Below are 72089 nucleotides of genomic sequence, written 5' to 3' on the forward strand. Positions count from 1 at the left end.
GGGAGTAATTAGTTTCAACACATTTATCGCACCATCAAACTCAGCTTTCCCATGTAACATCTTTGTCAACGCCCACATCAGGAGTGTACAGAAGGAGGTTTGTCCTTGTGGTTCTCAGAGAGATGGGAGTGGGAGAATACATTGCTCAGTTTAACATAATGATAGGCTTATTATCTAACACTGCACATTAAAGCAGTATCACAAACACACAACCTGACCACATTTACACACACACACACACACACACACACACACACACACACACACACACACACACACACACACACACACACACACACACACACACACACACACACACACACACACACACACACACACACACACACACACACACACACACACACACACACACACACACACACATACTCTCTAGTACTCTGCTTTCACACACACACACACTCACAAACACACACACACACACACACACACACACACACACACACACACACACACACACACACACACACACACACACACACACACACACACACACACACACACACACACACACACACACACACACACACACACACACACACACACACACATACTCTCTAGTACTCTGCTTTCACACACACACTCACAAACACACACACACACACACACACACACACACACACACACACACACACACACACACACACACACACACACACACACACACACACACACACACACACACACACACACACACACACACACACACACACACACACACACATACTCTCTAGTACTCTGCTTTCACACACACACACACACACACACACACACACACACACACACACACACACACACACACACACACACACACACACACACACACACACACACACACACACACACACACACACACACACACACACACACACACACACATACTCTCTAGTACTCTGCTTTCACACACAACACACTGGAATGTTCACCACCAATTCATTGGTCTGCTACTCTGGACCCAGCTATCATCTCGTACATCTTCCTCGTGTCTTACATAATAGTCACCTCAGCTGACTTTTATAACTGTTTTATAAGAGTGGCCAAAAATCCTTAACCTCAACTGTGGCATGGAATGTTCCTTTGTTACAGCCGTATGTACAATGGAGTATTTGTGGTATGGGTGGGTAAAGGAACATAATGCCTTTTCATTAGTATGATAAATGCTGTTGCTAAGTCAGTTTTTAGAGTTATGCTGCAATTATGATTATTGAATAGCCCCAAAAAAAGTTTCAATGAAGCAATGGATGATGGGTATTCCATAAATCATGTGTCTAGCTTGTCTCTACAGTACTGTAATCACTCAACAAAAACATGTTTACCAAGGGTTTAAGTTTTGACGGGTTGGTCTATAGATGTTGCCTCAGCAGTCGACATCCGTGTCTAATTCTGAGTGCTGACATAGCATCCACATAGCTTTTGTCAAAATGGGCATCTCATTTTATTATCTTTCGGTGTGTACTGTAGCTATTTGTCCATGTGTGTGTGTGTGTGTGTGTGTGTGTGTGTGTGTGTGTTTGGCCATCGGGAATGTAGTCCAGGTCCAGCAGCTCTTGATGTGTAGAGAGAAGCTCCAGGAGATGCCTAGCCACTGTGAGAGCCTGGCAATACAGCTGGAGGAAAGTGTTCAGTTATGCCGTGAAATGGTTTGACCCAATCTAATGGCCTATTCACAACACACTCTTACGGTCTCTCACCTAAGAGCAGGTCAGTGGCATGATACAATTCAATCAGTGCTTGTGTGCTGTGCTACACTGAATGCTATGTGATATAATTCCGTCTTTGAGCACGCTAAAGTCAGTGATACTTGTATATTGTAGTACTTCCTGTAAATGGTCATGAATGCGGTGCATAATGGTACTGTACATGTTTCTGTTGTATGGTCTGTGATATGAGAGCCATGCCAGGCGCGTGGAGGAGGAGCAGGGAGGATGGAGGAGCAGGCTTCCTAGACAGAGGCCAGGCTCTAGGACACAGTGGTCTCACTCAGATTGGAGTTCGACACACTCAGACAGCTGCATCAGAATGAGGTACCTAGAGCCTTTTTTATTTTTATTTTTTATTAACAACAAATCAATACATAAAGCACATGAGGAAACACAAGCATACATAGATTACAAACAATGGACAATCGAGCTAGTGGGTACAATATCACATTACAATTACACAAGGACCTTAAGGGACAAACATATACTTACAATTCTTTACTTACAACAGCTTTTTTGTTAGTACAGCATTTAACCGTCTTAAATTACAGTTCAATTACTTTTTGTAGGGTAAGACAATGTGTATATGAAATTTGGCCAAAAGAATAATGAAATGAATTACATAAAAATGTTTCAGCTTATTTATATTGTATGTAAAGAATCCAAACAGTACATCTTTCCACAATAGTGTAAAATCTTCATAAATGTGTTCAATTATAAACCTACTGATGTCTTGCCACAGTTTTCTTACATGCATACAATGCCAAAAAAAATGCAACACTGTTTCTGGGTGGTCATTACAAAAGGAGCAATTTGAGTTGATGTTTTCCTTAAACTTCTTCATATAGTGGTTGGCAGGATAATATTTATGAATATTTTAAAGGACACTACCTTAATTTTGTTAACAAATGTGTGTGGCAACATCCAAACTTTTTTCCAACAGATATTATCAATAAATCCATTCCAATAAGGCATGACATAAGGTATAGATACAACATCCTGCTGAAACAAGGTTTGTATCGCTCTGTTGTTGAATGGACCAAAAGAGAAACAAATCTTTCCTACTGATGAGTCAACAGGGTCAATAGAAGGTAGGCTCTGAGGGTCAGGTCTTGACATGTTCCTGAATAACATAGCAACACCTGAGGGAATGGCATCTAAAACAATGGCAAAATCTTTAGGTGTTACAGGGACCTTGTAAAGTGATAAGAATTCTTTATAACTGAGTAAAAGACCCTCTGCATTTACCAGTTGGCTCACCAATAGGATATTATTTCGGAACAAATATTCTAAAAACAAAGAGGTATTTTTATACAATATATCCCGATTATTCCATATATAATATCTGTCTGGAGAAGAATTGTGTTTATAAATGAAGGACCATGGCAAGACAACCTGCTGATGAAAAGCAGAAAGTTTCACTGGAACTTTGTCAATATTAGAATTGCAAAACAACATGAAGTTAAGGCCACCAAAAGTAGAGAAGACATGATGAGGAATAAAATTCTTCTAGACTTCTGATCCTTTGTAATGGTTATGCCTAAATATGTAAGTTCTTATTTTACTGGAATACCATAATATGAAGGTGTCACAATATTTGACAGCTATGAGTTCACATTTATTAATGTTAAGATATAGACCAGACGCTTTGGAAAAGGATTGAATCACATTGATCGATATGGGAATTTGGTTAGCATCTTTCAGAAAAAGTGTAGTATCATCAACCAGCTGGTTTATAATAATTTCTTTACCAGCTATGGAAATACCTTGTACGGGACTATTATTTAAAGAATTTGCAAGAAGTTGGGTGATTAATAAAAACAGGTACGGAGAGATAGGACAACCTTGCCTAATTCCTCTCTTTAACTCAAATCTAGGTGAGGTGCCATATGTCAATTTGATAGAGCTGTTACCATTTGCATCGAGAGGCTTACTAACCTTACAGAAAAACTCCCCAAAGCCAAGTCTCTCAAGGGAGTGGAAGAGAAACTGATGCTATACTGTGTCAAATGCTTTATAAAATCTAATAATAATATGAAGCTATCCTCAGTTATTAGGTCTGAGTAGTCAAGTAGGTCTAATACTAGACTGACATTGTTAGAAATATGTATGTTTCTCATGAAGCCAGACTATGTTTCATCAATGATTGCATCCAGTACTTCTTTAATTATTTTTGCAAGTAGTAAGGATAATATCTTATAGTCATTATTAAGAAGACAAATTGGAGGCCAGTTATCGATGAGCAGCACTTCTTTTTTAGGCTTAGGAATCAGTGTTATTAACCCCTGACTCATTGTAGGAGGGAGAACATTGTTTTTAATACTCCCTAAAAAAGACTTCAAATAGGAAGGGAGCTACTTGTTCAGAAAATAATTTGTAAACTTCTGATGTAATTCCATCAACCCCTGGTGATTTATTGTTCTTTCAATGATTGATAGACTCTATAATCTCTTCAACTTTGATAGGTTCATCACACTGTTTAGATTCTATATCACTGATAAAGTGAACATTATTCAGTGAGTTAAAAAAACACATCTGTGGATTCCTGACAGTACATAGAGCTATACAATTTTCTGTAAAAATTGCTACAGTATTTAGAGATTAATGTTTGGTCATCTGTAATAACACCATCAATGTTTAATTTATGTTTAGTGTTATTTTTAGAGTGAAATTTCTCAAGTCTAAAGAAATAGGATGAATTCTGTTCTCCCTCCTCAATCCATTTTTTCCTAGATCTAATAAAGGCTCCTTCTGCTTTTAATTTATATATATTATCCAGTTTATTTTGTAACTCAATTAGTTCCATCTTCTCCTCCCCCGAGAGGTCGGCTGGGGACTTCTGAGAAAGGGAAGTTATCTTAATGATCACCTTTTCCTCCTCAGCTCTTCTGGTTTTAGCAAGATTACTACCATATTTTCTAAGGTATTTGTACACTTCAAATATAAGAGCTCCCAGTTCTTGCAATAAGATTTTTCTTTCCCAAAAGTGTGAGAGCAGATCTTTGACTTCAAATTTAACTATATCATTATTTAATAATGAGCTACTTAGCTTCCAGTAGGATGTTCTACCAAGGTAAGTATCAGGGGTAAATATTTTGATATCAATGTAAATAGCCCTATGGTCTGTGAGGGGAGTAGTACAAATATTTGTAGTAACACACTCACTATAAATACATTTGGATATAAGACAAAAATCTATTCTGGATTGTCTTGGAACCTGTTTTGTTACTCCAAGTGAATGATCTGTCGGCCGGAAACCTCTCTCTCCATATATCAGTAAGATCAAACTTTTCCATAAAAAGTATTAAACCCAAATTCTGATTGGTTGGCCTACCTAGGGGCGATCTATCAGTTGAAGTATCTATAATAATGTTAAAGTCCCCTCCTATCAATAATAACGAATTGGGAAATTTAGATAACCAATGAAGTATATGTTTCTCTATAGATTCAAGCAACTCATCATTCTCATGTTTGGTGTTGTACCCGTACAGTAATGAGCGTAGGGTCATTGTAACTGATCACAAGAAAAATAAAGTGACCAAAGGGATCACATTCCAAGTGTAGAATATTACCACCAAAGGTATTTTTCATTGTAGTGACAACAGCGGAGCGTTCAGATCCATGGGAAAGCCAAATATTGTTGCCCCACTGTGACCTCCAGAAGTTGGCATCAGCTGAAATTGAGTAAGACTCTTGAAAGAAGCAAAAATCTGTTTGAAATTGTTTAGCAAATAAAAATAAGGCCTTGCGCTTCACATTGTTTCGTAACCCCCTAGCATTAAGAGAAACTATAGACAAAGACAAAACAACAAAGATTATATAAAAGTATAAACTGTAGTAGGATGAGTCAAAGACTTGAATGTAGTGAATGTAAACCATAAGGAACCAAGATCTGCACCATTTAACCTTTTAGGGATAGGGCTGTCTACTGCCCCCGCTGGAGTAATTGCGTGCCCATAGTAAACATAATTATTTTTTGTCAGAAGTTGCTAATATATGCAAATAAAAAATATTATTGAATAGAAAACACTCTAAAGCTTTTAAAACCGTTTAAATTTTGTCTTTATGTAAAGCAGAACTCTCAAAATATGCATTCTCCCAAACTATCTCTTCTCATCTGAAAAGTTGGGAACGGGTGTCTCTAACAGGTTTTAAGTCAATTTAAAGTGAAAATAGCTTATTCCAAAACCTTTGAGCTAGACGTTATCCGGCATTTAAATTCAACTCAACTGAAAATTATGTTCAAGACCAAACCAAGGGTTCTTGTAGTAAGAGAGACTAAAAACCCTCTTTAGTGTAATCAGGAACTATTCTGAGAAATAAAATAACAAATAATAATTAAAATAAAAGGGTACCTACTATATTAAGTGCATATGAAAACTGATCATACAATAATTGAATAAAAAATGTTTTACATATAAATGTTCCTAAGACATTTTTTGGAAATAAGTATTAATAACTAAATAGAGCAATAACCGTGTAAAGTCAGAGCAGACCTGTATGCCCTTTAAAACAGTATCTTAGTTACTGTATACATAAAAAATAAATACAGCTTTCAATCTTCTTTGTAAGTTTGTAAACAAAATAGGTCTTCTGGTCATACCAGAACAAACTAATAAATTGAAATACCTGAGTATTCCTGAAAAATAGTCACCTGATGCTTGTTAGTAAAACAACACAAGGAAAATGAGAATACCATGGCTGAAACCATCAACCTGTTCCTTCTGGTGAGATTTTAGGGAGGAATATGGATTTCTGAACTGTTGATGAAGCCTCGTCCTCCGACGAAGTAAGCAGCCTTTCCCTTATTTCGTCGTGCTATCTTGAACGTTGGCCACAACTTGTTCCTTCTTTCTATGTCCTCTGGGCTGACATGCTCAGCGAAACGCAATACCATGGCGCTGAAGGAAGGCATTCTTCCTAGCAGCTTTCCAGACAGCATGCCTGTAGAATCTGGCAGTGAAGAGGATGATGATACCCCTTGGTCTTGAATTGTTTTGCTGTTGCTTCTTGCCGAGGCGATGCACAACGTCGATGGTATCACCAACTTTGTTCTTCTCTGTAGGCAAAACATCTTGGCAGATGCGGATAGCCTCTCCTCGCACATCTTCATTCTCCACCTCTGGCAAGCCGTAGAGTCTCAGGTTCCATTTTATTGTGTATTGTTCCAGATCAGTGAGACATCTATGGTAGACATTGTTATTCTTTTTCACCCTTTTTTAAACTTCTGCGACTCTCGTTTTCACATCCTTGATTTCACCACATGCAAACTCCAGTCTTTTTCAAGCCTCAATGGCATCACATCTTGAGTTGATGAGTAAGAAGAGGGTAGCCATGATGTCAGAGTTCATGCTGGGTTTTTTGGAGGGTGGAGGTGTAGATATTCCCTCCGCAAGGCAATCAAACAAGCTAAGCGTCAGTATAGAGACAAAGTAGAGTCGCAATTCAACAGCTCAGACATGAGGTATGTGGCAGGGTCTACAGTCAATCACGGATTACAAAAAGAAAACCAGCCCCGTCGCAGACCAGGATGTCTTGCTCCCAGACAGACTAAACAACTTCTTTGCTCGCTTTGAGGACAATACAGTGCCACTGACACGGCCCGCTACTAAAACCTGTGGACTCTCCTTCATTGCAGCCAACGCGAGTAAAATATTTAAACGTGTTAACCCTCGCAAGGCTGCAGACCCAGACGGCATCCCCAGCCGCGTCCTTAAAGCATGCGCAGACCAGCTGGCTGGTGTGTTTATGGACATATTCAATCAATCCTTATCCCAGTCTGCTGTTCCCACATGCTTCAAGAGAGTCACCATTGTTCCTGTTACCAAGAAAGCTACGGTAACTGAGCTAAACGACTCCCGCCCTGTAGCACTCACTTCCGTTATCATGAAGTGCTTTGAGAGAGGAGTCAAGGACCATATCACCACCACCCTACCTGACACCCTAGACCCACTCCAATTTGCTTACCGCTTTGCTGACTGCTGTTCTTCGACTACAGGTCAGCATTTAACACCATAGTACCCTCAACTCGTCATCAAGCTCGAGACCCTGGGTCTCGACCCGCCCTGTGCAACTGGGTACTGGACTTCCTGACAGGCCGCCCCCAGGTGGTGAGGGTAGGTAACAACATCTCCACCCCGCTGATCCTCAACACTGGGGCCCCACAAGGGTGCGTTCTGAGCTCTCTCATGTACTCCCTGTTCACCCATGACTGCGTGGCCATGCACGCCTCCAACTTAATCACCAAGTTTGCAGACGACACTACAGTGGTAGGCTTGATTACCAACAATGACGAGACGGACTACAGGGATGAGGTGAGGGCCCTCGGAGTGTGGTGTCAGGAAAATAACCTCACACTCAACGTCAACAAAACAAAGGAGATGAAAGTGGACTTCAGCAAACAGCAGAGGGAGCACCCCCCTATCCACATCGGCGGGACAGTAGTGGAGAGGGTAGTACGTTTTAAGTTCCTCTGCATACACATCACGGACAAACTGAATTGGTCCACCCACACAGACAGCGTGGTGAAGAAGTTGCAGCAGCGCCTCGTCAGCCTCAGGAGGCTGAAGACATTTGTCCCCAAAAGCACTCACAAACATTTACAGATGCACAATCAAGAGTATGATATAGTCATCGACACACTGCTTCGAAGAAAATTATTTGAACAACAGTGCAGAAAGTGTGGTTTCACATCAAATTATTTTCTAAATATTATGCCTTCAACAGGATTCAACTTCATTCATTCATATCCCTAAATTTTCCACATTCCCCTACTCTACCTGCTAAGCTACCCGTCAGGTGAAACTACATGGTCAAAATTCTAACTATATTTGTAAGTACGGTGTCCAGTTGACATACTTCAGATAAAGTAATATACACATCGAAACACTGCTTCGAAATTAGCTGCTTAGCGATTTTGACACGTCTCAGAGCTCCGGTATCAAACATAACATCACTACTAGTGGAGTAGTGGAGAATAAAATCAATGACCTACGCAGAAGGTTAAACTATCAACGGGATATTCAAAACTGTAATATCTTATGCTTCACGTAGTTACGACACTATCAGCATACATCTGGCTGGTTACACACTGAACCGGTAGGATAGAACAACGGCGTCTGGTAAGACAAGGGGTGGCGGACTATGTATTTTTGTAAATAACAGCTGGTTCATGATATCTAATGAAGTCTCGAGCTATTGCTCGCCTGAGGTAGAGTATCTCATGATAAGTTGTAGACCACACAATCTAACCATCTATCTGTATTTTTCGTAGCTGTTTACATACCACCACAGACTGAGGCTGGCACTAAGAAAGCATTGAATGAGCTGTAATTCCATAAGCAAACAAGAAAACGCTCACATAGACTACTCTGACGCTCGTCGGATGTGGCAGGGCTTGAAAACCATTACAGACTACAAAGGGAAGCACAGCCGAGAGTGCCAAGTGACATGAGCCTACCAGATGAGCAAAACTACTTCTATGCTCGCTTCGAGGCAAATAACACTGAAACATGCATGAGAGCACCAGCTGTTCCCGGAAGACCCTTAAAATATTTAGATGCACTATTGTAAAGTGGTTGTTCCACTGGATGTCATAAGGTGAATGCACCAATTTGTAAGTCGCTCTGGATAAGAGCGTCTGCTAAATGACTTAAATGTAAAATGTAAATGTAAGACTGTGTGATCACGCTCTCCACAGCCGATGTGAGTAAGACCTTTAAGCAGGTCAACATCCACAAGGCCGTAGGGCCAGACGGATTACCAGGATGTGCACTGCGAGCATGCGCTGACAAACTGGCAAGGGTCTTCACTGACATTTTTAACCTCTCCCTGTCTGAGTCTGTAATACCAACATGTTTTAAGCAGACCACCATAGTGCCTGTGCTCAAGAACCCTAAAGTAACCTGCCTAAATGACCACCGACCCTTAGCACTCACGTCTGTAGCCATGAAGTGCTTTGAAAGGCTGGTCATGGCTCACATCAACACCATTATCCAAGAAACCCTAGACCCACTCCAATTTGCATACTGCCCCAACAGATCAACAGATGATGCTATCTCTATTGCATTCCACACTGCCCTTTCCCACCTGGACAAAAGGAACACCTATGTGAGAATGCTATTCATTGACTACAGCACAGCGTTCAACACCATAGTGCCCTCAAAGCTCATCAATAAGCTATGGACCCTGGGCATAATCACCTCCCTCTGCAACTGGATCCTGGATTTTCTGACGGGCCGCCCCCACGTGGTAAGGATGGGTAACAACACATCCACGATGCTGATCCTCAACACGGGGACCCTCAAGAAAAAAGAGGACAGAGTACACCCCCATTTTCATCGACTGGGCTGTAGTGGAGCAGGTTGAGAACTCAAGTTCCTTGGTGTCCACATCACCAACAAACTAACATGGTCCAAGCACACCAAGACAGTCGTGAAGAGGGCACGACAAAACCTATACCCCCCCCCCCTTCCATATATACATTTAATTGTTAGGGAACTATATATGTATTTAAATATTCACTATTAGCAATTGCTGAATTTATTTTTAATGCAATTCACTATTGCTTTTTTCCCGACATAATTACTATATATGTGGAAGTATGTGGAAGTAGATGTGGAAGATATGTGGAAGTACACTGAACAGAAATATAAATGAATGATGTAAAGTGTTCATCCCATGTTTCATGAGCTCAAATTTCGTGCACAAATGAGTTTACATCCCTGTCAGTGAGCAGTTATCCTTTGCCAAGATAATACATCCATCTGACATGTGTCACATCAAGAAACTGATTAAACAGCATGATCATGACACAGGTGCACCAGGAGCTGGGGACAATAAAAGGCCACTCTAAAATGTGCAGTTTTGTCAAACAACACGATGCCACAGATGTCTCAAGTTTTGAGGGTGCATGCATTTGGCATGCTGACAGCAGGAATGTCCACCAGAGCTGTTGACAGAGGATTGAATGTTAATTCCAACGTCATTTTAGAGAATTTGGCATACACCCAACCAGCCTTACAACAGCAGACCATGTGTATGGCGACGTGTGGGTGAGCAATTTGCTGATGTCAACATTGTGAACAGAGTGCCCCATGGTGGTGGTGGGGCTATGGTATGGACAGGCATAAGCTACAGACAATGAACACAATTGCATCTTATCGCAGGTAATTTGAATACACAGCGATACCGTGTCGAGTTCCTATTGTCGTGCCATTCAATCGCCACCATTACCTTATGTTTCAGCATGATAATGCACTGCCACACATCGCAATGATCTGTACCCAATTCCTGGAAGCTGAAAATGTCCCAGTTCTTCCATGGTCTGCATACTCACCAGACATGTCACCCATTGAGCATGTTTGGGATGCTCTGGCTTGACAGCATGTTCCAGTTCCCGTCAATATCCAGCAGATTTGCACAGCCATTGAAGAGGATTGGGACCACATTCCACAAGCCACAATCAACAGCCTGGTCAACTCTATGCGAAGGAGATGTGTTGCGCTGCATGAGGCAAATGGTGGTCACACCAGATTCCAACTGGTTTTCTGATCCAGGTACAGTGCCTTGCGAAAGGATTCGGCCCCCTTGAACTTTGCGACCTTTTGCCACATTTCAGGCTTCAAACATAAAGATATAAAACTGTATTTTTTTGTGAAGAATCAACAACAAGTGGGACACAATCATGAAGTGGAACGACATTTATTGGATATTTCAAACTTTTTTAACAAATCAAAAACTGAAAAATTATTCAGCCCCCTTAAGTTAATACTTTGTAGCACCACCTTTTGCTGTGATTACAGCTGTAAGTCGCTTGGGGTATGTCTCTATCAGTTTTGCACATCGAGAGACTGAATTTTTTCCCCATTCCTCTTTGCAAAACAGCTCGAGCTCAGTGAGGTTGGATGGAGAGCATTTGTGAACAGCAGTTTTCAGTTCTTTCCACAGATTCTCGATTGGATTCAAGTCTGGACTTTGACTTGGCCATTCTAACACCTGGATTTGTTTATTTTTTAACCATTCCATTGTAGATTTTGCTTTATGTTTTGGATCATTGTCTTGTTGGAAGACAAATCTCCGTCCCAGTCTCAGGTCTTTTGCAGACTCCATCAGGTTTTCTTCCAGAATGGTCCTGTATTTGGATCCATCCATCTTCCCATCAATTTGAACCATCTTCCCTGTCCCTGCTGAAGAAAAGCAGGCCCAAATCATGATGCTGCCACCACCATGTTTGACATTGGGGATGGTGTTCAGAGTGATGAGCTGTGTTGCTTTTACGCCAAACATAACGTTTTGCATTGTTGCCAAAATGTTCAATTTTGGTTTCATCTGACCAGAGCACCTTCTTCCACATGTTTGGTGTGTCTCCCAGGTGGCTTGTGGCAAACTTTAAACAACACTTTTTATGGATATCTTTAAGAAATGGCTTTCTTCTTGCCACTCTTCCATAAAGGCCAGATTTGTGCAATATACGACTGATTGTTGTTCTATGGACAGAGTCTCCCACCTCAGCTGTAGATCTCTGCAGTTCATCCAGAGTGATCATGGGCCTCTTGGCTGCATCTCTGATCAGTCTTCTCCTTGTATGAGCTGAAAGTTTACAGGGACGGTGTCACGCCCTGGTCGAAGTATTTTGTGTTTATCTTCATTTATTAGTTCAGGCCAGGGTGTGACATGGGTTTTTGTATGTGGTGTGTATGTAGTGGGATTGTAGCTTAGTGGGGTGTTCTAGGTAAGTCTATGGCTGTCTGAAGTGGTTCTCAATCAGAGGCAGGTGTTTATCGTTGTCTCTGATTGGGAACCATATTTAGGCAGCCATATTCTTTGGTTGGGTTGTGGGTGATTGTCCTTAGTGTCCTGATGTCCTTGGTCTGTGTTAGTTTACACAAAGTATAGGCTGTTTCGGTTTTCGTTACGTTTATTGTTTTTGTAGTGTTTGTGTTTATTCGTGTCTACGTTGTTTATTAAACATGGATCGCAATCTACACGCTGCAGTTTGGTCCGACTCTCCTTCACCACATGAAAACCGTTACAGACGGCCAGGTCTTGGTAGATTTGCAGTGGTCTGATACTCCTTCCATTTCAATATTATCGCTTGCACAGTGCTGCTTGGGATGTTTAAAGCTTGGGAAATCTTTTTGTATCCAAATCCGGCTTTAAACTTCTTCACAACAGTATCTCGGACCAGCCTAGTGTGTTCCTTGTTTTTCATGATGCTCTCTGCGCTTTTAACGGAACTCTGAGACTATCACAGTGCAGGTGCATTTATACGGAGACTTGATTACACACAGGTGGATTGTATTTATCATCATTAGTCATTTAGGTCAACATTGGTTCATTCAGAGATCCTCACTGAACTTCTGGAGAGAGTTTGCTGCACTGAAAGTAAAGGGGCTGAATAATTTTGCACGCCCAATTTTTCAGTTTTTGATAAAGTTTGAAATATCCAATAAATGTAGTTCCACTTCATGATTGTGTCCCACTTGTTGTTGATTCTTCACAAAAAATATAGTTTTATATCTTTATGTTTGAAGCCTGAAATGTGGCAAAAGGTCGCAAAGTTCAAGGGGGGCGAATACTTTCGCAAGGCACTGTATCTGTGACCAACAAATGCATATCTGTATTCCCAGTCATGTGAAATCCATATATTAGGGCCTTATGAATTTATTGAAATTGACTGATTTCCTTATGAACTGTAGCTCAGAAAACTTTGAAATTGTTGCATATTGCATTAGTACTTTTGTTCAGTATATATTACAGAATACCAACTGATATTTGATGTTTTATATCACTTGCACTTCAGGCCTAACTTTTTACTGCAGTGGGCTACATCAGGGTCACACTGAGTGTTTCTTGGTAGTCTTAACAAATCTACTTTGAAACAAAGTATACACCTCACACACATGGTCATCGGCAAACTTAATAATGGTGTTGGAGTTGTGCTTGGCCGTGCAGTCATAGGTTAACAGGGAGTACAGGAGGGGACTGAGCACGCACCTCTGAGGGGCCCCCGTGTTGAGGATCAGCGTGACAGATGTGATGTTATACCGACCCTTAACACCTGGGGGCGGCCCATCAGGAAGTCCAGGTCTTACTCACATTAGCTACGGAGAGCGTAATCACAGTCGTCCAGAAGAGCTGGTGCTCTCATACCTTCAATGTTGCTTGCCTCGAAGTGTGCATAGAAGTAATTTAGCTTGTCTGGTAGGCTGGTGTCACTGGGAAGCTCGTGGCTGTGCTTCCCTTTGTAGTCCGTAATAGTTTGCAAGCCCTGCCACATCTGAGTGTCAGAGCCGGTGTCGTAGGATTCACATTTTAGTCCTGTATTGACGCTTTGCCTGTTCAATGGTTCATCTTAGGCCGTAGCAGGATTTCTTATAAGGGTCCGGGTTAGAGTTGTGCTCCTTGAAAGCGGCAGCTCAACCCTTGAACTCGGAAATAGGGTAGTTAAGCCTCCTCAGTGCCATCGGAAGAATCCCGGAAAAAATTCCAGTCTGTGCTAGCAGAACAGTCCTGTAGCTTAGCATCTGCGTCATCTGACCAATTCCGTATTGCGTGAGTCACTGGTACCTCCAGCGTTAGTTCTTGCTTGTAAGCAGGAATCAGGAGGATAGAATTATGGTCAGATTTGCCAAATGGAGGGTTAGCGAGAGCTTTGTACGCACCTCTGTGTTTTTTTCCCATCTGGTTGCACATGTAACATGCTGGTAGAAATTAGGTAAAATGTATTTAAGTTTCCCTGCATTAAAGCCCCCAGCCACTAGGAGCATTGCCTCTGGATGATCCATTTCTTGTTTGCTTATGGCCTTATACAGTGCAGTCTTAGTGCCAGCATCGGTTTGTGGTGGTAAATAGACAGCTACGAAAAATATAAAAACTCTTGGTAAATAGTGTGGTCTTCAGCTTATCATGAGCTACTCTACCTCAGGCGAGCAAAACCTTGAGACTTCCTTAATATCAGATTTCGTGCACCAGCTGTTATTGACAAATAGACACAGACCACCAACCATTGTCTTACCGGAGGCAGCTGTTCCATCTTGCCGATGCACAGGAAACCCAGCCAGCTGTATGCTATCCATTACGATGTTCAGCCACGACTCGATGAAACATAAGATATTACAGTATTTAATGTCCCGTTGGTAGTATAGTCTTGATCGGAGCTCACCCAGTTTATTATACAATGATTGCACATTGGCTAGTAGGATGGATGATAGAGGCGGAATACCATCTTTCCATCGGCTACTTTCAAGTCACCCCTACCTACATCCTTTATATCTCTGTCTCTTCTTCATCGGAATGACATGGATTTGGGCCTTGTCCGGTGTCTGAAGTAAATCCTTTGTGTCCAACTCGTTAAAGAAAAAATCTTCATCGCGTACGAGGTGAGTAATCGCTGTTCTGATATCCTGAAACTCTTTTTGGTCATAAGAGACAGTGGCAGAAACATTATGTACAAAAGAATTGACAAATAACGTGAAAAAACACACACAAAAGGTTAGGAGCCTGTAAAATGACAGCCATCTCCTCCGGTGCCGTTATCGAGTTTCATTATGTTGCTTCTCCTGCTGTAGCTGCTGCTCCCTGGTGGCTCTGTCCTCGGCAGCCTGCTCATTGGGGATCAGTGTCAGTCTCACCTCGTTGTAGATGCGCATCGCTCCTGGGTTCATACCGTTCAGGTGGGGGGTGGTGGATTTTGGGTCTGGTTGTTAGTCTGCTCCGGTCCTGCAGGGGAGGAAGGACAAACCTCAGAGCGTACAGACATACCTGGAAGTCTGTGACCTGGAGGTCAATGGAGGCACTCCCCTGTGGTCTCCTGGCTCAAGTTGTAGGTTGGTGTCTGTGGTCCTTCCTCTGGTTCGGCTGGTGATGGTGTCTGGTTTGTCCTTCTGTTGGTTTCCTCTGGGTGGTTGAGGTAAACTGGTCCTGGTCTGGTCGGTGGTGGCCTGAAAAATAAAGGTAGCGGAGGAGGGCTGCAGGCTAAGGGTAGAGGGAGTAAGGCTCGCCTCGGCAGCACTCTACTCCCCACCACAGACAGGTACTGGATGCTGGGGGGGTCCGTAGACTGGGGAGTCAGGTCAGGCCACAGTCAAGCCACTGTTAACTTTACAGCGATCCCAGCCTTGTCCGCTGGACCAGACAAACAGTGCAAGCCACTGTCAAGCCATTGTTGCTGTTGCTGCTTCCTGGTCCATCCAAAGAAGAGGATAGAGAGAGAGAGGGTAGAGAGAGGTACACAACCCCAGAAATCTCCACCACGCAGTGTTGTGCGTAATAAAGATAACTTGCCTCCATTCTGCTCTGTCCCCTATTTACATTTAATTGTTGGAGACCTACCACTACATATTACATAAATAGGTACAGGACTTCTGGTCCTTCTGTAGCTCAGTTGGTAGAGCATGGCACTTGTAACGCCAGGGTAGTGGGTTCGATCCCCCGGGACCACCCATACGTAGAATGTATGCACACATGACTGTAAGTCGCTTTGGATAAAAGCGTCTGCTAAATGGCATATATTATTATTATTATTATTTTAACAGGGACAACAAATATAGCCTTTTACAAGACACACCTCAAAATATGTTCATGAGAGAGAAACATATTTTGGTGCTCCAAAATTGCAGTATTGGTACTATATTCTGAATTACAGTAAATTACTGCCAGCAATTTACAAATAAGTTAATGTAGCACTTCAGGACAGAGTTAACATAACTCATAAAATACAGTCTATTAGTGTATTTGTGGGGGTACAGCATTCTCACTCATGGGTGCAACAAATATAACCTTTGACCAACCACGCCTTAAAATATGTTAATTAGCCAAAGGATTTCCCATCGCCCACAATGTTTCCCACGATGAACCATAATTAATACTGTAAAACACATTTACAGTATTTTACTGTGCATTCTACAGTGTTTTACTGTTGAAATCACAGAAAGGTCTTACAGTGAGCTGTAAAACAAATTTATGGTATTTTACTGTGCATTCTTCGGGTAATCTACGGTATTCAGTTTATACACTCTTGTTCGGTTGATTAATACTGTAAGTTACTGAGGAAATTACAAAAAACGCTAACTGTGTACTCATGCACTTTGTCTGGGAAACACATTGCTCTCAGTTTCAGCTGTTCATAATTGTTGGGTGTGGACTGGACCCACAAGACACAAGGAATCTTGTCTTACCTGTATGTCTTTTACGTGTTGACTTTGGGCTTGTTTGATTGTGTTTGGCTTGAGAAGCTGCCGTTTAATTGTAAAAGAAAGGAATGAGTTCCACCTAGTTACAACTTCAGTGTATGCTTGGTAGGACAATGTTTTTTTTGAAACACTTGGAAATCACATTTGTCTCATGAGTTAGTTCAGATGAATGTGCCTCAACATTCAGTTTCATTCACAATAGGTTTAAAGTCTTTGAGTAGTTTGAGCAGGTACTTTCCCTATTGTTATCATCCCCCAAATGATAGGCCTATTGCTTGGTGTCTGCAGCTGCATCACAGAGATAGACGGGTGAGTGCCGAAAGAACATTGAGACTGCACACCACACGTCCTCTCCCAAGATGGATTGAAGATGTGCACAGCATGATGCCTGAAAAATATTCTGCTAGATATCTCTAGCTTAAACAGGTTTTGATGGGGATCTTTGTATTACGTTACTCAGATTGATGCATGGGTGCGGTGTGTCAGTCGACTTAAGGATTTGTAACCTTAAATCCAAATGACAATATTTCACATGTAAAAGATAATATTCAACCAGAGAAAGATTTTTTCTGCATTGAGAGTGGAACTGTTGTCATTCACAATAGATATAAAAATAAAACTCACTTGGTTTTACATGGGATTGCTCCTACCTATCTTTTCCGATTTGGTCCTGCCATACATACCTACACGTACGCTACGGTCACAAGACGCAGGCCTCCTAATTGTCCTTTGAATTTATAAGCAAACAGCTGGAGGCAGGGCTTTCTCCAATAGAGCTCCATTTTAATGGAATGGTCTGCCTACCCATGTGAGAGACGCAGACTCGGTATCAACCTTTAAGTCTTTACTGAAGACTCATCTCTTCTGTAGGTCCTATGATTGAGTGTAGTCTGGCACAGGAGTGTGAAGGTGAACGGAAAGTCACTCGAGCAACGAACCACCCTGGCTGTCTCTGCCTGGCCGGTTCCCCTCTCTCCACTGGGATTCTCTGCCTCTAACCCTATTACAGGGGCTGAGTCACTGGCCTACTGGTGCTCTTCTATGCAGTCCCTAGGAGGGGTGCGTCACTTGAGTGGGTTGAATCACTGACTCAACCCACTCAACCCACTATTCCTGTCTGGGTTGGCGCCCCCCCTTGGGTTGTGCCGTGGCAGAGATCTTTGTGGGTTTTACTCAGCCTTGTCTCAGGATGGTAAGTTGATAGTTGAAGATATCCCTCTAGTGGTGTGGGGGCTGTGCGTTGGCAAAGTGGGTGGGGTTATATCCTACCTGTTTGGCCCTGTCCGGGGGTATCATCGGATGGGGCCAAAGTGTCTCCTGACTCCTCCTGTCTCAGCCTCCAGTATTTATGCTGCAGTAGTTTATGTGTCGGGGGGCTAGGGTTAGTCTGTTATATCTGGAGTATTTCTCCGGTCTTATCCGGTGTCCTGTGTGAATTTAAGTATGCTCTCTCTAATTCTCTCTTTCTCTCTTTCTTTCTTTCTCTCTCTCGGAGGACCTGAGCCCTAGGACCATGCCTCAGGACTACCTGGCATGATGACTCCTTGCTGTCCCCATTCCACCTGGCCATGCTGCTGCTCCAGTTTCAACTGTTCTGCCTGCGGCTTTGGAAACATGACCTGTTCACTGGACGTGCTACCTGTCCCAGACCTACTCTTTGTAGTTGCTGCCTTCATAGCTGTTGTGAGAAGCTATATTGGAACTTCGTAGCTGCTGTAACACACCAAAGCACCCGCAGTGTGAACAAGGCATACTGTGATGTCACCTTAGTAATGAAATGCCTTGAGAAACTTGTGAAAAGTCATATGCTCAGCGTCACTCCGAGGCTTCTCGACCCTTTTCCTTTTGCCTATCAGCCTAGCAGAGGAGTTGATGATGCCATTCTTACCCTTTGGCATCCTCTATAGAAATGTAGATGATGCCAAATCCCATGTTAGGGTTCTGTTTGTTGACTTTTCTTCTGCCTTCAACACAATCCAGCCCTACATTCTGGCAAAGAGACTAATTTGGGACTTCTCCTTAGATGGGGGGCTGGTTTTGTGGCTGTTGAACTTCCTGAGCCAACGCTCACAGCGAGTCAAAATAGGCTCTCCTCAGGGATGTGTTTTGTCCCCATTCCTGTACATCTTGTACACTAATAGTTGTACTAGTTCCCATCCTGACAGACACCTTGTTAAGTTCGCTGATGACACTGCCTTGATCAGCCTGTTGCATGATGACGAGGATCATCATGGTCCGGTCCTAGATGGCTTTACAGAATGGTGTGAGGGATCACACTTGGTCCTCAATACCAACAAGACCAAAGAGATGTGCATAGACTTCAGGAAGCGTACAACACCTAGCTCTGCAATATCTATCAGAGGTCAGAATATAGAGATTGTAGAACAATACAAATACCTGGGTGTCTGTCCTCTTGGACAATAAGCTTCAGTGGAGTAAATGTACAGACCTGATCTACAAAAAGAGGCAACAGAGACTATACTTTCTCAAAAAGCTGGGATCTTTTAATGTAGACTTACTATAGTGACTCTGTTTTACAAATCTTTCATTGAGAGTATTTTAACTTTTTGTATTGTTTGTTTGTTTGGCAATGCCACTGTCAGCCAGAGAAATATGCTGAGAAGGAGTATCACCACAGCAAGCAAGGTACTTGGAGTCAAACAGACAGGCCTGGATGAGATCTTTAAGGTCAGGACCCTCCGCAAAGCTCACAAAATCATTTTAGACCCAAGCCACCACCTGTACCCAGATTTTGAACTGCTCCCCTCTGGGTGCAGATATAGGGCACCCCTCAGCAGGAAAAACAGAACTAGACAATAATTTGTGCCAGGTGTGATATCCCTCCTAAATAGCTCGGGCTAATGTTCCTATCGACTCAGTAAGGCCAACAGGCAATTCAAAAATATATTGGTATGTAACTGTTATGAAAGTTGTGTTGTCAATTTTGTTTGGTATTTAAATGCCACTTTACACAAGTACATGACACTGCAACAAAATTTCCCCATGGGGACAATAAAGTCAGTAAGTAAGTAAGTACTCCAACTGGCTGGGTATCCAATACTTACCCAAATTGGGTTGTTTTTAACCCAGCATTTTTTTTTGAGTGTGGGATGTTAATTTGATCACCCTGTTGTTGCAGGAAAATTGATTTGCCCTATCTAATGAGGTGTAATCATTAGTCCAAACTAAAACAAGAGTTTCTATAAGACAAATTCAGGTAGGTCCCTCCTCGTTTCGTCCCTTTTGCTTCCGTACCTCTTAAGGATCGGAGCCTTTTTTCAATTTTTGCATAAAAAGACATACCCAAATCTGACTGCCTTTAGCTCAGGCTCTGAAGCAAGGATATGCATATTCTTGGTACCATTTGAAAAGGAACACTTAGAAGTTTGTGAAAATGTGAAAGGAATGTAGAAGAATATAACACAATAAATCTGGTAAAAGATAATACAAAGAAGAAAAAAACAATTATTTTGTATTTTTTTGTACCATCTTAGAAATGCAAGAGAAAAGCCATAATGTATTATTCCAGCCCAGGTGCAATTTAGATTTTGGCCACTAGATGGCACAGTGTATGTGCAAAGTTTTCGACTGATCCAATGAACCATTGTATTTCTGTTCAAAATTCTGTATCAAGACGGTGCAAATGTGCCTAATTTGTTTATTAATAACTTATCATGTTCAAAATTGTGCACTCTCCTCAAAAATAGCATGGTATTATTTCACTGTAATAGCTACTGTAAATTGGACAGTGCAGTTAGATTAACAAGAATTTAAGCTTTCTGCCAATATCTATGTCCTGGGAAATGTTTTTGTTACTTACAACCTCATGCTAATTGCATTAGCCGACATTAGCTCAACCTTCCCATGGGTGGGACACCGATCCCGTAGAGGTTGGCTCCGGCTGGTGGTAATAAATTAATAAAACCTAAAGCTTCTCTTGACATGGAAGAGTTGCAGTGTTGGCTAGCCTTAAGTAGCATTTCACTCTGTTATCGTCACGTTGTTGAGTAGGCTAAATTAGCTGCATTAGCTAAGTACTGTGCATTCAGAAAGTATTCAAACCTTGTGACTTTTTCCACATTTTGTTGTGTTACAGCCTGAATATAAAATGTATTAAATTGAGATTATGTGTCTCTGACTGTGTCGAAGTGGAATTATGTTTGCAGAAATGCTTACAAATTAATACAAAATGAAAGGCTAAAATGTCGAGTCAATAAGTATTCAACCACTTTGTTATGGCAAGTCTAAATAAGTTCTGGAGTGTAAAAATTTGCTCAACAAGTCACATAAGTTGCAATAATAGTGTGTAACATAATTTTGAATGACTACCTTATCTCTGTACCCCACACATACAATTATCTGCAAGGTCCCCCAGTCCAGCAGTGAATTTCAAACACAGATTTAACCATAAAGACTAGGGAGGTTTTCCAATGCTTCACAAAGAAGGGAACGTATTGGTACAGTAGATGGGTAAAAAAAAGACATTACATTTCCTATTAATTACTTTGGATGTATCAATACACCCCTTCACTAAAAAAGATACAGGCATACTTCCTAACTCAGTTGCCAGAGAGGAAGGAAACCGCTCAGGGATTTCACCATGAGACCAATGGTGACTTTAAAACAGTTACAGAATTGAATGGCTGTGACAGGAGAAAACTGAGGATGGATCAAAAGCATTGTTGTTACTCCACAATACTAACCTAAAAGACAGAGTAAAAGAAGGAAGCCTGTGCAGAATAAAAATATTCTAAAATATGCATCCTGTTTCCAATAATACAAAAGTAAAGCTGCAAAGAATGTGGCAAATAACTGTTTGTTTCCTGTATACAAAGCATTATGTTTGGGGAAAATCCGACACACTCTTCATATTTCCAGGCATGGTGGTGGCTGCATCATATTATGTGTCAACTTGTCATCAGCAAGGACTAGGAAGTTTTTAGTTGATAAAAAGAAACAGAATAGCGCACAGGCAAAATTCTAGAGGAAATCCTGGTTCAGTGTGCCTTCCAACAGACACTGGGAGAAAAATTCACCTTTCAGCAGGACAATAAACTAAAATTCAAGGCAGAATATACACTGGAGTTGCTTACCAAGATGACATTGAACATTCCTGAGTAGCCTAGTTACAGTTTTGATTTATTAAATCAGCTTGAAAATCGATGGCAAGGCTTGAAAATGGCTATCTAGCAATGATCAACTATCAACGTGACAGAGTTTGAAGAATTTAAAAAACAATCATGTGCAAATATTCCACACTCCATGTGTGCACAGGTCTTAGAGACTTACCCAGAAATACTCACAGCTGTAACCGGTGCCAAAGGTGACATGTTTGACTCAGGGGTATGAATACTTATGTCAATGAGATATTTCAGTGTTTCATTTGAAATAGATTGGATAACATTTAAAAAAAAATATGTTTTCACTATGTCATTTTGGGGTATTGTGTGTGGATGGGTGAGAACTCATATTTAATACATTTTGAATTCAGGCTGTAACACAACAAAATGAGGAATAAGTCAAGGGGTATGAATACTTTCTGAAGGCACTGTAAGTGGAAAGACAAACAAGAAGAAAAAAATACAATGGAATATCGCTAGCTCTCTCTCTCTCTGCTGCTTCTCCTTAATTTTTTAAGAAATGCATCAGATCAAAACTCTTCAACTATTGTCTTTCTCTTTATGCACTTTATGCACTGAAGTGCTCGCTAGCTGTAATGGTTGCTTTTAGTACAAGATTCATTTTCTGATCCTTTGATTGGGTGGACAAGATGTTAGTTTATACTGCAAGAGCTCTGATAGGTTGGAGGATGTCCTCCAGAAGTAATCATAATTACTTATTTTTTGTTGTCTGGAGGAGTTATAGGTGCAATATTGACGTCAATTAACTATTGATGTTAACTTTGATAGTGAAGCTCCGAGGCATGCATCAAAATGACTAAGTAGTTTACTTCAAAGCACTGTGCTTATGCCTGTATCACTTTATCAGAAGCACATAATCAAGGTCATCCAAAGCTTAGTTTTGTCGAACAACCACCTGATTGGTTTGGTATTGGTTTTGGTTGAAGACAAAAAGCTACTCTGCGCACATGCTACTGTGTGTGGGACATCATCTATGATCATTTGGCTGCTCTAAATTCTTTTGACCAGTAGGTGCCTCTAGTGTACACTTTGTTAATCAAAGCTTCAAATAATTAACCTTTTTTCGACACAATGGGATGGAATGCCTCAGTGCTTCAGGAAGCGCAGTTTCCTTATCACTACAATTTACACAGTTTATACCACATATATCAGTAGGCACCCAATTTTTTATAGAAAAATACATACAGAGAAATTATCATATTGATCACATAGGATTTATTAATAATACAATTGGCATGTAAAGGCTTGGGAAGGAAGTTACACCTAGTTAAAACCTCTTCTTGGTAGGACAATGTTTTTAAACACTTGGAAATCCCATTTCACTCATGAGTGATTCACATGAACGTGCTACAAAATGCAGTTTCATTCACAATAGGTTTAACGTCTTTGAGTACAGCATGATGCCTGATATCAGTGACAATGAGAAGAGAAAGGCACCAATATCATGGCAGCAGAGATTTAGTTATTCTCTAGAGAGATATTCTCTCAAGACCCATTTTGTTCAACATCTATGTTATTTATGCAGTTGTTGGCATTGTTTGAAATGCCACTTTGTTTGCAAAAACATGCCATCATCCACCTACACCACCATAGTAAAAATAACAACCCAGAACATAATTTATTACACATAAATACATGTTTATAACATAACAATGTCATAATCTTGATGTGTGCTGCATTGGTGTGAGAATGAATTATGGAATCAATGCAATTTATCATACAGTGACAGTAGTTGTAAAGTTAAATAAATACGGATAAAAACACTTTTTTGAACTTCATGTAACATAAATGTTCTGTGTACCTGTATGACTGGTATGTACCTACAGTGCCTACAGAACGGTTACACCCCGTTGGATTTCTTCAAATTGTATTGTCTTAGAAAGGGGTATTAAATGGATTTATTTGTCATTTTTTGTTAACAATTTACGCAAGGTACTCTGATGTCAGAATGGAAGAAAAATTCTAAAATGTATTTTAAGATGAATGAAAAGTGAAACACTAATATACAGTACCTTGTTTGGATAAGTATTCACCCCCCTGAGTCAATACATGTTAGAAACACCTTCGGCAGCGATTACAGCTGTGAGTCTTCTTGGGTAAATATCACAAGAGCTTTGCACACCTGTATTGTGCAATATTTGCCCATTATTCTTTACAAAAATCTTCAGGTTCTGTCAAGGTGTTGGGGATCCTGGCTAGACAGCAATTTTCAAGTCTTGCCATATATTTTCAAGCAGATTTAAGTGAAAACTGTCCACTTAGAAACATTCACTGTCTTCTTGGTGAGCAACTCCAGTGAAGATTTTGCAGGTTATAGACCTGCTGAAAGGTGAAATCCTTTTACCTTTATTTAACTAGGCAAGTCAGTTAAGAACAAATTCTTATTTTCAATGACAGCCTAGGAACAGTGGGTTAACTGCCTGTTCAGGGGCAGAATGGCAGATTTGTACCTTGTCAGCTCGGGGGTTTGAACTTGCAACCTTCCGGTTACTAGTCCAACGCTCCAACCACTAGGCTACCCTGCCGCTTAGCTCCAGCCTGTTTCTTTCACCCTGAAAAACTCACCAGTCTTTGCTAATGTCACGCATATACCCATACCATAACTTGCATAGTTAAATAAAGGTTAAATAAAATAAAAAAATAGAAAATGCACAACCACTATGCTTGAAAATAAGGAAGCAGTTATTCAGTGTTGTGTTGGATTTGCCCCAAACATAAGGCTTGGAATTTAGGCCCACACTTTTTTTTCAGTATTACTTTAATAATAATTTTTATTTTATTGAACCTTTATTTAACCAGGAAGGGCCCATTAAGATTCCAATCTCTTTTTGAAGAGCGCCCTGGCCAGGATAGACAGCACCAAGTCATTACAAAAAAATTACACACAGACAACATGAAAAACTACCAGTAATCTAATAAGGACCCAAAGTCGCTTTACAATTATAGGAATGAAAAGGAAAAACAGCAAAACAGGAGTCAAAACAAAACATGACACTTAACAAAACATGAATAAAGAGAGGGGTGTGCTCAAAGAATGGAAAGAGTGGGGTGTGTCAGTATACAGGGAGGGGAGGGATTTGGATACAATCCCATTTTAGGGTAAAATGCGGGATTGGGATTTGGATATGAAACCAGTTTGGGTTAAAAAAAGGGATCGGGGTTAGGATACAAACCCAGTTTAGGGTAAGGGGTAAGGTAAGGGTTTGGTTTCGGTGCTGCTCAGTATGATGAAGAGAGGAGTGGGTTTGGGGGGGGAGTGTGTTCAGAAGGAAAACTGCATATTTTTTTTACGCTTTTCATGTGGTGATGGAGAGTCGGACCAAACTGCAGCGTGTAGATTGCATGCCACACCCTGGCCTGACCCAATACATAAAGATAAACACAAAATACTTCGACCAGGGCGTGACATATTTGATGTGTCTGGGTGGATTAGCATAATCCACACCATGCTTAAAGATGTATTCAATGTCTGATTTGTTATTGTTACCCATCTACCAATCACTGCCTTTCTTTATGATGCTTTTGAAAATCTCCCTGGTCGTTGTAGTTGAATCTGTGAAATGCGTTACTTGACTCCGGGACCTTACAGATGTTGTATGTATGGGGGACAGAGGAAGAGGTAGATTCAAAAATCATGTCAACCCCTATTATTTCACACAGAGTCATCAGTCCATATAACTTATGTGATTTTTTTGAGCCAAATTTGACTTCTGAACTCATTTCAGCTTGCCTAAACAAAGGGGGTGAATACTTATGCAACAACTATATTTTAGTTATTACATTTTTATTAATTTGTAAAAAGAAATATATATATATGTATTCACTTTGACATTACAGGAGTATTTTGTGTCGATCAATGACAAAAAATGACAATTAAATATATTTCAATCCCACTTTGTAACGCAACTAAATGTGAAAAAAGGTTCAAGAGTGTGTAGGCTTTCTAAAGGCCCTGTACTACCTACTCAAAGTAGGCCTACAGTAGTAAGCACTAGTTTACCATGTGTTGTTACTTGCAGGTTCAGTTGGGGCAGGGCGGGAGACGCCTCTTCTTTCTGAGCGCAAAGCTCCAGCTATATAATAGCCTCACTCACATCTAATCTTTTCAGAATCTGAAATACTACACTACATCCACATACTTTGGAGCTGAGTTCATCTTCAAAAGTTTTCTACTATCAGGTAAAAAAATTAAAATAAATACACAAGTTGTATAATCAGCAATTGTCATACAATTAGGATATAGATAGATTTGTAAAATAAATTGGCTCCACTCATTTACATTAAATTATATCAGAGATAATCCTTGACTTTCTGTATAATTTAAAGTTATTTGTTTGTTTAGCAGCAGCATTTTTTGTGTTAAAGAAACATTTCTGCCGGTCTATTCTTTATCATATCGCAGTTGCCTTGCAAACTCATCTTAGGTATGCCAGATGTATTGGGTGTTCTTTTGAATAAATGTCAATAGGTTAATTCCTACAAAATGTGTACAATGTCCGAGGGAAATATGAAATAACTTTTTGTTCACATCAATTGTTTATACGCTCCCAAAAATGGAGGTGTGGCTTAGTAGTGGTGTGGCTTTCTCATTGTTCTGCCACCCGTGAGAGTCATTTTTATTCCAGTTAGTCGGTCCTGCTAAGATTGAGCACAGACTTAATGAGTATTAACGAGGCTTACACAAGAGTGTGAGTTCCTCAAATGTCTATGCATGTCTTAATGTTGGGATTCTTACCACTTTGTTTTAATATTGAAGTAGTAATGTTGCAAATATCCAGCAACATGTTTCTGTAAGGTGGAGTCAAGCACATTATGTATCTTTTCATTACATGTATATTCAAATATGTGATGTGCAGAACTATTGAAGAAAATTAAAATCAGCAGTGTACAAACTTAACATGACGAACAGGAATGACATTTACTCCCACTGATAGACAAAACGAACAATCTGAAAGTCACGCCCCCAATAGGGCACACCTCATCAGGTGCTGGGTCAACCCAGCATGAAAGTTCCTAAAAACCCAACTGATGGTTAAATTAACCGGGCTATTTTCAGAAGACATGGCCTATTAGGGGCGTGGTTTTCAGATAGTTATTTTTGGTCACCCGGCTCTAGTTTACGATGTGTTGTTACTTGCAAGTTGGATTGGGTGGGGCTTGATATGCCTCTTCTTTCCAAGATGCTCTAGCTTTATAATAGCCTCACTCACAATCTTTGCAGAATCTTGAATAGGCTACTACACAACATCCACATCTGCCTTTGCTGCTGAGTTCATCTTCGAAAGTTTTCTACTATCAGGTATTTATTTTTTAAATACAGAAGTTTTATATCCTTACATCAGCAATTCTCATCCAATTAGGATACAGATATACACGAGAACTAAACTTAAAAGTATTTTTTTTTGTTTATCAGCAGAATCTTTGGTGTGAAAGTAACATGTTGCTGCCAGTCTATTCTTTATCATATCGCAGTTGCCTTGCAAACACATTTCTGGGTTGGCTAGATATATTAGCTATTCTTTTGAATAGATGCATACATGTTAATAGGTTAATTCCTACAAAATGTGTAGAATGGCAGAGGAAAAGAAAAGAAAAAGAACTGTTTCAGTAATGCACTGTGCCTTTAAATTGTAGTTGGTGGCTCAGCTAGTCGGATCCAGGAGGGAAGAAACCTACGCAAAAACCGTCCATATGAGTCATATTCATACTCTACAGAGGAATTAACAGTATGATTGCATATTGGAAAGACTTTTACATAATTTTTTTAGATTGTATTTTAGAATACATTCATTTTATTGTATAGTACAGCCATTTTTCAATTGTATTGCTCAATTGAGTCACTGTATTAGCATGCTGCAGTGAATAAATAGTATGGAAAGTTACACACATTGGTATATGAGGTAAAAAAAATATATATATCTCTGCATATTGATATGTTTTAACACAATGATATTGTGAACTAAATAAACTAATGACAGATAATGAATTATTTATTCTATTTTCCATGTATTATTTCATCTTTTATTATGTTGTTTATGTCTCAATATTACATTACATTTTATGTAAAAGTAGCAGTGTGTAAATACTTTTGGGAGGGTGTGTCACACAGATATCATAAATTATACACTATATATACAAAGGTATGTGGACACACCTTCAAATGAATGGATTCGGTTATTTCAGCCACACCCGTTGCTGACGGGGGTATAAAATCGAGCAAACAGCCATGCAATCTCCATAGACAAACGTAGCAGTAGAATGGCCTTACTGAAGAGCTCAGTGACTTTTAACATGGGACCGTCATAGGATGCCACCTTTCCAACAAGTCAGTTTGTCAAATTTCTGCCCTGCTAGAGCTAACCCGGTCAACTGTAAGTGCTGTTATTGTGAAGTGGAAACTTCTAGAAGCAACGATGGCTCAGCCATGAAGTGGTAGGCCACACAAGCTAACAGAACGGGACCGCCGTGTGCTGAAGCGCGTAGCACCATGAAAATTGTCTGTCCTCGGTTGCAACACTCACTTTCGAGTTCCAAACTACCTCTGGAAGCACGGTCAGCACAAGTACTGTTTGTCGGGAGCTTCATGAAATGGGTTTCTATAGCTGAGCAGGCACACTCAAGCCTAAGATCACAATGCGCAATGCCTTGCGTCGACTGGAGTGGTGTAAAGCTTGCCACCTTTGGAATCTGGAGCAGTGGAAATGCTTTCTCTGGAGTAATGTATCATGCTTCACCAACTGGCAGTCCAATGGACAAATCTGGGTTTGATGGATGGCAGGAGAGTGCTACCTGCCCCAATGCATAGTGCCAACTGTAAAGTTTGGTGGCTGGGGAATAATGGTCTGAGGCTGTTTTAATGGTTCTGGCTAGGATCCTTAGTTCCAATGAAGGGAAATCTTAACGCTACAGCATACAATGACATTCTAGACAATTTTGTGCTTCCAACTTTGTGGCAATCGTTTGGGGAAGGCCCTTTCCTGTTTCAGCATGGCAATGTCCCCGCGCACAAAGCAAAGTCCAAACAGAAATGGTTTGTCGAGATCGGTGTGGAAAAACTTGACTGGCCGGCACAGAGCCCTCACCTCATCCCCATCGAAGACCTATGGGATGAATTGGATCGCTGACTGCGAACCAGGCCTAATCACCCAACATCAGTGTCCGACCTCACTAATGCAATTGTTGCTGAATGAAAGCAAGTCCCCTCAGCAATGTTCCAACATACAGTTGAAAGCCTTCCTAGAAAAGGGGGGGACCAACTCTATAGTAATTGCCTTGATTTTGGAATGAGATGTTCAACGAACAGGTGTTCACATACTTTTGGTCATGTAGTGTATATGTAATTTTGTGGTCTGTCATCCTATAGTTTTTACTGTTTGGAGTCTGAGGTGGCTAAGTGTTGTGAAGTAGCCTAGAACCCATCCAGTAGAACCACAGAGGAATCAAACTGCTTTCGGAATACTGAGAGAGTAATTGGTTAGAGGACCACATGGGCTACAGGGGCTTATGTTTACAGATTCCCGTCTTGGGGAAAATGTTTCTTCTTATTCCAATCCAGTCTCATGAGACGCTTCAATCAAACACTGTATTTGCTCAGATCAATAAAATGAAAAAATATCTTCTATCACATCTTTATGTACATCAAATTCCAAGTTTGGAATGCAATCATGTCAGGTATGCTTGTATGGTGAATATGGACTACAATACATTTTCAGATGCTGAAATGTTGAGACATGGATAAGTCGTCCTAACAGTCAGTTTGAGAGACAGAGAAAGAAAGAGAGATGAGTAGAGAGAGAAAGGGAGAGAAACAGTTCTCTCTTGAGTCAGTCAGGCTCAACACCCTGACCTTTGCACCACCACCCTAGATCAACATTGAGTTACTGTCAGAGTTAGAGATAGACACCCTTCTCATTAAGGAGTAATGGTAAAGTATCAGGTTTCATGTGAGTCTGATATTGATACAAAAACATGAGGCATGAGAGATATACTGTCTCTGTGATACAGAGGGGTTATTTGACAACACAACATTCTATAAGGTTTCACACACAATGTTAAAAGCATGACATTTTGCTTTAATTATGTGGATGACATCCATAGTAAAGAAAGACTAAATATTGTTTCCAAATAAATGAAGTAGCCTATGAGGAAATAACCTCTGAGGATGTAGCCTATGTCTCTGACTCATTTTTCCGGACAGCTGAAGTAAAAGCTCTGTGATATTTTGAGCAAACATTCAAGGCCAATGTGAAGGCTACAGCCTTCTCTGTCTGTTGTAAGGAATATTGCAGCTGCACAAGCAGGATACTGTCCTGATACATTGCATTGGAGTAAAAACAATCTTTGTTTGTGTGATGATGTAGGCTTATATTTGTAGTTGCTGCCATATCATAGTCACTAGCCAGAGTTGCTGAAAAATAACACTACTGCTTTGACTGCCTGTCTGCTTCCTGCTTAGCCAAAGTTTGCAATGATGATGGAAAAAAAAATATTAGACCTTGTGTCTGTGACTTGCTTGTGTTTGATTTGTTGGCTAGATAGCTACATGTAACTCCCCACTTGGGTTTTGTGTTGCTGCAAAAAACTATCTGGGAGTATGTGCGAACATGTTGGTCATGTCTTTTTTTTGGACAACATGTAAACAGCTGCATGTAGCCAAACTGAAAAAAGAACATGAAATCATGCTTATGCGTAAAAGCCTACTGAGGCATGGAATGCAATAGTTTGAACATGTCGACCATCTGCTTTGTGTACAAAACATCAGACAAAGGCGTTCATCCCCGATCAAAGCGGCAGCGGAGCAATGAGCAGCAACTACATAGGCAACAGCCTTAGAATTAAGATCAACATACCAGAATGGACATTAACCTTCTGATGGGGGTCTAAGCGTCAGCCATTTTGGTCAAGGAGTTGGTCAACCATGGTTTGCCAGTGCTGTGATAAGATAGTGTGGGAAAAAAATAATTTGAAGAATTTATCCTCACTGTATGTTTGTCAGCTAGCTAACCAGACAGTTTGAGAGGAATGATTCCATTCATTTGTCAGATTAAGTGCCAATATGCCAACATTCCATTCAAACAAGGCAGTCAATCCACAGCAATACACTGGCTGAAATCAGTTGATGATAAGACTTAGACAAGTTGTAAAATCAACAAGTACTGATAATGTATCATATAATAGCACTCACAGTTTACCAAGAAAAGCGTCTGAAAATTAAATCATTTAGGGCTAAAATCATATTATTATTATTATTATTATTAATAGCACTCACAGTTTACCAAGAAAACAAATCATTTAGGGTCTTTTTGAATATAATTTAGAGGCTATTTATACAGAATATTTGTACAAAACCTGTATAAACTGTATTTATAACTATATAACAATATTTTTGGTTGACAGTAATTCTATTACACAATTTCTGATATATCACACAGTTATGTTCCTGCATAAATCAAATCTGGATTACGCCTCTACTGCCATTAGCTCATATTACACTGGTTTGGATTTGTCCCTGACGAATGTGGCTGCCAATTTCACTCCATTCTTTAACATTAAGGCTTTATGACATAGCCCCTCTAGTAATTTCATAGGATCTCTATGGCAGGAGATAAAATGTAAAGAAATCCTTCACCTGGGCAGAAATCTGTTTATTTTTAGTCCCAGCAAAACGGTTTCCAGAAAATCCGGAACTGCAACCACTCCTTTGTTTTGCAATTGACACAGGGATCAGCTGACATAATATTGGGTCATTCAGCAGAACACACACCTGTCTTAAGTAAAGAATACTGTTTAAAGTCAATAGTCATGTGATATGGCCTTCTCTTCAGTGAGCCAATAATGACCTCTGTTTATCTGGAGAAAATATTACCTGGAGCTTTGACTTGTGTTGTGTAATAAATGCCTCTAAGGATTCAGTCAAACATTAACTAACCTAATTGACATACGACGTACAGTAATTATCCTATTACACATATGACACAATACTAAAGTAGTGGTGTATTATGAAACCTAGGGCTTTGGTACATCTACACTTCAGAAAATGCTGGGTAAATAGTGGACAGAACACAGATAGGGATATTTTGACACAGGATCACTTAGTTGAGTGGTTTTCTTTGAAGACTGAAGGCATGGCTTATTAGTGACGTGGCTTTCAGATAGTTAGTTTTGGCCACCCGTGAGAGTAAATGTCATTCCTGTTGATCATGAGATGTTTGCACTGCAAATTTGAAATATTCTTCAATATTTTTTGCAAGTTACATATGTTAATGTAAATGTTCTAACATTATTTAAATATTGTAACAATGTGGTAACTCTCCCAACATTGGGATATGCATAGGCACTTGAGCAACCCACACTCTTGTGTAACAAGCATTTCGCTACACTCGCATTAACATCTGCATGTGACCAATAAGATTTGATTTGATTTAACCCTCATAAAAGCCACAAAATAATATAACATAACATGAACCAGAATGATATTTACTCTCATGGGAGGCAAAAAATAACCATTTGAAAGCCACGCACCCACTAAGCCACACTTCCAGTCTTTTGATCTGACCCAGTGGGTCATAGCTTAATAAGCCAGCATCAACAACCCAACTAAGTGACTCAACTGGCTGTTCCAAAATAACCCAACGAGTGTTCTGTCCAATATTTACCAAAATTGTTTTTTTTAACCCAGCATTTCTTTTTAAAGTGTACTCCCCACAGATTTCCATTATTAGCACTATATGTTAGCCTTTAACACTAAAGACACTCTCCAAGGTCTCGTTAACTGGTGATAAAGAGCCATACATTCACATCATATCTTTGACTTTATTGTGATTCTGAGTTTTATTTTGTGTTTGTCAGTGATAATGACAGTCATCTTGTGTATGACCTTGACTCTCCATCACCTCCTCCTCCTCCTCCTTCTAATCACCCCTCTGCTTTCTCCTGTTCCTCCCTTCCAGAACCATGGTGTTCCATAAGGAGTTCCAGATTGCAGGAAAGGGGCCTGGTCTTCAGGTATGGCGTGTGGAGAAGATGGATCTGAAGCCGGTTCCTAAACAGCTCTATGGGAACTTCTTCACTGGAGACTGCTACGTTTTGCTCTACACCACCGCCGCCCCCTCATACTACATCCACATGTGGCTGGGTGAGAGAGATAGCTGGTTACCCCACTGATATATCCTACCACCAGGGTCACTCAAGCTGAGCCTTTAACTGCTATGCTATACGTGCAGAAAATGATAATGATAAGCATTATCAAAAGACACATGCCACATTCACCTGTCATATTTATTTGATAATTTATTTATTTGATATTTGATAATTGACTGAATGGTTCCTCCCTTTGATGTTTTGGATGTTCCAGGGTGAAGCTTCCCCTAGGTACAAATCTAGGTTCAGCAATTCTAACCTTAATCATTGGTAGGAAAAATGCAATACTGACTCAAGAACACTGCCTAAGGGGGAACTTCACCCTACATCATTCTGTATGTTCTATGGCCTTTCCCATTGGTAATCTTCCTCCTCATCTCTGTCTCTATTGGTTGATACCACAGGAAATGAAAGTTCTCAGGATGAGATGGGTGCGGCGGCCATCTTTAGCTCCCAACTGGATGATTTCCTGGGCGGAGGCCCGGTACAATTCAGAGAGGTCCAGAACAATGAGTCTATCACCTTCCTGGGATACTTCAAGTCTGGTATCAAGTACAAGGTGAGGTATTACTGCAAATGGTATCATTAAAAATAACTGAAAGTCTCTGTTTTCATTTCCAGCACTTAGAAGCTTACTCTGTTATTATACAGCCCACTACTATACTTCTCTGTTCATGTCAATGACATTGAAACCCAATGCAGTGAAGTGAAGGAAAATAATGTGTGTGGGTTTTGCATTATTAGGTTAAGTATGGATAACCAAGTATTAACAACGAAGTAGATTCCAATTTGAACTTGGTGACTAATGAGACTGAAGTTTAGATCTATTGAATTACAGGGTCCTACAATAGGTGGTCAAAGGAGTAGTAATCTATTCTCCAGTGAGGACCACCCCAACAGCAACACTCCCATTAAGTTAAGGATCTCTTCAGAGAATGACAATGTACATACAGTGTGTACATGTAAGAACCCCTTGCAGTCACTTCAGTAGTTTTAAAACGGTTATGTCCCCCCCTACTGGTTCAAATCAGTGTCACAATTCAGACAAGTAGCAAGAACGTTTCCCAGGACATAGACATGTCTTATATCGGCAGAAAGCTAAATTATTGTCAAATTTACAGTAGTTATTACAGTGAAAACATACCATGCAATTGTTTGAGGAGAGTGCACTGTTATTGTAAGGGGTGCATACTGGCGGCAGGGAAGTCAGGTGCAGGAGAGCCAAAACTGGATTACAACGGAGCAGTTTAATAAATAAAACCAACCAAACAAACAATCAATGGGTACAAAACCCATCGCACACCAGATAACAATAACAATTACAATAAACAATTCTGGACAAGGACATGGGGTGAACAGAGGGTTAAATACACAGCATGTAATGAGGGGATTGAAAGCAGGTGTGTGAGAAGACAAGACAAAACAAATGGAAAATGAAAAGTGTATTGATGATGTCTAGAAGACTTTCCACGCCGAATGCCGCCCGAACAAGGAGAGGAACCGACTTCAGTGGAAGTCGTGACAGTTATGCACATGAAAATGTATATATTGACCAATTAGGCACATTTGGGCAGACTTGATACAACATTTTGAACAGAAATGCAATGGTTCATTGGATCAGTCTAAAACTTTTGCACATACACTGCTGCCATCTAGTGGCCAAAATCTAAATTGTGCCTGGAGTCCTAAGTTAGATACTGGCCTTTCTCTTGCATTTCTAAGATGATGAAAAAAAATCTTTTTTACCTTGTATGATCTTTTACCAGATCTAATGTGTTATATTATCCTACATTAATTTCACATTTCCACAAACTTCAAAGTGTTTCCTTTCAAATGGTATCAATAATATGCATATCCTTGTTTCAGGTCCTGAGCTACAGGCAGTTAGATTTGGGTCGGTCATTTTAGGCGAAATTTGAAAAAAAGGGTCCAATCCTGTGTTGAAATACTAATGAGTCTCAACACATGTTGCCAAAAAGCTAACTGTACTATTTTTAAAGGACTGTGTCTTTAAGTTTTAGCTTCTACAGTAGTTAAAGTTTTCCATAGAAGGTTGCTATGGAGAGTTTGAATTGGCAGAAAGGCTGAGGGAGGACACATATGGGTCTTTTTCCAGAAAGCCAAATGGCTGCATGTCTGGCAAGATTTTATATTGGCTTCTGAATTGGAAAGCAGAGGAAGGAAGCCTTGGAAGTACATATTTACTTACTACTCTGGACAGTTACTCACAATGAACTTTGATGTTGGAGTTTGTAACATATGTAATATACAATGAGTATACAAAACATTTATGGAAAATTCCACCCAAAAACTATCTTTTGGTATTTGTTTCATTAGTTAATTGTTGACATAGTCCTAAAATGTTTTGCTTCTCAGCAATCAAGTTGTCAAGACATAGATCCCTATAACTCAACTCTAGACCTTGAAGCCAGTTCCACTGCTTTTTTAAATTGTTGCCCTCTAATCAGGGACTGATTTAGACCTGGGACACCAGGTGGGTGCAATTCATTATCAGGTAGAACAGAAAACCAGCAGGCTCCGGACCTCACAGGGTAAGAGTTCAATACCTCTGACATAGACTGACCAGGTGAATCCAGGTGACAGATATGATCTCTTATTGATGTCACTTGTAAAATCCACTGAAATCAGTGTAGATGAAGGGGAGGAGACAGACTAATAGGTTAAAGAAGGATTTTAAAGCTTTGAGATAATTGAGACCTGGATTGTGTATGTGTGCCATTCAGAGGGTGAATGGGCAAGAAATAATATTTAAGTGCCTTTGAATGGGTTATGGCAGTAGGTACCAGGCGCACTGGTTTGTGTAAAGAACTGCAATGCTGCTGGGCTTTTCACACTCAACAGTTTCCCGTGTGTATAAAGAATGGTCTACCACCCAAAGGACATCCAGCCAACTTGACACAATTTTGGGGAGCATTGGAGTCAACATGGGCCAGCATCACTGTGGAATGCTTTTGACACCTTCTGGAGTCCATGTCCGACTAATTGAGGCTGTTCTGAGGGCAAAAGTAGGAGGGTGCAACTCAATAATAGGAAGGTGTTCCTAATGTTTGGTATACTCAGTGTGCATATAAACTTCTTATAAACTATGTTTTATTGTTAGCTTCGTTAACCTGACACATTATTTAAATTCTCTGCCCTTCAGCAAGGTGGGGTGGCCTCTGGCTTCCAGCACGTGGTGACCAATGAGATGAACGTCAAGCGTCTGCTGCACATCAAGGGCCGCAGGGTCATCAGAGCCACGGAGGTGGACATGTCCTGGTCCAGCTTCAACAATGGGGACTGCTTCATCATCGACCTGGGAAAGGTGAGCTGGGACAGGGTATCAGTGACTAAGCTCAACGATGAAATTAGAAGTTAAGGAGTTAGATCTGCTAAACCAGACCCACGTGCATTGAACTTAGCCGATGATACATAGGGGGATTGTCACATAGGCAGAAGCACAAAGATCCCACATGCACAATGTTTGCATATGTGCAATGGGAGGAATGAGGGCTATAAAGACGGAGAGGGCAGTAAAATACCCCAGTTGTTATTTTGTGGAGCATACATGAGCATGCATAAGTAGTTATATCCAGAGTTATTACCCTTAGTCTGAGTCATGGCCATGAAGACAACTTTTGTTTCTATTCTCAGGACATCTTCCAGTGGTGTGGCAGTGAGTGCAACCGCTTCGAGCGACTGAAGGCGTCCGAGTTGGCCATCGATGTCCGTGACAACGAGAGGAATGGCCGTGCCAAGCTGCAAATTGTTGAGGAGGGAGGAGAGCCAGAGGCTGTCATCAACGTGAGACATTTGCATTTTTACATTTTAGTCATTTAACACTCTCTTATCCAGACACACACACACACACACACACACACACACACACACACACACACACACACACACACACACACACACACACACACACACACACACACACACACACACACACACACACACACACACACACACACACACACACACACACACACACACACACACACACACACACACACACACACACACACAGAGATAATCGAGGAGGAAGGAGAACAGCTGACTGAATCCCAAATCATTCCCTCACCGCTCCCCCTCCAATTGCATGTTCACGCGCACCTCTGCCATTTGCACAAGTGTCTCATTGCTGAGGGAGTGAAGATGATCGAGGGTCTAGGGGGGCTAATTAGACATAGATAGTCACTTAGTCAGATAGTCACTTAGACCGAGCCAGCAAGGCTGCAGGCTTCAGAGCGAAGTGATATCCCTACAAGCACTGCGATATGTTTGGAGTCTGCGCAATTTCATAAAATAATGGAGAGGAATTCCTAATTATATGTTGTTTGCATTTGTTAATGTCTGATTTCGAGACTTGATACATGTAACAGATGACATACCTCCCTAATTAAATGTTTAACTGTTACTGTGGTTTATATCTTGTAAAACAACAAGGGGATTTGTTAATTTAGAGTCACCTTCACCACCACTTCCTGTCCCTGTAATACAGGAAGGGAATATGGGAGCGAAGGTTACTGGCATCTGGCATTATTATGCCCGTTTAGCACACTAGGACATTGCAGTGTGAACTTGAATAATTTTAGCTGTCTTCTATTTTGTCTCATTTAATGCATTTTTAAAAGGTAAGAGGTTGTTCCTGGTCTTGCACGGTGGTCACAAGCTCTATACAAGGGTTTTTATGCAATGGTGGAATTGTAGATGAGTGCAATGGGACTTCTCAGGCAGAGCTGATAAACTTGGCTAGGACTTATTTCTCCTTATTCATGGTATTAATAATTGCTGTGTTTGCTTTTATGTTAAGGCTCTGGGACCCAAACCCAACATCCCTGCAGGAAGCCCTGATGACGAGACTGTTGAAAGAGCCAACAAGAAGGGAGCTCTCTACATGGTAAAGACTCGCAGCCCTGTGCTGCTCCCAGTCCCAGTCATATGTGTATGTTTTGTGGTGGCGCTGTGTACTGTGAAAGCACAATGGTCCATTTCAGTTGTCTCTGTATAATGTGGGTGAACACAGATGTATTGTATTGGGTTGTAGATCTCTGACGCGGCAGGCTCCATGAAGGTGTCAGTGGTGGCCCAGACCAGCCCCTTCAAACAAGAGATACTCTCCCCCAGCGAGTGTTACATTCTGGACAACGGATCGGACTGCAAGATCTTTGTCTGGAAAGGACCTAGTGCCTCCACAGATGAGCGCAAGGCTGCCATGAATGCTGCAGAACAGTTCATCAAGGAGAAGAATTACCCCAAGCACACCCAGGTAACGTTAGAGCAAACATGTCTTCATGCTGCTGCCGTGAATTTGTATGCCAAAGTTATGCACCATGACAGTAACCTTTCTACCCTACTGCTGCTGAATTGTGCAAAAGTCATACACTACAAGAACATCCTCTCCACATCCCATCACCACTCACTCAGCTCTGTGTATTGACCAACTCCTTTGGATCTACTGCTATCATTTCCCTTTACAGATATGTGGGTTGAATGATTTAAGCCCTTTGATGTCTTCTTCTGTCCTGTACAGATCCAGGTGTTGCCGTGCGGAGGAGAGACTACCCTGTTTAAGCAGTTCTTCTGTAACTGGAAGGACAAGGACCAGACCACGGGCCCAGGCCAGGCCTACAGTGTGGGACGTATTGCCAGGGTGGAGCAGGTCCCCTTCGACTCCTCCTCCCTACACACCAACAAGACCATGGTTGCCCAACACGGCATGGTGGATGACGGATCTGGGAAGGTTCAGGTACTGCTGAAAGAATCTAGTGATGAGAATCAGTATGATGATCTAATTCCAGTGGGGGAGAAATACCCAATTGTCATACTTGAGTAAAAGTAAAGATTCCTTAACAGAAAATGACTCAAGTAAAAGTGACCCAGTAAAATCCTAGTTGAGTAAATATACTTAAGTAATTGCTAAAATATACTTAAAAATCAAAAGTAAAAGTATGAATAATTTCAAATTCCTTATATTAAGCAAACCAGACGGCACCATTGTCCTGTTTTTTTTTAATGTATGGATAGCCAGGGGCACATTCCAACATTCAGACATCATTTACAAATGAAGCATGTGTTTGGTGAGTCCGCCAGATCAGAGGCAGTAGGGATGACCAGGGATGTTCTCTCGATAAGTGTGTGAATTAGAATATTTCCCTGTCCTGCTAAGCATTCAAAATGTAACAAGTACTTTTGTGTGTCAGGGAAAATGTATGGAGTAAAGGTACATACTTTTCTTTAGGAATGTAGTGAAGTAAATATAAATATGTCAAACATATAAATAGTCAAGTACAGATATCCCAAAAATATTTTTACACCACTGTCAAATTATACTACTCCTGGTGGTGTGAGAATTGTTTTTTTGTTTTGTTCAAAGGAGTGAAACGAGTGAACCTCAATTTGTCTTTCCACAAATACTTTCATCTTATCTCCTCTACTTCTGAACTGTATTGGATGAGAACATCCAAGGTCCATCCCCCTCAGACCTTCTTCTCCAATGTGCCATAGAGCCATAGAGAGAATAACAGGCAGAGGGAGAATGTGTTACAAGGAAGGCAAACTTGTGCGTGTGTGCTGGAGGCTGCCGTCCCGACCACTAGACCACCAAGCCCAAATGTGAATTGTTTTTCATGTACCACACACTGAGAGTTACACCTTGGTAACTAAAGGTGATGCTTCTCCTCCTCAGGTGTGGCGTGTGGAGGATGGTGCCCAGGTGCCAGTGGACCCCTCCAGCTACGGCCAGTTCTATGGAGGTGACTGCTACCTGGTCCTGTACAGCTACCGCCTAGGAGGCAGGGAGCAGCATATCATCTACACCTGGTTAGTGTTGTTCACCATTTCGCCACATGAGAGAGCCTTCATCCGACTGGAGCTGTAGACTGAGTATACCAAACATTGAGAACAGCTTCCAAGTATTGAGTTGTGCCCTTTTGGCCTCAGAACAGCCTCAATTCGTTTATTTTTTTTATTTTTTTATTTCACCTTTATTTAACCAGGTAGGCTAGTTGAGAACAGGTTCTCATTTGCAACTGCGACCTGGCCAAGATAAAGCATAGCAGTGTGAACAGACAACACAGAGTTACACATGGAGTAAACAATTAACAAGTCAATAACACAGAGAAAAATAGGGGAGTCTATATACAATGTGTGCAAAAGGCATGAGGAGGTAGGCGAATAATTACAATATTGCAGATTAACAATGAAGTGATAAATGATCATGTACAGAGATATTGGTGTGCAAAAGAGCAGAAAAGTAAATAAATAAAAACTGTGGGGATGAGGTAGGTGAAAATGGGTGTGCTATTTACCAATAGATTATGTACAGCTGCAGCGATCGGTTAGCTGCTCAGCTAGCTGATGTTTGAAGTTGGTGAGGGAGATAAAAGTCTCCAACTTCAGCGATTTTTGCAATTCGTTCCAGTCACAGGCAGCAGAGTACTGGAACGAAAGGCGGCCGAATGAGGTGTTGGCTTTAGGGATGATCAATGAGATACACCTGCTGGAGCGCGTGCTACGGATGGGTGTTGCCATCGTGACCAGTGAGCTGAGATAAGGCGGAGCTTTGCCTAGCATGGCCTTGTAGAAGACCTGAAGCCAGTGGGTCTGGCGACGAATATGTAGCGAGGGCCAGCCGACTAGAGCATACAAGTCGCAGTGGTGGGTAGTATAAGGTGCTTTAGTGACAAAACGGATGGCACTGTGATAAACTGCATCCAGTTTGCTGAGTAGAGTGTTGGAAGCAATTTTGTAGATGATGTCGCCGAAGTCGAGGATCGGTAGGATAGTCAGTTTTACTAGGGTAAGCTTGGCAGCGTGAGTGAAGGAGGCTTTGTTGCGGAATAGAAAGCCGATTCTTGATTTGATTTTCGATTGGAGATGTTTGATATGGGTCTGGAAGGAGAGTTTGCAGTCTAGCCAGACACCTAGCTACTTATAGGTGTCCACATATTCAAGGTCGGAGCCATCCAGTGTGGTGATGCTAGTCGGGCATGCGGGTGCAGGCAGCGATCGGTTGAAAAACATGCATTTGGTTTTACTAGCGTTTAAGAGCAGTTGGAGGCCACGGAAGGAGTGTTGTATGGCATTGAAGCTCGATTGGAGGTTAGATAGCACAGTGTCCAATGACGGGCCGAAAGTGTATACAATGGTGTCGTCTGCGTAGAGGTGGATCAGGGAATCGCCCGCAGCAAGAGCAACATCATTGATATATACAGAGAAAAGAGTCGGCCCGAGAATTGAACCCTGTGGCACCCCCATAGAGACTGCCAGAGGACCGGACAACACGCCCTCCGATTTGACACACTGAACTCTGTCTGCAAAGTAATTGGTGAACCAGGCAAGGCAGTCATCCGAAAAACCGAGGCTACTGAGTCTGCCAATAAGAATATGGTGATTGACAGAGTCGAAAGCCTTGGCAAGGTCGATGAAGATGGGTATGGACTCTACAAGGTGTCAAAAACGTTCCACAGGGATGCTGACCCATGTTGACTCCAATGCTTCCCACAGTTGTGTCAAGTTGGCTGGATGTCCTTTTGGGTGGTGGACCATTCTTGATGCACAAGGGAAACTGTTGAGCATGAAAAAACCCAGCAGCATTGCAGTTCTTGACACACATCAGTGCCCCTAGGACCTACTACCATACTCTGTTCAAAGGTATTTAAATATTTTTTTTCTTGCCCAATCACCCCCTGAATGGCACATGCACACAATCCATGTCTTAATAATCTCAACACATGAAAATCCTTCTTTAACCTGTCTCCTTCCCTTCATATACACTGATATGAGTGGACTTAACAAGTGACCTCAATAAGGGAACGTAGCTTTCACCTGGATTCACCTGGTCAGTCTTTAATGTGCCATTAAACCCCTACAACTCATCCAGAACGCCGCAGCCCGTCTAGTGTTCAACCTTCCCAAGTTCTCTCACGTCACCCCGCTCCTCCGCTCTCTCCACTGGCTTCCAGTTGAAGCTCGCATCCGCTACAAGACCATGGTGCTTGCCTACGGAGCTGTGAGGGGAACGGCACCTCAGTACCTCCAGGCTCTGATCAGGCCCTACACCCAAATAAGGGCACTGCGTTCATCCACCTCTGGCCTGCTCGTCTCCCTACCACTGAGGAAGTACAGTTCCCGCTCAGCCCAGTCAAAACTGTTCGCTGCTCTGGCTCCCCAATGGTGGAACAAACTCCCTCACGACGCCAGGACAGCGGAGTCAATCACCACCTTCCGGAGACACCTGAAACCCCACCTCTTTAAGGAATACTTAGGATAGGATAAAGTAATCCTTCTCACCCCCCTTAAAATATTTAGATGCACTATTGTAAAGTGGCTGTTCCACTGGATGTCATAAGGTGAATGCACCAATTTGTAAGTCGCTCTGGATAAGAGCGTCTGCTAAATGACTTAAATGTAAATGTAAATGTAATGGAAAGAGCAGGTGTTCTTAATTTGTTATATACTCAGTGTAACTGCATTAGCACCTCTCTGGGATATGTGGGACGGTAGTGTCCCACCTCGCCAACAGCCAGTGAAATTGCAGGTCGCCAAATTCAAAACAACAGAAATCCCATAATTAAAATTCCTCAAACATACAAGTATTTTACACCATTGTAAAGATCCACTTCTTGTTAATCCAGCCACGGTGTCCGATTTCAAAAAGGCTTTACGACGAAAGCACACCAAACGATTATGTTAGGTGAGTACCAAGTCACAGAAAAACACTTTTTCCAGCCAATGAGAGGAGTCACAAAAAGCAGAAATAGAGATAAAATTCATCACTAACCTTTGATGATCTTAATCAGATGACACTTATAGGACTTCATGTTACACAGTACATGTATGTTATGTTCGATAAAGTTCATATTTATATCCAGAAATCTCAGTTTACATTGGCGCGTTATGTTCAGTAGTTCCAAAACCTCCGGTGATTTTGCAGAGAGCCACATCAATTTACAGAAATACTCATAATAAACATTAATAAAAGATACAACTGTTATGCATGGAATTTTAGATCCACTTCTCCTTAATGCAACCGCTGTGTCAGATTTTTTTTTTAATTGCGTAAAAAGCATACCATGCAATAATCTGAGTACAGTGCTCAGACAACAAAACAAGCGATACAGATATCCGCCATGTTGTAGAGTCAACAGAAGTCAGAAATACCATTATAAATATTCACTTACCTTTGATGATCTTCATCAGAATGCACTCCCAGGAATCTCAGTTCCACAATAAATGTTTAATTTGTTCAATAAAGTCCATAATTTATGTCCAAATACCTCCTTTTTCTCGCGTTTAGTACACAATCCAAACTCACGACATGCGAAAGTCCAGGCGAAAGTTCAGATGATTAGTCATATTACAGTTCGTAGAAACATGTCAAACGATGTATAGAATCGATCTTTAGGATGTTTTTATCATAAATCTTCAATAATGTTCCAACCGGAGAATTCCTTTGTCTGTAGAAATGCAATGGAACGCAAGCTAACTCTCATGTGAGCGCGCGTGATCAGCTCATGCCACTCTGGCAGACCTCTGACTCATTCAGCTCCCATTCCCCCCTCCTTCACAGTAGAAGCATCAAACAAGGTGCTAAAGACTGGAAGCCTTAGGAAGTGCAATATGAAGCCATAGACATTGTATATTTGATAGGCAATGATTTGAAAAACTAAAAAACTCAGATTTCCCACTTCCTGGTTGGATTTGTTTTATCTGGTTTTTGCCTGCCATAGGAGTTCTGTTATACTCACAGGCATTATTCAAACAGTTTTAGAAACTTCAGCGTGTTTTCTATCCAAATCTACTAATAATATGCATATATTAGCAACTGGGCCTGAGTAGCTGGCAGTTTACTCTGGGCACCTTATTCATCCAAGCTACTCAGTCCCAATGAAGTTAAGATCTCTGTTTGTGTCTATGTTATCCCATACCCATAACAGTGATTGATGGATTGATATATTGATTGACTGATGTCTTCAGGCAGGGGCGGAAGTGTACTCAGGATGAGCTGGCTGCTTCCGCCTTCCTGACGGTCAAGCTGGACGACTCCATGGGAGGCTCACCTGTCCAGGTAACACTTACTATACAAAGACAATCCCAGACCAATTGCTCACCATTCAGATAAATCTGATTTAAACACACCTCATATGTCTTTCAAACACTCAGAGAAGTGTCCTCTTGTCAATGTTGTTTGGAAGTGTGATTTATTTATTTAACCTTAGCCAGGTAAGTCATTGAGAACAAAATCTATTTTACAATAACAACCTGGCTGTGAAAGCCCATGATCTAATGGATGTGTTGAAATGTCTCCTCTCCTATCTCCTCCAGGTGCGTGTGACTCAGGGCCAGGAGCCGGCCCACCTGATGAGTCTGTTCAAGGGGAAGCCCATGGTGATCCACCTGGGCGGAACGTCCCGTAAGGGGGGCCAGAGCAAGGTGGGCTCCACACGCCTCTTCCACATCCGCCAGAGCTCCACCAAGGCTACACGGGCTGTAGAGGTCAGTCAGTCACACAACATACACATATATCTGGGACGCTAAAGAAGACAAGATAAAGCATGTCTGTCTATATAATGAATATGAATTGTGTGGGTTGAGGTTATTAAATATAAAAGGACTAAACCCTTCTCTAAAAGCTTCAAGTTTTTCTTGAACCCTAAATGTTTTTCAAGTAGATTACTAAGAAAAGATCATCCATTGTTTAAAAGTGGCCTTTTTGCCTTTGTGCAGATTGCCATGTCCCATTTTCGATTAATTTAAAATTAAACATTTTTGAAGTATCTCTCTTTTTCAAGCTGGTTTCAATTTCAATTTCATCCCCATGAAAAAATAGAACAAATATTATGGCTGAACTCAAATGTGCTGGTTATTAAACGGCAGGTAGCCTAGTGGTTAGAGTGTTGGACTGGTAATTGCAAGGTTGCAAGTTCAAATCCCCAAGCTGATAAAGTACAAATCTGTTGTTCTGCCCCTGAACAGGCAGTTAACCCACTGTTCCTAGGCCATCATTGAAAATAGGAATTTGTTCTTAACTGACTTGCCTAGTAAAATAAAGGAAAAAATAAATAAAAATTTCATTGAAAATAAGAATTTTTTCTTACTAAACTAACTAATGAATAAACAATTTGTATATTCTAAAGCTGAATCAGGTTGAAGACAAATAAAATAAAGTGTATGGAAGATTGAGGGAGGGGTGTGGCCGGTAAAAAATAAAAACCTGCATTTATGTAAAAGATGTTTGAAAAGGGTATTTTGTTATTAAATGATATTGTAAATTGGAATGGTAGAGTTATGTATTTTATGGAGTTATCAGAATTGTATGGGAAGGTCTGCTCAATCCAAGATTACAACCAATTGATTACAGCATTACCCCAAAAATGGAGGAGGCAGGTGGCAGCGGGAAGAGGTAGGGAACTGGTCTGTCTGCCTAATATAAAGGATCAAAATTGGCGGAGGAATAAAAATAGCAAAGTATACCAGTTTCATTTGAGGACCAGGATGTTGACAGCTGTGCCATACAAATTGAAAAATAGCTGGGAAGAGATTTTTGATGTACCGATTCCATGGTACAGGGTGTATGAGTTGATTTATAAAACGACACAAGATTCAAGACTTCGTGCCCCCCAAACCCCCCCATCTCCAATCCTCTCCTCAGGTGGAGCCCTCTGCTACATTCCTGAACACCAATGATGTGTTTGTGCTGAAGTCCCCTGACACTGTGTTCCTGTGGAGGGGAGTGGGGGCCACTGAGGAGGAGATGGCTGCGGCACAGTATGTCACCTCTTTCCTGGGAGGAGGGAAAGCCACTGTGGTGTCAGAGGGCAAGGAGCCTGGTGGGTATTGTAGTCTTACACCTACCTGGTGACTGTCATAACAAAACGTGCCTTGATTTATTTTACATTATTTGTTTCTATTTTAAATACTTTTATTGTAGTGCTTTTATTAGCAAATATTACATTTGAACGACCATTACAAAATGTTGTACTCACTATAATTTATTATTGTGTTTTTCTGATGTTTCTTCATTTGCATTGAATGAAACTGGTATGATAAGTGTTTTGATGTACCATATTATGCTCTCTTCCCCAGCTGGGTTCTGGTCTGCTCTGGGAGGGAAGAAGGAGTACCAGACCTCCAGCGGTCTGCAGAAGATGGTGAAGCCACCACGCCTGTTTGGCTGCTCTAACAAGACTGGCAGACTCATAGTGAGTAGAGGAATGCTTTCTCTTAGTGAAGGGGTGGACTATTTGGTTGTGAAGGTTGGAGACATCAAAGGATACTCTGTAATTTTCTCTTTCTCTTTCTCTTTCTCTTTCTCTTTCTCTTTCTCTTTCTCTTTCTCTTTCTCTTTCTCTTTCTCTTTCTCTTTCTCTTTCTCAGGCTGAGGAGGTGCCTGGAGATTTCACCCAGTCAGACTTGGCAACCGATGATGTCATGCTTCTGGACACTTGGGATCAGGTAAGGTCTTGGCATGATGTGGAAGACCATTATAAAACCATTATACATTATAATCTGCATGATCCCAGTGGCTCTGATACAACTGAAGTCCTGCCATGAGTTTTTAGAGGAAGTTATCCAATCCTCCAATCCCTCTTCACATCCTGCTTTTACTGTTTTCTGTATAATAATTTGAGTGTGCTGGGTTGATCCCATAGAAATATCATGAGGCTTTGAAGTTACCGGTCAGCCGTATTGGCAGTCATCCACAGGAATGAATGGAATTCTACAGTATTTCAAATAAATGTTGAAAGGACAAAATGACATGTATTTAAGAATGTTTTTGATGTAGTGGGAACAGTAACATAAGATTTAAAAAACTTTACTTTAAGGACTTTTTAAAAATATATATATTTAGTAGCTCACATAACATTATTTAAAAGTGTGCATTAAGGTGTCTATAATAGAATAAAGGTGGCAAAAACAAATGTAAACATTAATACATGTATTTCTTTAGGTTAAATATTTCATTTACAATGGTTGGGGAATGCCATAATGGAGGCGTGGTTACTTCAAAACAGCACCTTCTGTCTGTCATCTAGTGTAGCATTGACTTGACTGGGAATGTCTGTCTAGTTATTCTATTTCTATTGATGATCCACTCTCTTTTTCTATTATTTTAATAGGTATTCCTCTGGATAGGCAACGAGGCCAACGAAGTGGAGAGGACCGGATCAGCAAAAATTGGTACGATTGATTAATAATCTGGATTTATTGGCCATTGTTCATACATACACTCTATCACTACTTCATTGTAGTCATTGACAAAAAGTGTCAATCTATGGGACTTAATGTAGAGCTTTCTTCTTGCCTTTCAGCTAAAGACTACTTGGATTCGGACCCCTCTGGTCGCCGGGGCATTGCCATCACCACGATCAAGCAGGGAATGGAACCGGCAACCTTCACGGGCTGGTTCCAGGCCTGGGACCCCAAGATGTGGGAAACAGACCCTCTGGAGCGTATCCGTGCCCGTTTTTAAAATGTACTGTCACTAGGACAACCCCTTCCCCCTGCTCCCTCCCGTTCTTTACCCTCGCATGGCTTCTTCTCCAGCATGATCCTGTACTCCTAAAAACAAGGCCAAGACATCTGCAAGACATCTGCAAGCAGTTGGACCCATAAGCCAGATGAAACTGGTCCATTATATTGGACCAGTTTACAGTTTACTGCTTGGATTAGCTCGGTCGTGGATATGTTTGTGTTCTAGCCTACTCCATTGCTGTGATTGTCAAGCCAAATGTTTGACATAACAATGAGTGACAAGGAGTATTGTCTTTATTTTACTATTTTCATGTATAACTGTGTGGATTCTCAAATATGTTAGCTACACGTGTAAATGTGGCCTTCAAGGGGCAATCAGAAGTTGCGACATACATTTTTGGACTTAGAGATTAATTATGTGTACCCATTGATTCTTGGAGAATATATGTTATAAATACCTCATTAGCTTAGTTCAACTGATGTACCCCATTAGAACCCCAATATAAGCTTATTTTACTCCAATGTTTGTAAACAATATAGCCTCAAAACATTGGTTAAATCTATAATTTTTATATAATGGATGGTCAATCCTTGCGTCCATAGCTCTGTCTATGAATTTGAGAGTGATTGCATTTTTCCAGCCCCATCTCTCAGCTTTTTGTTACTTTTATTTTCAATTTTTTATTTTTTTATTTAACACTTATTTCAAAAATATTCTCCACTTCTTAAAGCATTATAGGTTAAGGGTTTGTAAAGTAAGCCTTTTAGCGCAGGTGATAAAATTTGATTTAACAAACCAGGGCTGAGGAGACCGCTTTGTTATTGTTTCTTCTGCTGATTTCCACTTTAACAATGATGGGCATTTAAAAAAGACACTTTTGCTATTGTAAAATTTGCCTAACAAAGTCTATTTCATGCTTGTATACTGTAGTAAATTAACTTTTGTTAGTAATAAAACATCCTGTTTTTTGAAAGAAGGTTGTGCTTTTTTGTATTGCGACTTGCATGTACAGATGTAGGATCTTAATTTGAACCAGTTTGCTACAGCAGGAAAAATAATCCTGCAGCAACAGGAAATGTGAATTCTTATGTGGATTATAATTATTGACATTTTTGTAGGGTTTGATACATTTTTCTTGTGGGAAAATACAAAATACACTACGGGGCAGTTTCCCGGACAGACTTGAATTTAAGTCATGACTATGCTAACTCTACTTAAATTCATCCAGATTTTTAAAAAATGGTTTTCTGAGACGTTGCTTAATTTCAGATTAATTAGTTCTAGACTAGGGAGTCCCAGACTAAGGTAAATACAGTTCATCTTTGTGAAGCCTAATTATGTTAATGAAGTGCACTTGGTGCTGACCGGAGGAGCAAGTAATCTAAACCAAACGGTAACACTTTACTTGACACCCAGCGGTTTAACATGTTATGACACGATCATAACCATGTCATATGATGTCATAACAGCTGACATAACTTGTCATAACCTGTTCAAATGTGGTCATAACACTGTCATGACCATACATGTAAATTTAGACCTGTCGTGACATGGCTGGTTATGACACCTACATAAGAGTGTAAAAACACACAGCCTACCATGGTAGTTATTTTATGGCTGGTTATGACACCTACACAAAAGTGTCAAAACCCACAAAACCTACCACCCAAGGCAAAACATTCCATTACACCATACCCTACATGTCAACAGTATGTTTGTAATATGCATATATTTTTATTGACCATATTAAATTATCATTGTAATTATGCACACATTGATGTCAGACAATGCTCTGTTGCTGGTGACTGGAATGAATGCAGTAGCAAACTTCAGGAGCAGGACAAGACACCCTCTTTTTGACTGATTACTAATTTAAGGGCAAGTACGTCTAGGCCTATCTGGCTTGTATGATGGTCATAATGCTTTTTGACAGTGTCATAAAGTGTATTTTCAGAGTCCAAGTAAAGTGACACAGAATGTTCATATTGCTTCATGACAGTGTCATAAAGTCTATTTTCTATAAGTTATTTAAAATATGATGAAAAAACATGACTGTAAAGAAATCATTACAACAACAACAAAGGATGTAAGAAACAAACTTTCAAACTAAAGGAAACTTCTTGGCAGGGAAAAAACTCATTTGAATAAATGTGGGTTTTGACACTATTATGTAGGTACCATAAATAGCCATAAAATAAGGCCATCTATGTCACAACAGGTGTAAATATATGGGTCATGACAGTGTTATGACCATATTATAACAGGTTATGTCACATTATGTCAGCTGTTATGACATATTATGACATGATTCTGACTGTGTCAAGTAAAGTGTTTACCAACCAAACAATGGACGGAGGAATTCCAGTGAACCCTTGAAGCAAATTGTGTTAAACTGTGTTAATTGTGTTAAACATTTGTAATGAATTCAATTCAAAGTAAAAAGTAAACAAAATGACACTACAACAACTTCAGGTAAGATACTGTATTTATTCTTGGTCCACTTTTACAAATCAGAGTGCCTTTTAAAAGTTAGTTTTCTTGCGTAACACAACACAGTTGGGCCTAAATCTATCTGTGTGACAGATATGTAACACAAACAATATCATACATAACTACTAATATCATTTTTATAGTTTCTTGTCTTCCCAATGTCCTGTGGAAAAACATAAAAACCTACTTAAATAAGACAAATGTTCTTGCTTGCAGGGAGTGTTTCAAGACTGGTGGCGGACCCCCAGTGAAACCAGAGACAAATGAACTGGGGGACTAGTTGACTGGGATTATTGATAGCGAGCAGCCTCTGGATGGTATTTGGACAGTTCAGATGGGGGTCCGCTCCAATCCTCATTTAGTTGGACACATTCATTCAACATGTTCCATTCCCGCACTGCAGCGAATATGTAATGTTGTCAGTCATTTCTTGCACTCCCATAATAAAAATTCTGTAATGAACTCAATTCTTGTAATGAACTCAACTCAATAATGCAGCAATGTAATCATTTTCTAGAGGCAAATGATCAACATAGCTTGGAAGGGATAAGACGGGATGAAGGTCAGCCTGCTACATCTGCAGTAGCCAGGAGTGAAGACTGTCAATATCCTGGGCCAGAGGACAAAGACAAAAAAGGCTGAGCATGGATGAGAAACTGGCAATGGAATTTCCTGAGACAATTATTTAAAAGAAGCATGAATGAAGAGGAGGAAGAGCGAAACATGAAGAAGCAGTACCAATGTTTTTAGGGGTCCCGATATTTCCATTTGTGAATTAAAACCATCTTTGTTACCAATCCACGGATATTGCTTGCTTCAATCACTTGAGCTATCTTTGGGAGAGAAGTGCTCCATAGCAAAAGCATTTCTGCAGGCTAGTCCATTTCTGTCATTATCTGCGTCAACCACGGGAACATCTGGGTCATCCTCATCTTCAACATGAGGATCTGGGCAGCCATGCTGTTTGCAGTAATTGTGAAGCACTGCTTTTGCAATTATGACAATGCAGCATCTTATTGGTTGAAAGTGCAATGTGTTTCTGAGACACTGGAAATGTCTCTTCCATACACCAAGCATGCGATCCATGACAACTCTGGTGTGGATATGAGCTTGGTTGTACCGTTGTTGCATAGGCCCTATTGCATGAAGATAGGGGTTGAACAAAAAGTGTGTGCTGCATACCCACTGTCACCAAGTATGATTCCACTATGTTGTCCACCTTCAAGCTGAGCATACAAAGAGAAGTTTTGGAAAATATGTGCAACAATGTTGAGGAACTGCAAATTGCACACACTTTGTACATTTATTGAGAACCAGTTTTTACGATTCCTGTACTCCTCAACATCTGCTGTAGAGGGAAACGTGAACGGTATATCTATATAGCCAATGACTCCGAGCAAGTTCCCATATCCATTGAGCTCTGCCTTGTACTGTAGTTGTCTTGGGCAGCAGCGTCAGAGAACTTTATGTAATTGTTTTTCACTTCATTTAAAGCACTGCAGACTTTGTGGACTATTCTGCATGTTTACTTACACCACACAAATCTCCTGTTTCACGATGGAAGGTTCAAGATGCCAAAAACCTCAAGGTGATCAGTACTTGTAGGGAAGGAGGAATGGGTCTTCAGATGAAAGCCTTGGCTCAAGCAAACAAATGACATCATCTACAGTTTCTTTGTACATACAAAAACGGTCACGGAAATTTGATTTAATCTAAATCATTCAGTGGGTTGCTCCTGTCTAAACCACCCTTCTGTCTGGCCTTGGTGTTGCTCTTTGATTATCATTGAAATAGTCCAGGTAATCCATTTTCCTCCATTGCCAAGGTGAACCTGGGAGCCAACATCCATTCATCTGAAGTTAAACCTGATCCATTCATCTGAAGTTAAACCTGCCTCTAGGCAGCCTTCACTTAGATCTATACTGACCAAAATGTAAACGCAATATGTAACAATTTCAATAATTTTACTGAGTTACAGTTCATAAGGAAATCAGTAAATTGAAATAAATTCATTAAGACCTTGTCACACCCTGATCTGTTTCCCTGTCTTTGTGATTGTCTCAACCCTACTCCAGGTCTCACCCATTTTCCCCATTATCTCCTGTGTATTTATACCTGTGTTCTCTGTTTGTCTGTTGCCAGTTCGTCTTGTTTGTTCAAGTCAACCAGCGTTTTTTGTCTCAGCTCCTGATTGTTCCAGTCTCTCTTTTCTCGCCCTCCTGGTTTTGACCCTTGCTTGTCCTGACTACGAGCCCACCTGCCTGACCACTCTGCCTGACCCTGAGGCTGCTGCCGATCTGTACCTTTGCCCCCCTTTGGATTAACGACCTCTGCATTACCCTGACCCGGAGCCTGCCTGCCGCCCGGTACTGTTGCCCCACCTCTGGTTTACTGACCCGTGCCTGCCTAGACCTGTCTATTGCCTGCCACTGTTGTAATATTAAACTATTGTCTTTTTGACGTGGTATGCATCTGGGTCTTACCTTCATACCTGATAGTACGAACTGGCCATGACTGACCCAGCAGATCCGGACCAGTTGCGCAATGTCATCTCCTCCCAAGGAGCTTCCATTGGTAGGCACGAAGAATTGGCCGCTCCACCGGCCACTCCACTTCCTGGAAGCCCCGGTTACCTCCTCCGAACGCTTTAATGGAGAGCCGAGCACCTGTTGGGCGTTTTTATCTCAGTGTACCCTCATTTTCGAGCTTCTGCCCTCCTACTTCCCCTCGGATCACTCCAAAATAGCCTACCTCATCACGCTGATGTCTGCAAGAGCTCTCACCTGGGCTACTGCCGTATGGGAAAAGCAGCCTTAGATATGCGTGAGCCTGGAAGGGTTTGTGGGAGAGGTGAGGAAGTTCTTTGATGCCCTGTTCTCCGGGAGAGAAGCTGCCCTGAAGCTAATCCAGCTCCGGTAGGATACCCGCACTGTGGCCGACTATGCGGTGGATTTCCGTACATTGGCAGCGCAGAGTGCGTGGATCCAGTAAGCACTGTTCGACATGTTCCTGCACGGCGTTTCAGAGGTTAAGGACGAGCTTGCGGCTCAGGAGTTACCCACAGATTTAGACTCCCTTGTTACATTGACCAGCCTCATCGATGGGAGATTGCGGGACCGACGGTTGGAGAGGAAATTCAATTTCACTCACACGTCCAGGGATTCCACCTCGCTTCTGAGTCATCCCAGAAGTCCCCGACAGTCCCATGGCCGAGAGCACCCGAGATTTCCCCACCTTTATCAAGAGTCACTGTGGAGGACCGAGGCGCTGTTTCTAGAGCGCACGCAACTAGGTAGGGCTGGGCTGTCGCCAGCAGAACGGCAGCACAAGGAGCTGTCTGTATTGAGGGACTGTTGGTTATTTTGTGTCCTCGTGCCTGGTAAAAGACCACGCTCACCGGTAGGAGCGAGTACTCTGGTGGGCCACATGGGGAACTTTTCTGCTTCCCTTACTTGCACCCCTTTTCATGTCATTCTGCTGTGGGGAAACCAGTCCAAATCTCAGGTGTTCAGGTGTTCAGCAGTCCAAATCTCTCCAGGTACTCATTGACTCTGGGGCCGATGGGAGCTTTTTGGACGCCACACTGGCTTCCGAGCTGAACATCCCCATTCAGCCCATCCCATCAACCTCAGAGAATCACAGCAAGACCATCCAGTTCCTGCTCATCAAGTCCCCCCAGATCCCTGTGGTTTTGGGATTCTCCTGGCTCCAGCAATGCAACCCACTCATACACTGGTCTACTGGTGCCATCATGGGCTGGAGTCCGTTCTGCCACGCCCATTGTCTGAAGTCGGCTCAACCTGCCCCGGAACGTCTTCCTGGGGCCTCGGAGGTGGTTCCGGATCTGTCCGCCATTCCCGCGGAGTACCAGGACCTCCTGGAGGTGTTCAGCAAGTCCCAGGCCACTTCTCTTCTGCTGCATCGCCTCTATGACTGCGGGATTGACCTGCTCCCTAGCACCACGCTGCCCCGGGAGCATCTGTACTCACTGTCGGGACCTGAAACCAAGGCTATGGAGGACTACATTGAGGACTACATTGGGGACTCCCTAGCTACTGGATTTATCCGTCCCTCTTCCTCTCCGACTGGAGCAGGATTCTTCTTTGTGAAGAAGAAGGGCAAGACCTTGTGCCTGTGCATTGACAACGGGGACTCACTTGCGTTTAAGACCTGTTACCTGCTACCAGTCATTTCCTCGGCATTAGAGCCATTCCAGGGGGCCACAGTGTTTTTCAAGCTGGATCTACGGAACACCTACCACCTGGTGTGGATACGAGAGGGGGACAAGTGGAAGACCGCCTTCAACATGGCCAGGGGCCACAGGTATCTGTGAGTGCAGCAGAGTGGAGCAGCAACGTTTCCAACTTTTATCGCTGCTTTATCTGTGGATACAGCACCCTGGCATTCCCCGTGTCTGCACTCACTTCGTGGTCCTCTGCCGCTGACCGGGCATTCTGGGACCTCAAAAACTGCTTCGCCATTGCTCCTTTCCTGGCTCATCCTGACCCTTCCTGTCAGTTTGTGGTGGAGGCCGACGCTTCGAATGTCGTAGTCAGGGCTGTCCCCGCCCCAACGTTCTGCCCTGGACCATAGGCTGTATCCCTGTGCCTTCTTCTCCCTCTGCCTCAATGCCACGGACAGGAACTATGATGTGGGGAATCGGGAGCTTCTCGCGGTGAAGATGGCGTTGGCGGAATGGAGGCTCTGGCTGGAAGGGGCGGAACATCTGTTCATTAGGTGGACCGGCCACAAAAACCTGGAGTAATGCCGCGCCGCCAAACGCCTCAACTCCAGGCAAGTGAGATGGGCCCTGCTGTTTACCCGGGTCCAACTTTTCCCTCTTATACCGGCCGGAAATATGCCCTGTCTCGCCACTATAGCCCCACGCTTACCACCCCAATGCCCGAGACCATCCTTCCCACCTCGTGCCTGGTGACGGCATTCAGCTGGGATATAAGGAAACAGGTCCGGGAGGTGCAGCTGTCCCAGCTGAACCCTGGGGTGGGCACAGATAACTGGATGTTTTTGCCTGACGCTGTTCGTTCTGCGGTCCTGGAGTGTGCCCAATCCTCCAGGCTTGCCTGCCACCCGGGCTCCCGTCGGACCCTGGTCTTTATGCGACAACGCTATTGGTGGCCTACTGTGGTTCTGGATGTCAGCGCGTTTGTCACTGCCTGCACGGTCTGTGCTCAGAACAAGACTCCTCGGCAAGCCCCGGGTGGTCTTCTGCATCTACTGCCTGTACCTCACCTTCCCTGGTCCGACATATCCCTGGATTTCATCACGGGTCTCCCCCCGTCTGAAGGCAACACTGCCACCCTGACTGTGGGCGACCGGTTTTCCAAAGCCGCCCACTTCATTCCTCTCCCCAAATTACCCTCAGCCAATGAGACAGCCCAGCTCATGGAGCAGCACATCTTCCGGATCCATGGACTGCCCGTGGACATGGTCTCCGACCGGGGGCCTCAGTTCTTGTCCTGGTTCCAGTCGGAGCGAGCCAACCAGGACCTCGAGACTACTCTGCGCTGCCTGGTCTCCGCCAACCCCACCACCTGGAGCCAGCAGCTTGTGTGGGTGTAATATGCCCGCAACACCCTTCCCTGCTCTGCCACGGGTCTATCACCATTTGAGTGTTCCCTGGGCCTCTGTTGCCTATGTAGATATTCCATAAAAAATCTGCCGTTTCCAACTACAATAGTCATTTACAACATTAACAATGTATACACTGTATTTGTGATCAATTTGATGTTGTTTTAATGGACAGAAAATGTGGTTTTCCTTCAAAATCAAGGACATTTCTAAGTGACCCCAAACCTTTGAACGGTAGTGTATATGTAAATAAGAAAAAATGCAAAAATAAACAAAAATTATTCCTCCATTAGGGGGTGAGTAATCACTGTCCTGATATCTAGAAGCTCTTTTCAGTTTGAATGTTTCTGCTACTGTCTCTTATGTACAAAATAAGTTACAATAACGCAAAAAAACACACAATCGCACAATTGGTTAGGGGACCATAAAACGGCAGCCATCTCCTCCGGCGCCGTTATAAAACCATGTGCCTTTTACTGAGGAGTGGCTTCAGTCTGGCCACTCTACCATAAAGACCTGATTGGTAGAGTGCTGCAGAGATTGTTGTCTTTCTGGAAGGTTCTCCCATCTCCACAAAGAAACTTTGGAGCTCTGTCAGAGTGACCATCGGGTTCTTGGTCACCTCTCTGACCAAGGCCCTTCTACGGCAATTCCTTCGACCTCATGGATTGATTTTTGCTCTGACATGCGTTGTCACCTGTGGGACCTTATATAGACAGGTGTGTGCCTTTCCAAATCATGACCAATGAATTAAATTGATCCAAGACGGACTACAATCAAGTTGTAGAGACATCTAAAGGATGATCAATGGAAACAGGATGCACCTGAGCTCAATTTTGAGTCTTATAGCAAATGGTCTGAATATTTATGTAAATCATGTATTTCTGTTTTCTATTCTTTTTATACATTTGCAACCACCACCTGTTTTCACTTTGTCATTATGGGGTAAAAAAAACAACAACATTTAATCAATTTTAGAATATGGCTGTAAGGTAACAAAATGTGGAAAAAGTCATGGGGTCTACATACTTTCCGCATGAACTGTATGTTACTTTGCAGAGTACAGATAAACCACAAACTTCCACGTCCCCATGATATCCCTATCCCATATACATGATACTCCCTTCAAGCCTTTTAAAGCCTTCGCTATATGCACCCTTTTATGCTCCATAAGCAGAACAAAAAATGACAGTGGCAAAATCATTAAACTCAACATTTTGTGATCAAATGATCAAATGAATTACCTGTTTTATTATCAATGATAAAGCAACATAAAAGTATAATGGTTGTGTCTTGAAGAGTGTTTATGTTGAAAATGTACAGCTTCAAATGCTGATGGAAAAGTTACCTTTGAATTTTTGATTGTATTTTTACTGGGTTTTTACAGGTCATCTTAGGTTTCATTACATACAGTCGAGAAGAACTACTGAATATAAGATCAGCGTCAACTCACCATCAGTACGACCAAGAATATGTTTTCCGTGACGCGGATCCTGTGTTCTGCCTTACAAACAGGACAACGGAATGGATCGCATGCAGCGACCCAAGGAAACGACTCCGAAAAAGAGGGAAACGCGGCGGTGTTCTGGTCAGACTCCGAAAAAGGGCACATTGCGCACCACTTCCCAGTATTCTTCTTGCCAATGTCCAGTCTCTCGACAACAAGGTTGATGAAATCCGAGCAAGGGTGGCATTCCAGAGGGACATCAGAGACTGCAACGTTCTCTGCTTTACGGAAACATGGCTTACTGGGAAGACGCTATCCAGGGCGGTGCAGCCAACGGGTTTCTCCACGCACGCCCGACAGAAACAAACATCTCTCTGGTAAGAAGAGTGGCGGGGCGTATGCCTCATGACTAACGGGACATGGTGTGATGAAGGAAACATACAGGAACTCAAATCCTTCTGTTCACCTGATTTAGAATTCCTCACAATCAAATGTAGACCGCATTATCTTCCAAGAGAATTCTCTTCGATTATAATCACAGCCGTATATATCCCCCCCCAAGCAGACACATCGATGGCTCTGAACGAACTTTATTTAACTCTTTGCAAACTGGAAAACATTTAGGCTGCATTCATTGTAGCTGGGGATTTTAACAAAGCCAATCTGAAAACAAGACTCCCTAAATTTTATCAGCATATCATGCAACCAGGGGTGGTAAAACCTTGGATCATTGTTACTCTAACTTCCGCGACGCATATAAGGCCCTGCCCCGCCCCCTTTCGGAAAAGCTGACCACGACTCCATTTTGCTGATCCCTGCCTACAGGCAGGAATTAAAACAAGAGGCTCCCACGCTGAGGTCTGTCCAACGCTGGTCAGACCAAGCTGACTCTACACTCCAAGACTGCTTCCATCACGTGGACTGGGACATGTTTCGTATTGCGTCAGATGGGAATATTGACGAATACGCTGATTCGGTGTGCGAGTTCATTAGAACGTGCGTCGAAGATGTCGTTCCCATAGCAACGATAAAAACATTCCCTAACCAGAAACCGTGGATTGATGGCAGCATTCGCGTGAAACTGAAAGCGCGAACCACTGCTTTTAATCAGGGCAAGGTGTCTGGCAACATGACTGAATACAAACAGTTCAGCTATTCCCTCCGCAAGGGTATTAAACAAGCTAAGCGTCAGTACAGAGACAAAGTGGAATCTCAATTCAATGGCTCAGACACAAGAGGCATGTGGCAGGGTCTACAGTCAATCACGGACTACAAGATGAAATCCAGCCCAGTCACGGACCAGGATGTCTTGCTCCCAGGCAGACTAAATAACTTTTTTGCCCGCTTTGAGGACAATACAGTGCCACTGACACGGCCTGTAACGGAAACATGCGGTCTCTCCTTCACTGCAGCCGAGGTGAGTAAGACATTTAAAGGTGTTAACCCTCGCAAGGCTGCAGGCCCAGACGGCATCCCCAGCCGCGCCCTCAGAGCATGCGCAGACCAGCTGGCCGGCGTGTTTACGGACATATTCAATCAATCCCTATACCAGTCTGCTGTTCCCACATGCTTCAAGAGGGCCACCATTGTTCCTGTTCCCAAGAAAGCTAAGGTAATTGAGCTAAACGACTACCGCCCCGTAGCACTCACTTCCGTCATCATGAAGTGCTTTGAGAGACTAGTCAAGGACCATATCACCTCCACCCTACCTGACACCCTAGACCCACTCCAATTTGCTTACCACCCAAATAGGTCCACAGACGATGCAATCTCAACCACACTGCACACTGCCCTAACCCACCTGGACAAGAGGAATACCTATGTGAGAATGCTGTTCATCGACTACAGCTCGGCATTCAACACCATAGTACCCTCCAAGCTCGTCATCAAGCTCGAGACCCTGGGTCTCGACCCCGCCCTGTGCAACTGGTTACTGGACTTCCTGACGGGCCGCCCCCAGGTGGTGAGGGTAGGCAACAACATCTCCTCCCCGCTGATCCTCAACACAGGGGCCCCACAAGGGTGCGTTCTGAGCCCTCTCCTGTACTCCCTGTTCACCCACGACTGCGTGGCCACGCACGCCTCCAACTCAATCATCAAGTTTGCGGACGACACAACAGTGGTAGGCTTGATTACCAACAACAACGAGACGGGCCTACAGGGAGGAGGTGAGGGCCCTCGGAGTGTGGTGTCAGGAAAATAACCTCACACTCAACGTCAACAAAACTAAGGAGATGATTGTGGACTTCAGGAAACAGCAGAGGGAACACCCCCTATCCACATCGATGGAACAGTAGTGGAGAGGGTAGCTAGTTTTAAGTTCCTCGGCATACACATCACAGACAAACTGAATTGGTCCACTCACACTGACAGCGTCGTGAAGAAGGCGCAGCAGCGCCTATTCAACCTCAGGAGGCTGAAGAAATTCGGCTTGTCACCAAAAGCACTCACAAACTTCTACAGATGCACAATCGAGAGCATCCTGGCGGGCTGTATCACCGCCTGGTACGGCAACTGCTCCGCCCTCAACCGTAAGGCTCTCCAGAGGGTAGTGAGGACTGCACAACGCATCACCGGGGGCAAACTACCTGCCCTCCAGAACACCTACACCACCCGTTGTTACAGGAAGGCCATAAAGATCATCAAGGACATCAACCACCCGAACCACTGCCTGTTCACCCCGCTATCATCCAGAAGGCGAGGTCAGTACAGGTGCATCAAAGCTGGGACCGAGAGACTGAAAAACAGCTTCTATCTCAAGGCCATCAGACTGTTAAACAGCCACCACTAACATTGAGTGGCTGCTGCCAACACACTGTCATTGACACTGACCCAACTCCAGCCATTTTAATAATGGGAATTGATGGGAAATGATGTAAATATATCACTAGCCACTTTAAACAATGCTACCTTATATAATGTTACTTACCCTACATTATTCATCTCATATGCATATGTATATACTGTACTCTACATCATCGACTGCATCCTTATGTAACATATGTATCACTAGCCACTTTAACTATGCCACTTTGTTTACTTTGTCTACACACTCATCTCATATGTATATACTGTACTCGATACCATCTACTGTATGCTGCTCTGTACCATCACTCATTCATATATCCTTATGTACATGTTCCTTATCCCCTTACACTGTGTATAAGACAGTAGTTTTGGAATTGTTAGTTAGATTACTTGTTGGTTATCACTGCATTGTCGGAACTAGAAGCACAAGCATTTCGCTACACTCGCATTAACATCTGCTAACCATGTGTATGTGACAAATAAAATTTGATTTGATTTATTGACAGAGCCTACAATAAAAGGATCCATTGATAATTGTATGGAGATCCAATTATGTAACAATGTTATCTACTGAGTCAGTAATGATTCAGAGGTTATATTGCACTAGCATTCAACGGCCCTGTTGTAATTGAAGGATAATCCAATATTAACCACTACCTAAGCATTATTATATCCACTTTTTGTTTGTCTGAACAAACACAAAATGGGAATATGGTGACATGATGAAACTAATATGGTAAAAGTCCACAGCAACTCTTGTTTCAGTCTAATGTGGAAAGCTAAATGATCTTGCAAATCCAAGTATTATAGCCATAGGTCTACTTGTAGTCTTGGCCCACATTTTTATGACAGTATTATTTCGCATCCAATACAGTAGACGGCGACATGTGTCTGTGGTCGGTAGCACAGGCACTGTGAAAAAAAATGATATACCGGATGTGGATTTTGTTCGCGTGGAGTCGTTTCCGGAGACATTTCAGTGCTGATGAAGCAGACATAAGATAATAAATTAATTAAAGTATTTAATTCGGGCGATAAAGGAACAGCAATTATCTTTCAGTGCATACAATATTCTGTTTGATATTTTTGGGGGGGATCAGCACTGCGTTACGAAATGATCCCAACGAAACGCTTGCTAGCGTAGCTATGTCCTCAAAAGCCGCTGCAAAGCAATGTTGTTGCTAGCTAACGACGTTGCGAGAGGGACCATAGCTAACGTAACTCGATAGCTACTTTTCTCCTCGCCATCATATTTACGTTGACTTTTCCGTTACGTCCAACGCCTCTGCAGTAGCATTATGGTGTGCTGTGTCAATGGGCATTTGTTTTGTAACTATCTAGTTTACTATACATAGAAAACGTTGTTTAGTTTAATAACTTTTCAAAACCAGCTACTCCGAGTTCGGCTAACTAGCTACGTTAATGTTAGCTTCTAACTCACGACATTGTTCAACGCAAAGACCGCTACGAAACCCTACTATCAACGCAAGGCTTTCTTCCAGTTTCGTTTGTACTACGTTAACTTGACAAGCTTGCTAGTTGTCTGGAATACGATGGCTTCTTCGTCGGGAAACGATGACGACCTCACCATTCCCAGGGCAGCTATCAACAAAATGATCAAAGAAACTTTGCCCAACGTACGGGTTGCCAACGATGCGAGAGAACTTGTTGTGAACTGTTGCACAGAGTTCATACATCTAATTTCATCAGAGGCGAATGAAATATGTAACAAGTCTGAAAAGAAGACTATATCTCCTGAACATGTTATTAATGGTTAGTGATTATTGTCTTTATCTAGTCAGTGCCAACATATTTCAATGCATTATTGTACTGTGTGGGTGTTTCCCATACTTGCCATGTGTTTTGAAGTTGATGTCTGTTAGCAATCAACTAGCCTGGTCCCACATTTTGTTCTGTCTTACCAGCTCAAAATAATCAGATCTCGATCCAGGCTAGCTGTGTACTATTAGGTCACTAACCTTGTATTCATAATTTTCCACAGCACTTGAAAGCCTGGGTTTTGCGTCGTACATCACAGAGGTGAAGGATGTCTTGCAGGAATGTAAAACTGTAGCACTTAAGAGGAGAAAGGCCAGCTCTCGCCTGGAAAACCTGGGTATACCAGAGGAAGAGCTCCTTAGACAACAACAGGAACTCTTTGCTAAGGTAATGTTCAAGTTTGTAGTCTGAGTGCTATTCTGTTTGTGCTGTCATGCCACAATAGAGTTGGTGAAAGCACAAACCGATCTGGGACTAAGCTGTCAGCCCAAAACAATCTGGGACCAGGCTATCAAGACACAGTAATAAGATCAAGACTGATAACCTGTGTTAGGAGGTTCAAGTTGCATAACCTAATAGGAGTCAGACCATTTCCTGTTGCATGTCTGACTCTACACTTTCACACACATTATCACATGGTAAGTGTACATTGCCTGATGATCTCATCTTTGATTAATACCCTTCATACATGAACATGTCAATTCCCAACACCAGTTTCTACAGCGGAGATGGTACAATGAGAGTCTGGACTGGGAAGTGAACCCCGGTCTCTGGTGGGGGACAGTATATGCATAGAGTTGTGGTGTTCCACACAACCTGAATCACTAACCCTGACGAACCTGTTTATTATGTTCCAGGCACGGCAACAGCAAGCAGAGCTAGCCCAGCAGGAGTGGCTCCAGATGCAGCAGGCTGCCCAGCAGGCCCAGTTGGCTGCAGCATCTGCCAGTGCTGGACAGCAGGCTGGCTCCTCACTGGATGAGGATGATGAGGATGACATGTGATGATGATGACCCCTGGGGCCTGGAATTTGGGCAACAACAAGAAGGCAGGGTCATCTTCATAAGGGCACACCGTAGCAAAACATTTTGCAATGGATACTGAAAGCAAGCGTTTCTTATTGGATCACTACAGATAGTAGGCTACCACCCTGTTCCGGGCTGTTTTCTCTCTGTTTCGTGCCTATTGAACACGACCCAGGCCATATCCCTTTTCTTTGGACAGTGTCAGCAAGCAGCCCTCTCTCTTCCAACACTCTCATTGGTAGAGATCTGAGCTATATAGAAGCATAATGTGTGTAATCCCACCAGTCAAGTATCAGGCGTACATGTTGTTATGGACAGTTTCAAGCTATATAGATAGACATATTTTTTTTTTGAATTTGACAATAGTATCTGTAAATGCACTTATTTGGATAAAGATGCATTTTCAAGCATTACCTCCACTCAGCTGAAATTTTATTTTTGCCAATCACAAATCAAATGTTAACTCTGTCATGGAATTGTCATGTGCTGTGTGATTTGGAGATTGTTGGATGCAAGGTAGAATGGAACATGCTGAAGGTAGAAAGTGTATTGGGAAAAAAGTATCATGGTTTTGGCTATGTTGAGAAAAGAACATTAGTACAGTTCAGGTACTGCTCCTTTAGATTGTTTCTACTAGATTATTTGGGGTGTTCAGGAGAACAGCTCCTCACTCTTTGCCAAAGGTGGGCTTTACTTATTCCTCCTACCCGTTTGTGGTCCTTTTTTGGTAGTAGTTTTGACAAATAGTTCCTTACCCCCTTCTTTGTATGTTTGTTTAACAGGACGGATGTGTCTAAAACAGCACCCTATGTCCTATATAGTGCATTACATTTGACCAGAACCCTATAGGCCCTGGTCAAGTATTGCACTATAATGGGAATAGGGTGCCATTTGGGATGCACACAATATTTCTGAAACACTTAGGGGGTTGTGAATATGTATTTGATTTGTAAAATTGGGTTTGAAAATGCTTTTTATTTTAGCTCAGTCGTTATCAAAGTAGGTTGATGCTTTTTTTCTTATGTTCACCTACAGTATTGCTAATTGATTAGCTACTCATTTCAGAATATTTTTGACTCATAGAACCAAATATATAGGCTGCATCCCAAATGGCACACTCTTTCCTATGTAGTGCAATACTTTTTTACCAGAACCCAATTGGCCTTGGTCATAGTGCACTATATATGGAATAGGGTGCAATGTGGGACACAACTTAACAACCCTGAGCATATGAGATGAGGCCACAGTGTATGTTCCATGTGTAGAACAGAGAGACTTGGGTGCAGTGTGCACTCAGGTTACTGTTCACAATGCTGATGGTAACTTTCACTTTGTAAAAATGCTTTATCTTGGCTTAATCTGTTTTTGTTTGCATCCCAAATGCCAGCCTATTTCCTTTAGTGCATATGAATACTTTAGTTCTAGTCAAAAGTAGTGCACCATGTAGGGAATAGGGTGCCATTTGGGGCGTACACTTTTTTTTCCCCAGTGTGGAAGGAAAAAGTTGCATTGTGAATGCGTGGTGAATTGTTTAAAAATGTAAAGATTGGTAACCTCTAGGTGTGATACACATTCACATGCCTTCTATAAAATTGTATTCTTTAAGCAATAAAGTTAACATGTTTTATAGAGATCAATCCTTCCTCTTAATGTTTTGTGGAGTTATTTACAGTCCTTTCCTAATTTTTTGTTAACTATACTATGTTAGCCCCCTCAGTTTTTCATCCTCATGGACAAAAGCTGTACTTTTTTTTTTTTTTACTATGACCAACAAGTCATACAATATGCTGTTACGATACATTTCCACCATATTCCAAGCAATGTAAATCCAATGTTCACACTTCTGGCTAAATTATTCTAAATGGGAAAACTGTAATATACTGGAATGTAAAATATTTGCAATGAGTCTAATGTGCACTGACTGTAAGTTGCTCTGCATAAGAGTGTGCGAGAGGTCGCCCCCCCCCCCCCAGTTTACAACGGATACTGAAGAGGGTTTCCTATTGGATAACTACTGATATTAACCGTGCATTAGGTAAGTATTCAGACCCCTTGACTTTTTCCACATTTTGTTACATTACAGCCTTATTCTAAAATGGATTCAATTTTTCCATAATCAATCTTCACACAATACCCAATAATGCAAAACGTTTTTAATGACAGCTTTTTGGAAATGTATGCAAATGTATAAAAAAGATAAACTAAATGATCAACTTTACATAAGTATTCAGACCCTTTTCTCAGTACTTTGTTTAAGCACCTTCAGCAGTGATTACAGCCTTGAGAATTCGTGGGTCTGACACTACAAACTTGGCACACCCATTCTTTGCAGATCCTGTCAAGCTCTGTCAGGTTGGGTGGGGAGTGTCTCTGCACAACTATTTCAGGTCTCTCCAGAGATGTTTCGATCGGGTTCAAGTCCGGGCTCTGGCTGGGCCACTCAAGGACATTAAGAGGCTTGTTCCGAAGGCACTTCTGCGTTGTCTTGTCTGTGCTTAGGGTTGTTGTCCTGCTGGATGGTGAACCTTCGCCCGAGTAAGAGGTCCTGATCGCTCAAGTTGTAGAAACATCTTAAGGATGATCAAAGGAAGCAGGATGCATTTTAGCTCAATTTTGAGTCTCAAGGCAAAGGGTCTGAATACTTATGTAAATAAGGTATTTCAGTTTTTTATTTTTAATACATTTGCAAAAATGTCAAAAAAAATGTTTTTAGCTTTGTCATTATGGGGTATTGTGTGTAGATTGATGAGGATTTGTTTTTAATCCATTTTCCTATAAGGTAACAACATGTTGAAAAAGGAAGGGGTCTCAATACTTTCCGAATGTGCTGTGTATATATATATATATATATATATATATATATTAAAGTAACTCAGTCCAGCTTTAAACTTGCTCTTGAAAATGTTTATAATAAAATGTGCAAGTTGCAATTTTGAAATTGGGTAGTGCATCATCAGTTTCTCTTGTCATGTTAGTTATTGCATACCTTACAGATCTATTTATAACTTGTCAGAAATGTCCAGATTAACTAGCATATTTTTATTTGTTTTTTTTAGCCCATAGATATTGTTGACATTCTTTTGTCACTCAAATATTACACGAATACACATTAGACATGGAAAATGCATAGAAATACAATAACATTTGCTTTAAAACGGCATAACTTTCTTTGCACCCCTTGATTTTTTTATGGGGGGGATTGCAGGAAGTAAACTTTATTCCTGCAAAATTCTTTCCACCAACAAGAGGGGTGTGAACGGTTTGTGTCATGAACAATGCTTGTGCCCATAGAAATAGACGTGGTGCGCGAGCAGGGAGGCCGCGTGATGTTCCCCAATGCTGGAAGGGGGGCCCGAGTGAAAAAGTTTGGGAACCCCTGTGCTAAATGACCAACATGTAAATGTAGACTTAAGTAACCAACCATAATACATACATCATTACGGATTTGACAAATATCCACTTTGTTAGATCAGATTTGTTGAATGTGCAGTTCGTTTTGGTTGTGTTTCAGATTATTATTATATATTATTATTATCAGATAAGTAATGTATTGTGTCATTTAGGGGTGTCAATAATTTTGGACCCCTACCTTTTTGAGAAACAATATTATTACTTGTTAAACTAAATCTATTTCTCTGAGAAATTGTATAAGTATAATATAATTTCCTAATTTATTTGAACGTACAATATAGATCAGTATTTGCATTATTTATTTCATGTAGACAGTCATTATTGTTCATCTTTATCAAGGGTGCCAATAATTTTGTACCCCATTGTATATAAATATATTATACAAACTCGCACTCTGTCTACGACTTGATGTTGGGCGCATTATCGTCATACATATGGTAAAGCGCTATGACATGCATATCATGGTTTGTCAATTTATTCACTTTGCCAATGATATATTTTACCTTATCGTTATATAAATGTGCATTGTCAAATGTATGATATGCGATTTGTCATGCCCATGCATTCCTGTTTGGTATTGACTGTTACAGTATGTGGGTGCAAATAAACTTGAACTTGATAAGTATTTTAATAGATTGCCTACATTTCATTCAAGCATCGGTACAGCCTGGCTCACGAAAAATAGCGTTTTCTTTCTTTCTTTTGAATTATGAACACAACAAATACAAAACAAATACACACAAAAAAAAACAGAAATATACAAACAAGAGTACATAAACCTAACAGACAGGGTATTACATATCAACATGCATTTTCAATTTGTTAAATACTTCTTATATAATAATAATATATACCATTTAGCAGACGCTTTTATCCAAAGCGACTTACAGTCATGTGTGCATACATTCTACGTATGGGTGGTCCCGGGGATCGAACCCACTACCCTGGCGTTACAAGCGCCATGCTCTACCAACTGAGCTACAGAAGGGTGCATAATTGCTTTTTTGTTTTTACATTTACTAATCATTTCAAAATAATATTTACATTTGATCTTAAATAATGTGAAAATGCGTTTGTTCTCTGCCCACTTCATTTTATGGATAAAGAATCCTCCATGAAAGATAAACAATTCAACAATGAGAGTTAAATCATGGTCCATTTCATTTGGATCAGAATAAAATAACATCAGTCTATCAGATTAACATTAATATTCGTTTCTTTTCAAATAAAATCTTCTAACTCACTCCAAAATCTTCTGACATAAGAACAGTCCCAAAATAAATGGTCAAGAGTTTCTGGATCACAACCACAAAATACACATTTGTTATCAATATCTATTTTAAATCTGTGTATAATAAAGGACTTTACAGGGTAGATTCTATGAATGAGTTTGTATGATACTTCTTTCACCTTATTAGATGTACAATATTTACCAGACAACAACTAAGCATTCCAGTACATTTTAGCAGAGGGAGTAGTAACATATTGACATAGTTTCCTTATATATATATGTTATTATAGTTTAAAATGTCAATTACTTCTAATTGTATTGAGGCTACAAAATCCTCAACAGCTGCACTTGGAGAATTGTTATATTCTCCTAAAAGAAGAATAGCACCATCATTATTCACTAATTGTTTAACCCAAATAATGTTGCTGTCAAACCAGTTCTGGAAAAATAAAGACTTGTTTTTGTATTTTATGTCTTTATTATTCCAGATTGTATACCTATGTGGGGAAAATTTGTGTTTGTACATGAGGTTCCAAGTTAGAAGTACTTGTTTATGAAAGTTTGCAAGCTTAATAGGGATTTTACCCACATCAAAGTTGCATTTGAGTAAGAATTCTAGACCGCCAATCTGTTGGAATTTTACAAGGATGATATTCCAAATTCAATCATTTTTATTAAATAGTTTTGTATCAATTTCATCTTAAATATTATATTAGAAGTTTTAAAATCCAGAGCATTTAACCATCCCTCACTTTGGGTCCTACATATTACAACATATTTTCTTAAATAATGAGGTTTATTCCTCCATATGAAGTTAAATAATTTAGAATCAACCCATTATAGTCACTGACAGAGGAACATCCAAGGCAAGGGGGGTATAAACTCATCTGGACCTTCAGATTTTGATAAAAGTACACGTCCAGATAAAGAAAGATATATTAATAACCAGGAGTTAAATCTCTTTCCAATTTTCTTTACAGTAGGAATAGAAGGACTTCGAGAGCTGGTGTCAGACTGAACAATGTAGGCCTAGCTATGAGATTGAGCAACAGTCAGGCAGGCAGGCAGAGTCACAGTCACAGGCAGACTCACAGGCAGAGGGCGCTCTACATATTGAGAAGGAGAGGATGGGAAGAAATGTCACAACTTCAGTCCTCCAGTCAGCGTTCCCACGATTCCATGTATTCACGATTCCATGTATTCAGAGAGAAGTTCGTTCCCCGTCTGTCATCCAGCTGCGCAATTTAGCGAAATCGCTGTAGAAGCAAAGGCGACGGAGTTGGTCACAACGGTAGGTTTATGTTGATTGAAAAATAATTAATTACTTTTTACACAAGAAAGTCTACACGACGCGATTTTCACTGATTTCAACATACTTTATCGATTCCAAGAAGGCAATGAAAACTGATTTTTGACTATTTACAGCCCTAGACCCTTTCCACTTTGCGCTTGGAACCGAGTCCATAACCCAGGGGAGTGTAGAGCTATCGAGGTGTCAACCAGATTGGTGAGAATAAACAATTCTAATATTATAGTCGACTACAGCACATGTAACTGAACGTCCACGGAATATAGTCGGTATGGATGTGTAGGATTAGGATACTTATTTTTGTGCTACACGGGACTAGGGTTTCTCTCACTTTTGCATGATGCCGTTGTCAGTCTTGTCATGGCCAGTTTGTTATTCATATGGGTGTAAGCAAACGTGTAGCATCACTGGTTTACTCCAGTAACAACATTGCATTTTGTAAATGTGTTCGTTTTACACTAAAGTATATTTGCATTGTAATTTGCCAAAGTTTTTGCCATTTGGTAGAGAAAATAGTTGATGTTATCCTGAATGCTGACTTTCATTGAGGAATTCATAGCTATAATTCAAAACCTGTGTTGAATACTAACGTTACTAATGGTACTCTTTGATCAAAATCAAAGTATTGCCCATCAATCTCTCTACCTTACGGGTGATTCCTCACTAAACTAAAACAAAACAGGACCTTGATATGTTTTTTGTATTTTCACGAAATGTTATCAACATACAGTTCCTTTTGGAGGAAGGATTGTTGACATATATTTCACTTTTCTATCTTAAAGCATAATTGAAAAATAATGAATTGAAGTTGGTATATTTGTGACATTTTGGCCTTACCCAGGCCTCATTTGAGACTCCATAATGTTACATCTGTAGGTGATACAAAGCTGTCATATGTTGCTTAACTGTAAAACTGAATGACACCAATTTGGGCCCCCTGACTTATTCCACATGTTGTTGTGTTACAGCCTGAATTCAAAATGGATTAAATGTTTTTTTTTCTCATCCATCTACACACAATACCCCATTATGGCAAAGTGAAAACGCATTTTTGTAAATGTATTGAAAATTAAATATAGATATATATTTTAAATAGATAGTCACTTTGTAGAAGCACCTTTCACGCTGATTACAGCTGTGAGTCTTTTTGATAAGTCTCAAGTGCTTAAAATCAAATTGAATTGTATTTGTCACGTGCCGAATACAACAGTGAAATGCTTACTTACAAGCCCTTTAACGCTTTTTTCTTCTTCTTGAAACTACACTGTAAAAAAAATGAAAATAAAAGTAACAAATTATTAAACAGCACCAGTAAAATAAGAATATCTATATACAGGGGGTACCGGTATAGAGTAGCAGCAGCCTAAAAGAGGGGTCTGGGTAGCCCTTTGATTACCTGTTAAGGAGTGTTATGGCTTGAGGGTAGAAGCTGTTAAGAAGCCTTTTGGACCTAGACTTGGCGCTCTGGTACCGCTTGCCGTGCGGTAGCAGAGAGAAAAGTCTATCACGAGGGTGGCTGGAGTCTTTGACAATTTTTAGGGCCTTCCTCTGACACCGCCTGGTATAGAGGTCCTGGATGGCAGGAAGCTCGGCCCCAGTGATGTACTGGGCCGTACGTACTACCCCACTGTCGGTAGTGCCTTGTGGTCAGAGGCCAAGCATTTGCCATACCAGGCAGTGATGCAACCAGTCAGGATGCTCTCTATGGTGCAACTGTAGAACCTTTTGAGGATCTGAGGACCCATTCAAATCTTTTCAGTCTCCTGAGGGGGAATAGGTTTTGTCGTGCCCTTTTCATGACTTTCTTAGTGTGATTGGACCATGTTAGTTTGTTGGTAATGTGAACACACAGGAACTTAAAGCTCTCAACCTGCTCCACTACAGCCTCGTCGATGAGAATGGGGGCATGCTCGGTCCTCCTTTTCCTGTAGTCCACAATCATCTCATTTGTCTTGATCACGTTGAGGGAGAGGTTGTTGTCCTGGCACCTCACGGCTAGGTGTCTGACCGACTCCCTATAGGCTGTTGCACCCCTGAGGGGCCCCCGTGTTGAGGATCAGTGTGGTCGATGTGTTGTTACCTACCCTTACCACCTGGAGGCAGCCCTTCAGGAAGTCCAGGATCCAGTTGCAGAGGAAGGTGTTTAGTCCGAGGGCCTTTAGCTTCGTGATGAGCCAGTTGGTCAATGCATGCTCAGAGTACACGTCCTGGTAATCAGTCTGCCTTGTGAATGTTGACCTGTTTAAAGGTCTTACTCACATTGGCTACATAGAGCGTGATCACACAGTCGTCTGGAACAGCTGATGCTCTCATGCATGTTTCAGTGTTACTTTTCTCTAAGCGAGCATAGAAGTCATTTAGCTTGTCTGGTAGACTTGTGTCACTGGGCAGCTCGTGGCTGTGCCTCTCTTTGTAGTTTGCAAGCCCTGCCACATACATGAGCTTTGGAGCCGGTGTTGTACGATTCAGTCGTAGTCCTGTATTGGCGCTTTGCCTGTTTGATGGTTCAGAGGGTAGAGTCCCACTCCATGTAAGCGGCAGCTCTACCTTTTAGCTCAGTACTGATGTTGCCTGTAATCCATGGCTTCTGGTTAGGGTATGTACGTACAGTAACTGTGGGGACAACGTCATCAATGCACTTATTGATGTCTTAATCTCAGAACATGATCCAGTCTGTGCTACTAAAACCGTCCTGTAGCTTAGCATCTGCTTCATCTGACCACTTTTTTTATTGACCAAGTCACTTGTACTTCCTGCTTTAGTTTTTGATTGTAAGTAGGAATCAGGAGGATAGAATTATGGTCAGATTTGCCAAATGGAGGGTGAGGGAGAGCTTTGTATGTGTCTCTGTGTGTGGAGTAAACATGGTCTAGAGCCCCCCCCCCCCCGGTTGCACATTTAACATGCTGGTAGAAGTGAGATAAAACAGATTTAAGTTTTCCTGCATCAAAGTCTCTGGCCACTAGGAGCGCTGCCTCTGGATGAGCGTTTTCCTGTTTGCTTATGGCCGTATACAGCTCATTGAGTGCGGTCTTAGTGCCAGCATCGGTTTGTGGTGGTAAATAGACAGCTACAAAGAATATAGATGAAACTTTATATTGGTAAATAGTGTGGTCTACAGCTTATCATGAGATACTCTACCATCTGATGTGATCTGATTACCCACTCGTCGTCAGATCCTTACAAGGCATCCAGAACAGTGAAGAGGTGACTCCAGGATGCTGGCCTTCTAGGCAGAGTTCCTCTGTCCAGTGTCTGTGTTCTTTTGCCCATCTTAATCTTTTATTTATGTTGGCCAGTCTGAGATATGGCTTTTTCTTTAC

At 41.6% G+C, this 72089-nt stretch overlaps 2 protein-coding genes across 3 annotated transcripts; both read left to right on the forward strand.

Moving 5' to 3' along the window:
- The first annotated feature begins 26092 nt into the window (after nucleotides 1-26092).
- On the forward strand, nucleotides 26093-48650 carry LOC124037898 (gelsolin-like). 2 transcript variants are annotated; one of them, XM_046353128.1, is made up of 17 exons: nucleotides 26157-26232; nucleotides 27275-27352; nucleotides 33003-33187; nucleotides 33597-33751; nucleotides 36356-36517; nucleotides 36847-36996; nucleotides 38012-38098; nucleotides 38246-38467; nucleotides 38732-38947; nucleotides 39887-40020; nucleotides 44179-44269; nucleotides 44527-44697; nucleotides 45854-46031; nucleotides 46288-46403; nucleotides 46579-46656; nucleotides 47322-47382; nucleotides 47514-48650. In XM_046353128.1, the coding sequence occupies exons 3-17, from the start codon at nucleotides 33007-33009 to the stop codon at nucleotides 47672-47674; spliced, it is 2163 nt and encodes a 720-aa protein (XP_046209084.1). In that variant the 5' UTR covers nucleotides 26157-26232; nucleotides 27275-27352; nucleotides 33003-33006; the 3' UTR covers nucleotides 47675-48650. The 2 variants fall into 2 exon arrangements, with proteins under 2 accessions (XP_046209085.1, XP_046209084.1); XM_046353129.1 differs by lacking the exon at nucleotides 27275-27352 and having other exon boundaries at nucleotides 26093-26232.
- Nucleotides 48651-60936: 12286 nt separating this feature from the next.
- LOC124037121 (protein Dr1-like) lies at nucleotides 60937-64452 on the forward strand. The gene is made up of 3 exons (XM_046351776.1): nucleotides 60937-61784; nucleotides 62014-62177; nucleotides 62648-64452. Exons 1-3 carry the CDS (start codon nucleotides 61565-61567, stop codon nucleotides 62792-62794), a joined length of 531 nt encoding a protein of 176 aa, XP_046207732.1. The 5' UTR covers nucleotides 60937-61564; the 3' UTR covers nucleotides 62795-64452.
- The last annotated feature ends 7637 nt before the right edge of the window (nucleotides 64453-72089 follow it).

The sequence above is a fragment of the Oncorhynchus gorbuscha genome, linkage group LG06, assembly GCF_021184085.1.
Source record: "Oncorhynchus gorbuscha isolate QuinsamMale2020 ecotype Even-year linkage group LG06, OgorEven_v1.0, whole genome shotgun sequence".
Lineage (NCBI taxonomy): Eukaryota > Metazoa > Chordata > Actinopteri > Salmoniformes > Salmonidae > Oncorhynchus > Oncorhynchus gorbuscha.

Coding starts and splice junctions, on each gene's coding strand:
- LOC124037898 (XM_046353129.1), top strand. CDS start 33,007: ATGGTGTTCCATAAGGAGTTCCAGATTGCAGGAAAGGGGCCTGGTCTT. Junction 36,997..38,011: donor AGCCAGAGGCTGTCATCAAC/GTGAGACATTTG, acceptor TTTTATGTTAAG/GCTCTGGGACCCAAACCCAA. Junction 46,657..47,321: donor TTCTGGACACTTGGGATCAG/GTAAGGTCTTGG, acceptor TTATTTTAATAG/GTATTCCTCTGGATAGGCAA.
- LOC124037121 (XM_046351776.1), top strand. CDS start 61,565: ATGGCTTCTTCGTCGGGAAACGATGACGACCTCACCATTCCCAGGGCA. Junction 61,785..62,013: donor TCCTGAACATGTTATTAATG/GTTAGTGATTAT, acceptor AATTTTCCACAG/CACTTGAAAGCCTGGGTTTT. Junction 62,178..62,647: donor AACAGGAACTCTTTGCTAAG/GTAATGTTCAAG, acceptor ATTATGTTCCAG/GCACGGCAACAGCAAGCAGA.